Source organism: Myotis myotis, unplaced genomic scaffold (assembly GCF_014108235.1).
Source record: "Myotis myotis isolate mMyoMyo1 unplaced genomic scaffold, mMyoMyo1.p scaffold_m19_p_2, whole genome shotgun sequence".
Taxonomy (NCBI): domain Eukaryota; kingdom Metazoa; phylum Chordata; class Mammalia; order Chiroptera; family Vespertilionidae; genus Myotis; species Myotis myotis.
Genome location: NW_023416324.1, coordinates 107,492,470 through 107,564,558, shown reverse-complemented (window position 1 = coordinate 107,564,558; position 72,089 = coordinate 107,492,470). Strand labels below are relative to the sequence as shown.

Sequence of the window (72,089 nt, the reverse complement as noted above, 5' to 3'; positions counted from 1 at the left end):
TTCTTAGGTTAACCAAGCAGCCTGAAAATGGTGACATCACTCAGCAAAATGTTGCTACTCTAATGGTAAAGCTTTATCATGGAGAATTTGAACATATATAGAGGTAGGCAGAATAGCCTGGTGAACCTCAGGGACCCACTGCTCTGTGGCCTGATCTGCCCTTCACCCCCACCCCCCTTTTTTGAAACAAATTCTAGATCCTATTCTTTGATCTATAAGCATTTTGGAGTGTATGGCAACACCATGATTATACTTGCAACAGTGAGTAATTCCTTGATCCCATTACATGTCCATTGTGTTCAAATTTTTGGTTGTCTCAGTTTTTTAATATATATATATATATATATAAAATTGATTTCAGAGAGGAAGAGGAAGAGAGATAGGTCTATGATGAAAGAGAATCATTGGTCAGCTGCCTCCTGCATGCCTCAACCTGGGCACGTCTCCTAGACTGGAATTGAACCCAGAACCCTTCAATCCGCAGGCTGACACTCTGTCCATTGAGCCAAACTGGCTTGGGCAGCGGTCGTCAACTGGTGGTCTGCGGACCACTGGTGGTCCATGAGGTCCAGAAGGTTGGCGACCGCTGGACTAGGGCATCTCAGTTTTTTTTTTTGTTTGTTTGTTTTTTTGTTTTTTTAAATATATTTTATTGATTTTTTACAGAGAGGAAGGGAGAGAGATAGAGAGTTAGAAACATCGATGAGAGAGAAACATCGATCAGCTGCCTCCTGCACATCTCCTACTGGGGATATGCCCGCAACCCAGGTACATGCCCTTGACCGGAATCGAACCCGGGACCTTTCAGTCCGCAGGCCGACGCTCTATCCACTGAGCCAAACCGGTTTCGGCGGCATCTCAGTTTTTTATAGTAGTTTGAATTAGGATCCAAATAAGGCCCACACAGTGCAATTAATTGGTGTCTTCTTCTTTTAAAAAGGTAGTCTTTTTTTATTTCAATTTTTTAATTTTAATTTTTAATTGATTTTAGAGAGGGAGCGATACATCAATACATCCATGAGTTATCTCCCCTCTGAGCCCTGTATGTGCCTGACCGGGAATCAAACCTGAGACCTTCCAGTCTGTGGATGACACTCCAACCAGCAGCCTCACCAGCCAGGGAAGTTGGTGTCTTTTAGATCTCTGGTGGATAGGCTTCCCTTTCATCTTTTCCCTCTTGTGCACTTTGTTGAAGAAACTGGCTTGACAGTCCCTGGGGTTGGCTTGTGTCTCTGCATCACCTCTATAGCATCATCCAACGTATCCCTCTGCCCTCTGTTTCCTATAGATTGATAGTTGGGTCCAGAGCGGCATTGTGTGGCGACGCATATTTCAAGTGCTCTGGAGCCAAGTGGCTACTGTGTTGGAAAGGACAGCACAAAGATAGGATGTTCATGACCACAGAAAGTTCTGGATGTGACAGCGCTGCTGCTCCAGGTGTGGTCTGTCCATCAGTTAGTTTCGGGGACGGGGGTGTTGATTTTGGTCGAGCATTTCTCAGGTATTGTGTGCTGCTAATTTGGCCAGGGGCCCTTCCTGGGTTTTGTGTACTGTCTTGTGCATGTTTTGTGTCTGGGTCTAAGCTAAGAACAGGAACTCAACTGGTTTGCTGATTAAAATTTGGGGGGCCTTAGGATCATCTGTTGGCTGGGAGCACTCATGACCTCACCCTTCCCTACCTGTACCCCTAAATGACAGGAGAGTGTGGGGGAAGCTCAGCCCCTGTTGTCTGCACAGGATGTGTGTGAGGTAAGGTGAGCAACTCCTGGACTTGGTCTGGCCTGGTGTGTGTGTGTGTGTGTGTGTGTGTGTGTGTGTGTGTGTGTGTAACATGTTAGACTGCAGGTGCTCCATGCGATGCTGCCTTAAGGGCTGGCTCAGCCACAGAGGGTTCCTTCTATGAGCCCTGGGCATGACTGTTGTGTGCCAGCCCTGTGCCAGGGGTCTTCAGGACCCACCTTTTTGAGGCTCAGTTATGAGGGAGCCGTTGTTAAACCATAGACAGATAATGGGGGGTGCACTTTGGAGGGTCTGCCTACAAGGTCCCCCGATGTAAGTGACATTGGAGTCAAGACTCACAGAAATTATGTAGGGGCTAGTGAGAGTATCTCAAACAGATGGGGGACAGCCTGGCAGAGTGTCAGATGGAGAAGTGGGAGGTGGGGCCTTTATTGAGAGAACAGGTAGGGGTGGCATTGAAGGATCTAGGAGGAAAGTGGCATGGTTGGCATCTTCTAGAAAGAACACTGGCTGCTGTGTGGAAATAGCATGTACTAGGACAATGGTCAGCAAACTCATTAGTCAACAGAGCCAAATATCAACAGTACAATGATTGAAATTTCTTTTGAGAGCCAAATTGTTTAAACTTAAACTATAGAGGTATGTACATTGTTATTAACTTAATTAGGGTACTCCTAAGGCTTAGGAAGAGCCACACTCAAGGGGCCAAAGAGCCGCATGTGGCTCGCAAGCACAGTTTGTCGACCACAGCAGTAGGAGGATCCGTGTGTCTTGCACATTCTGCTGGTCTCACCCTCACATTTCCTGAGCTGCACATGACAGTTGGCACTTGGGAATTCAGACTATAAATGTGTGTGTAATGTTAGTTTCCTGATGAGACACAGAATGCAGATTTGCCAAAACTGTGGACAGGAGGGCACACACCTCCTATACGTGGTCCCCTGAATGGGGACCAGGCTGGAGAAAATGTTCAAGTCATCTATTTGATGAGGGACTTGTAGCCAGAATATACAAAAAAACCCTTGTAACTCAATGCAAAAAAAGACAAATGACCCGATTTAAAAATGGGAAAATGGACATATCTCTAAAAAAGATATAGAAGTGACCAATCAGCACATTAATAGATGCTCAATAGATGTTTAGCTTTCAGAGAAATGCAAATCAAACCCCAGTGATAACATCCACTGGGATGACTAACACCAAAAAGACAGACAATAACAAGTATTGATGAGGATGTAGAGAAATTGAAAACTTCCTCCACTGCTGGTGGGGATGTAAAATGGGGCAGTCCTTTGGAAGACAGTTGGGCAGTTCCTCAGGAGAGTAAACATAGAGGTACCATAGGACCTAGCAATTTTGCTTCCAGGTATCTATCCATGAGGAATGAAACGTACATCCACACAAAAACTAGTATGGGAATCGAACCAGAGGCCTTCCAGTCTACCTTCCAGTATAGCTCAGTTGGTTGGGCATCGTTCCATGCACCCAAAGATTGCTGGTTCAATTCCCTGTCAGGGCACATGCCCCAGTGGGGGGTGTGCAGGAGGCAGCTGATCAGTGTTATGCTCTCACACATTGACGTTTCTCTCTTCTCCCTTCCTCTCTTTCTACAAATCAATAAACTATTCTTTTAAAAATATATATATATATTTCCTTTTCTCTCTCCAAAACTAACTCATATGCTTTCCTTAATGTCCAACTCAAGGCAATCTTCCCTAACCAGTATCTATCTTTCCTTTCTCCTTGTTGCATACAGATGTTATGTCTATTTGTATGTTGCTTCATGGTATTGAATTTCTATTATTCATGGTATCATTCATATGTTAGCTCTTCAATGTAAATGTATGTTCCCTGATAATAAGGCCTGGCCATAGAGTCTTTATATAACAGAATAAATCCTCATATTTTGTATTTCATTGTCCAATGTTCTTTTCACTTTATCATGAACTGATATTATTATGACAGCAAAAATGGGGTGTCTTTTTATATGTTTAACTAATCCACTCATGTTTAATTGCTACATAGCCAGTCAAAACAATTCCTTCATGTATGTAATGTGGCATCTACTGGAAGTTTGCCAAGTGCCCTTAAAGTGAGTTTAAGAAAATTAAATCAACTTATTTTCAAAAATCATTGCCACAGTGTTTAGCAGAAGTTGGACATAAAAATAAATGCTTAAAAAATTGAGGATCCAAGATGGTGGCAGATAGGATGGCAGTGAGAAAGAGAGTGTGAATGAATGAAAGAATGAAAGGTGAGTGTATGGAAGTGTGGGGCATGTGTGTATGTGTGAGTGAGGGACAGTTATGTTCCACAGGACTGTTGGGATATATATACGGTGGTGGAAGGAGACTTGACTTGGTGTGCAGTACAAACATGCAATACAGATGATGTATTGTAGGTGGACCAGGTTCCCCTAGCCAGGCAGCCTCTACTACTGCTGAAATCTCTCCTGGGTCATCCAGCTCTGCTGCAGAGACTGTGCCATCTTGAAGGGGAGAGTGGCCATGACAGAGAGCCCAGCCTCACCTCCACCCAGGGAGACCTTGGACACCACCTGGGATGCTACAGCCACATCACCCAGGGACCAGCTGTCTTTGCTGTGAACCCACGAACACCAAGACTCCAATCTTCCTGCCCACGGGCTCCTAAAAAGTTTGTTCAGGGGGGACAAAATGGCTGCCGAATAGGCGGCGAGTCTGGTGCCTTCTCATGGAACAGATAGAAGAAACAGCTGAATTGACTAATATCCACGCGGAATTGGTGAATTAAACACAACTGGAGAAACAATTCATGGAAAAAAAGGTCAGAAGTAGCCAGGAGACCGGTGGGATGGGGATCTGGGCTGGAGGGAGAAACGTGCATAGTTGGGACTAGCAGGGGTGGGCAAACTTTTTGGCTCGAGGGCCACAATGGGTTCTTAAACTGGACCGGAGGGCCGGAACAAAAGCATGGATGGAGTGTTTGTGTGAACTAATATAAATTCAAAGTAAACATCATTACATAAAAGGGTACGGTCTTTTTTTTTTAGTTTTATTCATTTCAAACGGGCGGGATCTGGCCTGCGGGCCGTAGTTTGCCCACGGCTGAACTAGAGTGTCAGAGGGAGACTTCACTGCACTAAGTCCGTGTACATGGGGGACATATATAGCATTTGACTGTGGAAGGGTGTCCACAGGGCTTCTGGCAGTGGAGGACTCTAGATCTAAACTCACAACCATGGGAGGCTGTGTGAAGAAAGGCAGCCTGAAGCTCTGCACTGGCCATTCAGTGCTTGGGGGAGAGAGTTGCCCTATCTTTTTTTTTTTTTTTTTTTTTTTTTTTTTTAACACTTTTCCTATTTTTATTAAAAGGCAAAAACTATCTTGACACATGTACTTTGGGTACAAATCTGCCACATTACTTTTTATCTGTACAAACAAGAAAATTGATGAGTTCTTATAGGCTTCCTCATATTCATTCCTTGCTAGAATATTATTAAACTTATTTTCCCAAAAGAATTTAGTATTGTAATGTAGACTGGGAACCTCATTGCCTCACTGGGGGGAAAAAAAAAAGAAGCTTTATTTCATGGAGAACAGGATAGCTATGTAGTTTAGGAAGGTATTTTGTCATTTCTCTTCCTCTCTGTGTACTGAGAATTGAAAATGATAAATTGAAAAGTGCCAAGAGACAGACAAATGCACAAACCAATGAAAGATCAATACTTGAGAGGGTAAAAGAGACGTAAGAAGGTTGAATGCAAATATGTCTAAAAATGCAACAAGTTTCCAGAGGCTGGTTGGTGAAGATGTATGACCGACTCTCATAGCTCATGTTTATCTAATACTAGAGGCCCCATGCACGAAGATTCGTGCAAGAATAGGCCTTTCTTCCCCTGGCTGTTGGCACAGGCTTCCCTCTGGCACCTGGGACCCGGGCCTTCGCTCTGGCCGCCGCCTTCCACCTTCGCTCGGGGCCGGAGCCACCTTCTGCCTTCACTCTGGGCCGGAGACGCCTCCCGCCTGCTCCGGCTGGCTCCATTGCTCCAGCCGGTGCCACCATCTTTGTGGCTATGGGCACCGCCACCTTTGTCGCAGAGTGACAGTTAACTGGCATATTACCCTTTTATTAGCATAGATTACAGTCCATATACCTCTTGTCACCTGAACATGTATCCCAAGGTCTAGGTGAAAAATTAGATCAGAAAATACTTCTCTACCATAAGTTTTTATGTAATCCTCACTCTCATCACCACCATCCCCTAAAACTGCCTGAAATTCTATTACTTAAGAGTCTTTTGGCTCAGAGTTTGTAGACTTTTAAGAATATGCCAAGACATAAAAGAACAACTCTGGGTCTTCTCACCCCACACACAGTGATGTGGCCCCAGCCAACCAGATACTTCTCTTTATATCTTCCTGTTCTTTATTCTTTATCCTATAAAAGCAACCAGCCTTCTACCCCATTATGCAGTTCTTTAAAAGGAGACTGTTTACTTCATGAAGTAGTCAATAAAGTTTCTTTGCATCATCTAAAGCATCTTCATCACTATTTTTTTTTTATTGCTTAAAGTATTACAAAGGGTATTACATATGTGTCCATTTTATCCCCCCGCCCTAGAGAGTCCCCTAGCCTCCCCTATCCCCCAATGTCTTATGTCCACTGGTTATGCTTATATGCATGCATACAAGTCCTTTAGTTGATCTCTTACCCCCCTACCTCCTGCCCCCCAACCCTCCCCGGCCTTCCCGCTGCAGTTTGACAATCTGTTTGAGGCAGCTCTGCCTCTGTATCTATTATTGTTCAAAAGTTTATAATGGTCTCTATTATCCATGAATGAGTGAGATCATGTGGTATTTTTCCTTCATTGACTGGCTTATTTCACTTAGCATAATGTTCTCCAGTTCCATCCATGACGTTGCAAATGGTAAGAGTTCCTTCCTTTTTAGAGCAGCATAGTATTCCATCGGGTAGATGTACCACAGTTTTCTAATCCATTCATCTACTGATGGGCACTTAGGCTGTTTCCAGATCTTAGCTAAGCTGAATTGTGCTGCTATGAACATAGGGGTGCATATATCCTTTCTGATTGGTGTTTCTGGTTTCTTGGGATATATTCCTAGAAGTGGGATCACAGGGTCAAATGGGAGTTCCATTTTCAGTTTTTTAAGGAAACTCCATATTGTCTTCCACAGTGGCTGCACCAGTCTGCATTCCCACCAGCAGTGCACAAGTGTTCCTTTTTCTCCACATCCTCTCCAGCACTTGTCGTTTGTTGATTTGTTGATGATAGCCAGTCTGACAGGTGTGAGATGGTACCTCATTGTTGTTTTGATTTGCATCTCTCGGATGATTAGTGACTTTGAGCATGTTTTCATATGTCTCTTGGCTTTCTGAATGTCCTCTTTTGAAAGGTGTCTATTTAGGTCCTTTGCCCATTTTTTGATTGGATTGTTTATCTTCCTTTTGTTAAGTTGTAGGAGTTCCCTATAAATTTTGGAGATTAGGCCCTATTCAGATATGACATTGGCAAATATGTTTTCCCACACAGTGGGTTTTCTCGTTGTTTTGTTGATGGTTTGTTTTGCTGTGCAGAAGCTTTTTATTTTGATGTAGTCCCATTTGTTCATTTTCTCTTTCGTTTCAAGTGCCCTAGGAGCTGTATCAGTGAAGAAATTGCTTCGGCATATGTCTGAGATTTTGTTGCCTTTGGATTCTTCTAGAATTTTTATGGTTTCCTGTCGTACATTTAAGTCCTTTATCCATTTTGAGTTTATTTTTGTGTATGGTGTAAGTTGGTGGTCTAGTTTCATTTTCTTGCATATATCTGTCCAATTTTCCCAGCACCATTTATTGAAGAGACTATCTTGGCTCCATTGTATGTTCTTGCCTCCTTTGTCAAATATTAATTGAGCATATTGGTTCGGGCCGATTTCTGGGCTCTCTATTCTATTCCATTGATCTATATGCCTATTCTTGCGCCAGTACCAGGCAGTTTTGAGAACAGTGGCTTTGTAATACATCTTGATATCTGGTATTGAGATCCCACCTACTTTGGTCTTTTTCAGGATTGCTGCAGCTATTCGGGGTCTTTTTTTATTCCAGATGAATTTTTGGAGAGTTTGTCCTAGATTTGTGAAGTATGCCGTTGGTATTTTAATGGGAAGTGCGTTGAATTTATAGATTGCTTTGGGTAGTATGGACATTTTAATGATGTTGATTCTACCAATCCATGAACACGGTATGTTCTTCCATCTGTTTATGTCTTCCTCTATATCTTTTTTCAACGTCCTGTAGTTTTCTGAGTAGAGGTCTTTTAACTCTTTAGTTAAGTTTATTCCTAGGTAGCTTAATTTTTTTGGTGCGATGGTACACGGGATTGTTTTTATAATCTCTCTTTCTGAAAGTTCACTATTGGTGTATAGAAATGCCTCGGATTTCTTGGGGTTAATTTTGTATCCTGCTACATTGCCAAATTCATGTATTAAGTCCAGTAGCTTTTTCATGGAGTCTCTAGGGTTTTGTATGTATAATATCATGTCGTCTGCAAATAAGGACAGTTTTACTTCCTCTTTTCCAATTTGGATGCCTTTTATTTCTTCTTCTTGCCGAATTGCAATGGCTAACACTTCCAGTACTATGTTGAACAGGAGTGGTGAGAGGGGGCATCCCTGTCTTGTTCCTGTTCTTAGGGGAAATGGTGTTAGTTTTTGTCCATTGAGTATGATGTTGGCTGTGGGCCTGTCATATATGGCTTTTATTATGTTGAGGTATGATCCTTCTACTCCCACCTTGCTGAGAGCTTTTATCAAAAATGGGTGTTGAATTTTGTCAAATGCTTTTTCTGCATCAATTGATATGACCATGTGGTTTTTTTCTTTCAATTTGTTTATGTGATGTATCACGTTTATTGATTTGCGGATATTGTACCATCCTTGCATCCCTGGGATAAATCCTACTTGGTCATGGTGTATGATCTTTCTGATGTACTGCTGGATCCGATTTGCTAAGATTTTGTTGAGGATTTTGGCATCTATGTTCATGAGGGATATTGGCCTGTAATTCTCTTTCATTGTGTTGTCTTTACCTGGTTTTGGTATTAGGGTGATGCTGGCTTCATAGAATGAGCTTGGAAGTGTTCCTTCCTCTTGAATTTTTTGTAGTAGTCTGAAGAGGATAGGTTTTAATTCTTCCTTGAGTGTTTGGTAAAACTCCCCTGTGAAGCCGTCTGGTCCTGGGCTTTTGTTTGCTGGAAGCTTTTTGATGACTGCTTCAATTTCTTCCATAGTTATTGGCCTGTTGAGATTATTAGATTCTTCCTGATTGAGTTTTGGAATGTTGTATTTTTCTAGGAATTTGTCCATTTCCTCCAGGTTGTCTAGTTTGTTGGAGTAGAGCTGTCCATAGTATTTTTTAACAATCATTTGTATTTCTGTGGGGTCTGTTGTTATTTCGCCTCTATCGTTTCTGATTTTGTTTATTTGGGTCCTCTCTCTTTGCTTCTTGGTGAGTCTGGCTAGAGGTTTGTCAATCTTGTTTATCCTTTCAAAGAACCAGCTCTTGGTTTCATTGATTTTCTGTATTGTTTTTTTGGTCTCTATGTCATTTATTTCTGCTCTAATCTTTATTATCTCCTTCCTTCTGCTCACTCTGGGGTTTTCTTGTTGCTCTCTTTCTAATTCTTTGAGTTGTAGAGTTAGATGATTTACTACCTTTTTTTCTTGTTTGTTGAGATAGGCCTGTAGAGCTATCAACTTCCCTCTCAGGACTGCTTTCATTGTGTCCCATAGGTTTTGGATTGTTGTGTTTTCATTGTCATTAGTTTCCAGGATGTTTCGAATTTCTTCTTTGATTTCATTGGTAACCCAATCAATATTTAATAGCATGCTATTCAGCTTCCAGGTGTTTGAGTATTTTGGGTTGTTTTTATTGTAGTTTATTTCTAATATTATGCCATCGTGGTCTGCGAAGACGCTTTTTATGATTTCAATTTTCTTGAATTTGGGGATACTTTGCTTGTGACCCAATATATGGTCTATTTTTGAATATGTCCTATGAGCATTTGAGTAGAATGTATATTCCCTGGCTTTCGGGTGAAGTGTTCTGAAGATGTCTATTAAGTCCATCTGATCTAGTGAGTCATTTAGGATTTCTGTATCTTTGCTGATTATTTGTCTAGAGGACTTATCCAGTGCTGTCAGTGGTGTATTAAAGTCCCCTACTATGATTGTATTGTTGTCGATGTCTCCTTTGATATCTTCCAGGAGTTTTTTTATGAATTTGGGTGCTCCTGCATTGGGTGCATATATGTTTACCAGGATTATATCTTCTTGTTGTATTGATCCCTTTAGTATTATGAAGTGGCCTTCCTTATCTCTTGTTATGGCCTTCACTTTGAGGTCTATTTTGTCCGATATAAGTATTGCTACCCCAGCTTTCTTTTCCTTTCCATTTGCCTGAAAGATATTTTTCCATCCTTTCACTTTCAGTCTGTGTGAGTCCCTTCTAATGAGGTGGGTTTCTTGTAGACAGCAGATGTATGGGTCATGTTTTTTTATCCATTCAGCCACTCGATGTCTTTTGTTTGGAGCATTTAGTCCGTTTACGTTTAAAGTTATTATTGAAAGGTACTTGTTTGTAGCCATTTCTGTTTTTGTGTGGCTGTTTTCTTTCTGAGCTTTTTATTTCTTATTTTTATACCAGTCCCTTTAGCATTCCTTGCATTGCTGGCTTGGTGGTGATAAACTCCCTTAACCTTTTTTTGTCTGTGAAGCTTCTTATTTCCCCTTCAAGTTTGAATGATAGCCTTGCTGGATAGAGTATTCTTGGATTCAGTCCTTTGCTTTGCATCACTTTTTAAATTTCCGTCCATTCTTTTCTGGCCTGATGTGTTTCTGTTGAGAAATCATTTGACAATCTAATGGGAGATCCCTTGTATGTAACTTTCCGTCTCTCTCTTGCAGCCTGTAAGATTCTCTCTTTGTCCTGAACATTTGCCATGGTAATTATGATGTGTCTTGGTGTGGGTCTTTTTGGGTTCACCTTGTTTGGGACTCTCTGGGCTTGTGTGACTTTTTTCTTCCCCACCTCAGGGAAGTTTTCTGATATTATTTCTTCTAATAGGTTTTCTAATCCTTGTTCATCCTTCTGTTGTTCTGGTACCCCTATTATTCGTATGTTGTTTCGTTTCATGTTGTCCCAAAGCTCCCTTAGGCTCTCCTCCTGTCTTTTCATTTTTTTCTCCAATTGCAGTACGTTTTGGGTGTGTTTTGCTTCCTTGTCTTCTAAATCACTAATTCGGTCCTCCGCTTCTCCTAGTCTACTGTTGATACTTTCAATGGAGTTTTTCATTGCAGCTATATCACTCTTCATTTCTTCTTGGGTCTTACTTAAGTTGTTGATTTTTTCATCTGTTTCTTCTAGCTTCTTCCATATGTTATCGATTTTTTCATCTGTTTCTTCTTGCTTCTTGCTGAGGTTGTCGATTTTTTCCTCCATCCGGTTTATGCACTCTAGGACCCTTATTCTGAATTCTTTTTCTGTCATGTTGCATGCCTCTGTATTACTTAGCTGCTTTTCTGGAGAGTCCTCCTTCTCTTTCCTTTGGGGGTTTCTTTGTCTACCCATGTTTGATCTCACTGACATATCTAGACGTTGAGTCGTTCAGTGGCTGCTCCCTTGGTGGCAGTGACTCCTTGGTCTGCGGTTGCTCTTCGGGCGGTTGCGGTAGCAGCTGCTCTTCAGTTGGCAGCAGCTCCTCTGGTGGGTGCTGTTCACAGCTGTGGTGGCTCTTCTGGCTGGTGGGGCGAGGTTTCACGTACAGCTGCTGTTCCTCAGCAGAGGGTGTGGTGCTCAGGAGGTTGCTGTTGCTTGGATCTGCTGCGTTGATTTAAAGGCTCAAAATACAACACAACAAGGCACCATGTACCAGGCACTATACACAAATATATTCACGATATGAATAACCCCAAATAAAGGTGACCACCTGAATTAAGAAAATTAGGGGATAAGGAAGAAGAAAGAGAAAAAGAGAAAAGAGAAAAAAGAAAAGAAAATTGGGGACCAAAAAAAGGAGTGCAAAAATGAAATTGGGAAAAAGGAGGGGGGAAAGTAAAAGCGAGAAAAGAAAGGAAAAGAAAAAAAAAGAGCGAAAAGAGAGAATGAAGTGGAAGAGGGGAAGAGACTTTTTTATATGAGGAGAATACTCCTATAGAACAGCCATTAATCCCAATAAATTCCAGCAATAGCTCCCTTGAGATGAATGCAAACTAGAAACAACCAATAATATAACGATGAAAATAGAATGGAGAACTCTAATCCCAAAATAAAATAAGGAGAAAATAAAATGGCACTTTAAAAAAAAATGGTAAAATGGTAGCAGTAATAATACTGGTTAAAAATAAGAAGGTAGTAATTAAAAGGGTAAAATCAGGTGATGGAAAAAAGAAGAAAAAAAAAAGAAGAGGAAAAGAAAAAAAAAAAAAAAAAAAGAAAAAAATTGGTTTCTTAGTTAAAAGGTGAAAAAAGAAAAAAAAAATATTGCAGTAGTGAAGGTCCTTCGGTTCTTCTATTCTTCAGTGTGGCTCGCCTTAGACCTTCCAGGTATTCAGGAGAGTGTTGAGTTTCCCTGCGATACACTGTTCCTCTGTGTTGTAAACCACAGTCCTTATTTTAAAGCAAGCCGCATTTGTTTCCCAGACTGCCTTATTTTGTGTTTAGCAAAGAGTCAGTTTGTGGGTCAGCCTCTGGGTGGCAGTGTTCTGGGGTTGGCCTCTGAGGCTACAGGGCCTCTCTGTCCAGTGGAAGTTCACTGCCCAGAGCTGGCTGCGTAAGAGTTACCAGTGCTGTGTTGTTGCTGGGATTGAAAATCCCTCTATAGGCCAGACCCTGTTAACTCCCAGGGACTGATCAGGTTATTTTAATCCTTGATCTCCTACAGGGTGGAATCTGGGTGTGGCTGTGCTCCTTGCCTGGGGGCTGGGGGGAGGAGTCTCACTCTCCGGAGAGAATGGCTGCCTCAGTCCTGGGCTCAGGGGTGTCTCAGCACTCAATTCGCTGCCACCTCTCCCGGCCCCCCTTCTCTCCTCAGTCTCTCCCCAGATTCCACTCCTCCGCACACTCTCCCTCTCTTCAGCACAGGTGAGTGTCTGTATCCGAAATGTCCCATGAACAGGGTTCAGTGAAAACAAACAAACAAACGCCGGCCGCGGAAACGGGGAAGGCTTGGTTTCTGTAAGCTTCTTCTCTTACCGGGACTGCATGGTCTGGTCAGCTCTTCAGGCTGCCCCCTTTAGGCTCAGTCCTCTGTGATCACAGACCGAGCTCTCAATTCCCCCTGCAGCGCCAGGAATCCCGCGGTTCTCCTTTCCCCCGTCAGGGGCTGTGCCTGTCCCAAGGGACGCGGCTGTCTGCCACGCGGTCTCCCTCCGACTCTCTGGGCTCAGAGGTCTGGCAAACTTTCCTGCCCAAATCCCTGGGTTTTTTTTTTACCTTTCCAGGGGAGTTCTGCCCTTCCTGGCTGCAAACCATCTCGCCAGCTGAGCAATTTCGCCAATTCGGGGTGGATGTTACTAGTTTCAGCTGCTCACTCCATTTGCTCAGGGACACGACCTGGGACGCGTCTGCCTATACCGCCGCCATCTTCCTCTTCCAGAGTTGCCCTATCTTTACAATTTCCTTGCTTTTACACAGAATCTTTCCATCACAAACACTCACTTAGGTTGCAGTGCAGGGGAAGGTGGTTTTGTGGAAGCTGGGGAACAAAATAGGGAGAAGTGATCAGGAAGCCAGCTCTTGGATAGTCTTTTCCCTTCAATCCTGAACAAACATTTTTCTCCTGGAGACCAGACCCCTCCTAGCAGTGCAGATGCACCCAGCCTTGATCTCGGCAGGGAAACAAAGATTCAAAATACCCCCAAGGAGCCCTTAGGGATTAGGTTGAGGGACCATATTGTCCCAGAAACTAATACACAGACACCGCCACCCACAGACTGTGTCAGAAATAGACACTTGTGTACATACAACTGAAAGCAGGCAGAAAAACAAAGCAGGCAGATTGATCCTGCTGGCTGAAAACAAGGCAGTGGCATCTGATGCAGAGGAGTGGTGGATCACTGGGAGCTTCAACATGGTGCTGACTATCTAACAAGAATCTGAGATGTGGCAGACAGAACAGAAGAGAGGGGTCTTAGACCAGCCCCCATGGGACATTATTCAGCTGAAGTGAATGAACTTCACTATTTCACTTTTTAAAAAATCTTTTACCTAAGAAACTAAAATTTTCTTTTCTTTATTTTATACTAGAGGCGCAGTGCACAAAATTTGTGCACTGGTAGGGTCCTTAGAGGCTGTGGGCTGCCTGCCAGGGCCACCCTCCCTTCCCCTGGCTGGCCCCGCCCACTGGTCGAACTCCCGGACAACTCCTGGTCTAGGGGAAAATTTGCATACTACACTTTTATTATATAGCATATATATATTTATTATTTTTATTTATTATTATTACTAGAGTACTGGTGCATGGATACATGCACTGCCAAAATCCCTTGGCCTGGCCTATGGTGATCTGGTGGAGGACAGCAGTCCGACATCCCCCAAGGGGTCCTGGAGTGCAAGAGGGCACTCTGCAAAGTTGCTGTCGCTCAGCAGCTCTGGCATTGAGTGTCTGCCCCCTTGTGGCTGGTGCACATCATAGCTACCAACCAGTTGGCTCGTCGGACTGTTGCTCAGGCTTTTATATAGATTATCATTCTTTCTTTTGTTTGTGTTCTACATTCTATTTTTACATTATTATTATATTTATCATTATTTTACTCTACCTCATTTTTTCCTTTATGGCAACACTTTATTCCACACTTCCCCCTTTTTAATTCCTGTTTCTCTTCTCCTATTCTTGCTTTAGTTTTTCTCTCTCCTTTCTTTTTACTCCTTGATAAAAATTGATCTTCTTTATGTGCTCTATTGACACATTACTATTTTAGTGGTCTCTGTTGGCTTACTCATATATCTAATTTCCTTTCCCTTGCTCCAATTCCCTGCACCCTTCTCTTTTCTCTTTCTTCAAGTACCATTTTTTTTTCTTCTTGTTGTTGCTTGTTTGATTGTTTGTTTTTGTTTTGCTTTTTATTTTATGCTTTTGTTTTTTCCTTTCCTTGTTTGTTCTCTTCTTCTACCAACATCTTAATTAGTTTCACTCACCAAACTAAGGCCTATCTGTGCCCTACCCTATTCTTTTTCAAAAATAGATAAATACATAGAAAGATTAAAGAAAGGGGAAATGTTTTTTATTGAGTGTATTGTTTTTTACTTTCCTTCTTACACATTCATTCTCTTTCTACCTCCTCTATACTGAATCGTGGCCATTCCCCCATTCATTCAATTCCTTTACCTTACCTTCTGGAAATAAGCTCTGCCTCTTCAGATTCAGCTCCCCTCCTTTTTTTCTGGGTGTTTGTTATTTGCATTTTCTGCATTAGTTGTTGGTTTTGTGGAGTTTTCCCCCAATACACATGTATTTTTCCCTTCTTTTCTCTCCTTTTTATTTTTTCTCTTACCTTTTTTTTCCTTTTCTCAGTATAATTTTTGTGCTCTCTTCTCTCCCCCAATTCCCTTTTCTCTGAAGGTGACCTTAATTTGGGGTTATCTGTGTCGTGAATACACTCGTGTTTTGTTCTCTTTGTGTTGTGTCTTGTCGAGTTGTGTTTTGTGCCATTTGGTCAATGTGGTAGAGAGTGAGCCACATAACTAGACACCCTGAGAAGAGCAAAAATGGGAAGAAAAAAAAAAACCAAAAAACAAAAATAAAATCAGTCACCATACCAAAGAAAAGGAGTAATTACCGAAAAAGGAAGGTAACGAAATGGAAGCAAGCAATTTGTTAGAGAAAGAATTCAGAGCAATGGCCATAAGGATGCTGAAAAGGATGGAAGATAAATTCAACAACATGTGTAAGAACCAAGAAGAACCAAGAGGAAATGAAGAATGGCATCACTGCAATAAAGAACACAATAGAAAGCATCAACAGTAGACTAGAAGAAGTTGAGGACCCCACCAATGCGTGAGAAAACAAGGTAGGAAAAAACACTCAAGCAGGGAGAAACAAGATGGCAGCATAAGGTATAAACCTGTACATGCTGCCCCCCACAACAACATTAAAACTACAACTATAAGACAAAACAGCTATCATCCAGAGCCACGGGAAAGCTGGCCAAGTGGAAGTTCTACAACTAGAAGGAAAGAAAAAAGCACATTGAGACTGGGTAGGAGGTGCAGAGGTGCCAAGAACAGAGGTACGGAGTCGCGCGAACTGGGCTGTACCTGGGTGCATGTTTTTTTTTTTTTTTTTGTTTCAATCAGAAGGGGATACAAGCTCTTGAATGCACTGAACTCATTTATGACAAGACTCTGGGGTCCCAGACTCCTATGGGGAGAAACTGGACTGTCTTTCAGCGGATCAGAAAGCAAGGGTGGGTTTCTCGCAGAGCTGCTCACAGGGATCATTGTTGCTGTGGGGGCGTGGGAATCAGGGACGCAGACACGTGGAGTCATGGAGACAGCTGATGACAGCCATTGCTGTTTGCTCCACCCTGGTGATTCTCTGAGACCCTGCCCACTCAGTTTACATCTCCACCCAAGCTGTGCACAGCAGCTCAAAGGAATCACCTGTGCTTTTGCAGGCTAACCTAATAAAATGCAGCGGGCTCAGAGAGCTCCAAAGCTTCCAAACACCAAACAAAGAGGAGAAATCTGCTGATATTGCTGTAGCTCCTGCTGGGTGGACTCACACAGTGGTTGACTTGGAGATCCAGGAGACAGGGTACCCCTGGTCAGATACCAGATTTCAATTCCTCACATCCATAAGGGACTCACTCAAGAAGCAGACTCAGTGAGCACCAAAGCCCCACTGAAGCAAGTCCTACCCCATAAGGGTGTCTCCAGCACAGCAGTTCTTCCACTGTAGACACAGCAGGTCCTCGCAGTCAGCCAAAAATGCGGAGACAAAGAAACATGTCACAAATGAAAGAAATGTAGGAAAGCAAACTGATGGAGGGCATAGAGTTCAAAACCACAGTTATAAGGTTACTCAATAATCTTCTACGAACCTCCGAGGAACTTAGTGAGACCTTTGAGGATTTTAATGAGAATGTCAAAAAAAATGGAAAAGGACCAGTCAGAAATTAAACATACACTGACTGAAATTAAAAATAATATACAGAGATCGAACAGCAGACTAGAGGATCCCAAGAATCAAGTCAAAGATTTGAAATACGAAGAAGCAAAAAACACCCAACTGGAAAAGCAAAAGGAAAAAAGGATACAAAAATATGAAGCTAGTGCAAGGAGCCTCTGGTACAACTTCAAGCGTACCAACATCCAAATTATAGGGGTGCTGGAAAAAGAGAGAAATTATGACAGGAAACTTCCCCTACCTGGTGAAAGAAATAGACTTACAATTCCAGGAATCACAGAGAACCCCTAACAAGAGGAATCCAAAGAGGACCACACAAAGACACGTCATAATTAAAATTCCAGGGGCAAAAGGAAAAGAGAGAATCTTAAAAGCAGCAAGAGAAAAACAGTTAGTTACCTACAAGAGAGCACCCATATGGCTGTCAGCTGATTTCTCAACAGAAACCATGCAGACCAGAAGGGAGTGGCAAGAAATATTCAAAGTGATGAATAGCAAGAATCTACAACCAAGATTACTCTACCCAGCAAAGCTATTATTTAGAATTGAAGGTCAGATAAAGACCTTCACAGATAAGAAAAAGCTAAAGGACTTCATCACCACCAAACCAGTATTAAAAGAAGAACAAGGTAAAGATAAAAATTATGAACAATAAAGTGAAACAAATACATATATATCAAAAAGTGAATCTAAAAATCAAGTGAATAAAAAGTCTGATGAACAGAATAAACTGGTGAATAGAATAGAATCAGGGGCATAGAAAGGGAGTGGACTGACAATTCTTGGGGAAGGGAGTGTGGGGGTTGCAAGAAGTGTCTGGCCAAAAATCATACACCTATGGACAAGGACAGTCGGTGGGGGTCGGGGGGTAAGGGCAGGGGATGGGGTGGGAACTAGGTGGAGGGGTTCTATGGGGGAAAAAGGAAAAACTGTAATAATCTGAACAATAAATATTTTTTAAAATAAAAATAAATAAAGAAATAAAAAACAGTAGAACAACCTAAGGTAGATTTGGGACAACATGAAACAAAACAACACCTGCAAAATAAGGGTGCCATAAAGAGAGGAAACTGAGCAAGTAATAGAAAACCTGTTAGAAGAAATAATGACAGAAAACTTCCCTGATATTGGGAAGAGAAACTCAAACAAGTCAAGAAGCTCACAAATTGCCAAATAAGATGAACCCAAGAAGACTGACACCAAGACACCTCATAATTAAGTTGGGAAACACCAACAACAAAGTAAGAATCTTATAGGCTACCAAAATGAGACAAAAAGTTACCTACAAGGGATCTGGCTTTAGACTATGAACCGATTTCTCAACAGAAACACATCAGGCCAGAAAGAATGGAGTGAAATATACAAAATGATGCAAAGCAAGGGACTGAATCCAAGAGTAATAAACCCAGCAAGGCTATCATTCAAAATTGAAGGGGAAATCAGGAGCTTCACAGACACAAAAGGGATAAGGGAGTTTATTACCACCAAACCAGCAATGCAAGAAATGCTAAAGGGACTGCCGTTAAAAGAAGAAATGGGAAGGGAAGAAGGAGCACAGGCATAAAGAGTAAAAATGTCAGCAAAAAAGTGCCTATCAATAATAACCTTAAATGTAAATGGATTAAATGCTCCAATCAAAAGACATAGGGTAGCTGAATGGATTAAAAGACATGACCCATATCTCAGCTGTCTACAAGAGACCCAACTCAGAACAAAGGACTCACACAGGCTGACAGTGAAGAGATGAAAAAATATGTTTCAGGTGAATGGAAATAAAAAAAAAGGTGGGGTAGCAATATTATATCTGACAAATCAGATGTGAAAATGGAGGTCATATGAAGAAATAAGGAAGGCCACTTCATAATATTAAAGGGAGCAATTCAACAAGAAGATATGACTCTGGAAAACATATATGAACCTAATACAGGAGCACACAAATACATAAAAAAAAACTTCTGGAAGATATCAAGGGAGAAATTGACATCAATACAGTTGTAGTAGGGGACTTTAATACCCCATTGACACCACTGGATAAATACTCTAAACAAAAACTCAGCAAAGAAACTGCAATTCTAAATGACTCACTAGATCAGATGAACTTAATAGACACCCCGAAGCTACAGAATATACATTCTTCTATAGTGCACCTGGGACAATTTCAAAGATAGACCACATATTGGGACACAGGCAAAGTCTCTTCAAATTCAAGAAGATAGAAATCATAACAAGCATCTTCTCAGATCACAATGGCATAAAATTAGCAATGAACTACAATAAAAACAATGAAAAAATTTAAACACTTGGAAGCTAAATAGCATGCTATTGAATAATGATTGGGTTACCAAAGAGATCAAAGAGGAAATAAAAAGCATCCTGGTAACAAACAACAATGAAAACACAACAATCCAAAATCTATGGGACACAGTGAAAGCAGTCCTGAGAGGGAAGTTCAAAGCTCTACAGTCCTACCACAAAATACGAGAAAAAATGGTAATAAATTATCTAACCCTACAACTCAAAGAATTAGAAAGAGAGCAAGAAGAAAAGCCCAGAGTAAGCAGAAGACAGAAAATAATAAAGATCAGAGCAGAAATAAATGACATAGAGACAAAAGAAATAAACAATACAAAAGATCAATACAACCAAGAGCTGGTTGTTAGAAACAATCAACAAACTTGATGGACCTCTAGCCCGGCTCACCAAGAAGCAAACGGAGAGGACCAAAATAAACAAAATCAGCAATGAAAGAGGTGAAACAACAACCAACCCCACAGAAATACAAAAGATTAAGAAAAAATATTCTGAACAATTCTATTCCAACAAACTGGACAACATAGATGAAATGGACATATTTTTTAGAAAAAAAAAAAACAAAACAAGCTCCCAAAACTGAATCAGGAAGAATAAAAAACATGAAGAGGCCAATAACTACAGAAGAAATTAAAGTAGTAATCAAAATATTCCAGCACACAAAAGCCCTGAACCAGAAGGCTTCACAGGGTACTTTAACCAAACATTCAAAGAAGAAATAAAACCTTTCTTCCTCATACTATTCCAAAAAATTCAAGAGAGGGCACACTTCCAAGATTTCTATGATTAAGAACTAGATAAAGACAAAACTAGTTAAAGACACCACAAAGAAAGGGAACTACAGTCCAATATCCTTGATGCTAAAATCCTCAGAAAAATTCTATCAAATCAGATCCAACATTACATTTGAAAGATCACACATCATGACCAAGTGGGATTTATTTCAGGGATGCAAGGATGGTACAATATCCACAAAGCAATAAATGTGATACATCACAAAGACAAATTGGCAGACAAAAATCACATAAAAATATCAATCGATGCAGAAAAGGCATTTGACAAATTCCAACATCATTTCTTGATAAAAACTCTCAGCAAAGTGGGAATACAGGGATCATACCTCAACATAATAAAAGCCTTATAGGACAAACCCACAGCCAACATCATACTCAGTGGGGAAAAACTAAATTCATTTTTCCTAAGAACAGGAACAAGACAGGGATGCCACTTTCACCATTCTTGTTCCATATAGTACTAGCAGTGCTAGCCATAGTGATCAGACAAGAAGAAGAAATAAAAGGCATCCAAATTGGAGGTAAAGAAGTAAAAGAGTCATTTTTCCCAGATGACATGATATTATACATAGAAAACCCCAAAGACTCCATCAAAATCTACTAGACTTAATAAATGAATTTGGGAATGTAGAAGGATACAAAATTAACACCCAGAAATCTATTGCTTTTTTATACACAAATAATGACCTCACAGAAAGAAAAACCAAAAAAAAAATCATGTTTACCATTGCACCAAAAAATTAAGATACCTAGGAATAAACTTAACTAAGGAGGTAAAAGATCTGTACTCTGAAAACTACAGGACATTGGAAAAAGACATAGAGGAAGACATAAACAAATGGAAGAACATACCATGTTCATGAATTGGTAGAATCAATATCATTAAAGTGTCCATAGTACCCAAAGCAATTTATAGATTCAATTAAACCCCCATTAAAATATCAACAGCATATTTAAAAAACCTAGAACAAACTCTCAAAACATTCATTTGGGGAAAAAAAGAGCCTGAATATCCACAGCAATCCTGAGAAAGAAGAACAAAGGAGGAGGGATCTCAATAGTAGATATTAAGCTGTATTACCAAGCTATGGTTCTCACAACTGCCTGGTTCTGGTACAAGGATATATAGACCAATGGAACAGAACAGAGAACCCAGAAATAAACCCAAGCCATTATGCTCAATTAATATTTGATAAAGGCGGCAAGAGCATACAATGGAGTCGTGACAGTCTCTTCAATAAATGGTACTGGAAAATTTGGTCAGATACATGCAAAAAATGAAACTAGATCACCAACTTAAAGCATACACAAAAACAAGCTCAAAATGGTTAAAGGACTTAAATGTAAGATGGAAAACCACAAAAATCTTAGAAGACCTAATAGGAAGCAAAATATAAGACATATGTCATAGTAATATCTTTACCAACACAGCTCCTAGGGTAATGGAGACTAAGGAGAAAATAAACAAATGGGACTGCATCAAAATGAAAAGTTTCTGCACAGCAAAAGAAACCATCAACAAAACAACAAGAAAGCCCACTGAATGTGAGAACATATTTGCCAATGTTATTTCAGATAAGGGTTTACTTGTGGGAAGCCATCCATTGTCTTCACTATCAGAGAAGTGTAAACAAGGATCCCAGAAAGCTGGTGAACCTTGAGCCCCTGGCAAGGGCCAAAGCTATGCACTGATTGTTTAGTCCAGACAATGGGGGCTCAAGCAATTTCCTGACCAAATAGTCTCAGAGTAAATCTTTCTAATATTTACTGACCTTTAAGATAGTCTGTCTGTTACTGAAATTACCTGACTGACTAAGGGCTAGATGTGTACCCAAAATTGAATAAAAGGTTGGCAAGGCCTGAGCACCAGTGGAAGTCCTTTCCCTTGCATTGGGCTTCTCGCCTGGCCCCTTAATTTCCAAATGATTATTTCTTGTCTCGTCTCTGTCATTTGCGTGCAGCCCTTCTCCAGATCCCAAACCCTGGAACATGCAAGACGTAGATACACATTTAATTTCCAAAATTTACAAAGAACTCATACAACTTAACAAAAGGAAGATAAACAATCCAATCAAAAAATGGGCACAGGACCTAGGTAGACACTTTTCAAAAGAGGACATACAAAGGCCTACAGACATGAAAACATGCTCAAAGTCACTAATCATCTGAGAGATGCAAATCAAAACAACAATGCAGTACCATCTCACATCTGTCAGAATGGCTATTATCAACAAACTAGTGGCCTGGTGCACGAAATTCACTCCTTCAGCCCAGCCTGCACCCTCTCCAATCAGGGAGCTCTTGGGAAATGTCCAACTTCTGGTTTAGGCCCAATCCCACAGGGACTGCTGGTTCCTAACTGCTCACCTGCCTGCCTGCCTGATAGCTCCTAACTGCCTCTGCCTGCCTGATTGATTGCCCCTAATTGCTTCTTTCTGCTTGCCTGATTGCCCCTATCTCCTCTGACTGCCTGCCTGATCGCCCCTAACCTCTCTGCTTGCCTAATCACCCCTAACTGCTTCTGCCTGTCTGATCACTCCCAACTGCCCTCCCATGCTGGCCTGGCTGCCCCCAACTGCCCTCCCCTGTTGTACTGATCTCACCCCCAACTGCCCTCCCCTGCCAGCCTGATCACCCATAACTGCTTCTGCCTCGGCCCCCACCACCATGGCTTTGTCTGGAAGGAAGTCGGACGCCCAGAAGACGGCTGGTAGACCAGGTCTAATTAGCACATTACCCTTTTTATTAGTATAGATAGATTATATAGGATAGGATTGCTTAAATGGAGAGGGAAAGCCTTTTTTCAGCAGGAGGAGATGCTCTTACAGACAAAAATACATAATCCCTATATCTGAACTGATAGCCAGCAATATGCACTATACCGCCAAACTGGTCATTAAAAAATTGAACTGCTTTCTTACACCTTACACCAAATAGCGATTGCCCTTAAAACTCCTCCTCAGTCCACACCTTAGGTTCTGCCTTTGCAGTTTACCCAGATTTGGTTCTGATTGGTTAATTTCTATGCCAGTCAGTGTCAAAAGCTCCTCCTCTTAGGCAGCCATTGGCTCCTCGCAGTTCACCTATATTTGGTTCTGATTGGTTTTTTTTTAAATGTATTATATTGATTTTTTACAGAGAGTAAGGGAGAAGGAGAGGGATAGAGAGTTAGAAACATCAATGAGAGAGAAACATTGATCAGCTGCCTCCTGCACACCCCCTACTGTGGATGTGCCCACAACCAAGGTACATGCCCTTGACCAGAATCGAACCTGGGACCCTTCAGTCCACAGGCCAATGCTCTATACACTGAGACAAACCGGTTAGGGCATGATTGGTTGGTTTTTATGCCAGTCAGCATCTCCAGGCTCATCTCTTGGCCTGATCAGAGAGGCGGGGCTCATCAACAGCCAACCCAAGCTGCTGGCAAGCGGGCTGAACTGCTGATCTCTTGGAGAGAGAGGCTCGGCTTCTGGTGAGGCCCAGAGAAAAGCAGGGTCTGATCCACAGCCTTAAAGATCAGACCCTGCTTCTCTCTCTCTCAGGCCTTGCCAGCAGCTGTGGTAGCCGCTGATCAGACCCACCTCTCTCTCTCCCCATGAGGTCAGCAGTTCAGCTTGCTCATCAGTCCCTGCCCACCTGAGCCTGCTGCACACGCATCCTGGCATTTGGTTGAGTCTTCAGTCCTTTTGGATGTTATGGACCCTGGGTTTTCATATATGATAATCACCAAAGACAAGTGCTGGAGAGGATATGGAGAAAAAAGAACCCTCTTGCACTGCTGGTGGGAATGTAGATTGGTGCAGCCACTGTGGTAAACAGTATGGAGTTTTCTCAAAAAACTAAAAATGGAACTCCCATTTGACCCAGTAATCCCACTTCTAGGAATATATCCTAAGAAACCAGAAACACCAATCAGAAAGGATATATGTACCCCTATGTTCATAGCAGCACAATTTACAATAGCTAAGATTTGAAAACAGCCTAAGTGCCCATCAGTAGATGAATGGATTAGAAAACTGTGGTACATCTACACAATGGAATACTACACTGCTATAAAAGAGAAGGAACTTTTACTATTTGCAACAGCATGGATGGAACTGGAGAGCATTATGCTAAGCGAAATAAGCCAGTTGGTGAAAGATAAATATCACATGATCTCACTCATTTGTGGGATAATGATCAACATAAACTGATGAACACTAATATAGCCAGAGACAAGGGGTGGTGATGGTGGGGGGGTTAGAGATCAACCAAAGGATTTGTATGCATACATATTAGCATATCCCATGGATACAGACACTGGGGCAGTGGGGGCTTGCCCTCGGGGATGGGAGTGGCTGGGGACAGTGGTCAATTGGAGAAAAAGGAGACATATGTAATACTTTAAACAATAAAAAAATCATTAACACCAATGTGGTTATTAATTCAATTCATGGTTTCATATTACATTATATTTCACTTTTTTAATAAAGTAAGAATGCTAGATTACTTAACAATCATGTATCTTTACTTGGTTTATCTTTATATAGCATATTTATGTCTTTGAATTTTGTTTAAAAATCTTTAGGTATGTATTGTTATGGTATATTAGCATTTTATTTTAAAAATGAATTACTTAAATGTATAACTCAGGTTACAGAAAGCATAATAAAATGTTGATATTTCTAAACTTAAAATTAATATAATGAAAATTGTGTTTTATTGAATGTATTTACAATAGAAATATATTCTTTTAAAATATAAATGAATAAATATAAATAGCTTTTTTGACAATAATTACTTAGAAAGAGATTTTTATTCTCTACTTGGTAAATATTATAATTTAAAAATATATTTTTAATTGATTTCAGAGAGTAAGGGAGAGGGAGAGAGAGAAATACTAATGATGAGAGAGAATCATTGATAAACTGCCTCCTGCACACCCCCACCTGGGGATTAAGCCACAAACCAGGAAAGTGCCTTGACCAGGAATTGAACCACCCCCACCCTTCCTTTCCTGGACCACTTTTGTAGGCTACTAGTACAGGGTTCCAGGGAAGAAAGTTGGGGCCTGGTACCCCCACTATGCTGCCAACCCTGCACTTAAAGAACAAGTCAAAACTATAAATTATCATAGCAATTAGCACCTGTACTTGGAAGATGGGCAAAGTGAGGGGGCTCAGCCTTAAGGAGTTGATGTTGATAAAACCAAGGGCATCCACTGGCTAGTAATTATCCTGAATGTTCATGCTCACTGGCTGCTCTTTGTAGAGGGATAGTAGGAACTCCCTGCCCAGGATGTATATCTGGCCCTTAAAGGGAGATACAAGAACTTTCCTTTCCACGTAATCCTGTCACTTAGTGATTCAGTGGCAGATAAGTTCATACTCAGAACTGTGCGAGAAACTGGTATGCTGGGTGAATTTCAAGCCAAGGCTGTGTTTTATTTTGCATACTTCCCAATCCAACGTGAAGGCCTCAGTGTTTAAATGAACATGATAAAGGACTACCTCAGATGGGATCTTGTAAATACATCTGAACTTCATCCTGATGAAGTGGTTTTCCTGATGTCACTGCAGCCCAGGCCATGCTTGCATGCAACTTCATTCAAGTAAATAAAGAGCTCCAAGGACATGCCATGGGTGGTGCCATCCTTAATGTTGGTCACTTTCTCAAGGACCCCTTTCTTGAACTAAATTTCAAGAATGTCAAGTCTGTTTGGACCTTTGGCAAGGTCCTGGGTCTTTGTGTTGCGGCTTTATTAGATGTATTGCAAATACGTTATCCCAGGATTCTAGCCTGTACATGAGGTCTTTTCCATGCTCCATGAGTCCTTAAAGGTGACTGGGATGGGGATTCCATGTTGCTTTATATAGTCTACTAGAGGCCCAGTGCATGGATTTGTGCACCAGTGGGGTCCCTTGCCCTGGCCCACAATCTGGGACCCCTTGGGGGATATTGGAGAACCAGTTTTGGATCAGTGGGGTCCCACAGGCCAGGCCAAGGGACCCCACTTCCCTGCACCAGGCTGGTTTTGGCCTGATCCCCACAGGCTAGGCAGGCAGACCCCACTGGTGCATGAATCTGTGCATGGGGCCTCAATATGCATGTAAGATCTTTGGTTAATCTCTTCCTGCCCTCCATCCTCCCCCTTTCCCTCTGAGATTCATCAGTCTGGTCCATTTTTTCATTCCTATGGTTTTTGCTCCTGCATTGAGTGTCTGCCCCCTGGTGGTCAGTGTGCATCATAGCTACCAGTTGGCCAGTCACTAAGGCTTTTATATATATAGACTAGAGGCCCAGCGCACAAAAATTTGTGCACTCGGGGGGTTGGTCCCTCAGCCCGGCCTGTGCCCTCTCGCAGTCTGGGACCCCTCAGGGGATGACCACTTGCTGGCTTAGGCCTGCTCCACGGAAGATTGGGCCTAAGATGACAATCAGACATCACTCTGGCAGCCCAGCAGCCCTTGGGGGATGTCCACTTGCCAGTGGGGAGAAGACCTAAGCTGCAGTTAGACATCCTTAGTGCTGCTGAGGAGGCAGGAGAGGCTCCCACCACCACCGCTGCACTGGCAGCCATCAGCCTGGCTTGTGGCTGAGCAGAGCTCCCCGATGTGAGAGCACACTGACCACCAGAGGCAGCTCCTGCATTGAGCATCTGCCCCCTGGTGGTCAGTGTGTGTCATAGTGACCAGTGATTCCCAGTCTTTCTGCTGTTAGGGTCAGTTTGCATATTACCTTTTTACTATATAGGATAGAGGCTTGGTGCACGGGTGGGGGCTGGCTGGTTTGTCTTGAAGTGTGTCCCGGATCAGGGTGGGGGTCCTGCTTGGGTGCCTGGCCAGCCTGGGTGAGGGGCTGATGGCTGTTTGCAGCTGGTCACACCCCCTTCATGGTAGGGGTCCCCACTGGGGTGCCTGGCCAGCCTGGATGAGGGGCTGTTTTCAGGCTGGCCACACCCCCTTTAGGGTGGGGTTCCCCACTAGGGTTCCTGGCCAGTCTGGGTGAGGGGCTGAGAGCCATTTTCAGGCTGGCAGGCGACTGAAGCTCCCAGCCTCTCCTTTCTTTCTTTCTTTTTTTATTCTAGGATTTATTTACCTTCTATAATTGAAACATTGTTGCCATCACTGGCGCTCCCAGCTCTGAGGCTGCAGCTGGCTGAAAGCAGGTATCTGGGGTTTGTTTAGCTTCAATAATTGAAACATTGTTGCTTCTGGAGCTCAGAGCCAGGTGGCGGCAGGCGGGGAACCTTGGCTGCCTCCATCACTGGAGCAAGCAAGCCTCATGTTAGCTTTAGATGCGTGGCTGCCTGCTGCCATCTTTGTTGGCAGTTAATTTGCATATCGCCCTGATTAGCCAATGGTAAGCATAGCGGAGGTATGGTTAATTACCCTTTTTGTCTTTTATTAGATAGGATTATATCATTGCATTTCTGGACCTGGTTGCAGAACTCAGGCATCTTCTATGGAGTGATGACCTTAATCTGGGGGGTCAGTGAGTATCAGGTTATCTTAAAACAGATCTGGTTATTTCCCTTTCCCATTGCACCTTGGGACACATACTTGACTCCCTCTCACTTTTGGATCTCTACTTGTTTGTGGGGATGCAGAGCCTGGCCAGAGAGGTGCCCAGAAGGAAGCAGTCCTCTACAGTGCACTTGACTGGATGGCAGGGCAGATGACCTTCACAAACTCTTTGCTGACATCCTTGATGAACACCTGTTTGGCCCCAAGATTTAGCACCTTGCTGGTTTCCTCAAAGTCTTCATTCTTACTGATTTGGGCCAGGCAGGCAATAACATTATAGCCTTGTTCCTGCAGCCACAGGAGAATGCAGTAGGTATCCAGGTCACCACTGTAGGCCAGAACCACAGATACTTTGCTGGACACTGTCTGGGGTTGGCAGTATTTTTTTTTTTTTTTTGGCTTCTGTAATCTGTTGTCACCTCTTGGCAAAGCACTTGGGGTCCAGGTGGTAGTGGCAGAGCAGGGGGCCAGTTGCAGTAGGTATCCTGGACTATAAGCCCAGGGCCAGGGCAAGTTTTCTTTCTCTTTCTCCCCTTGTGTCCCCTCAATACATCCATACCCTCCTCCTCAGTTGTCAGCCTGCTCTTAATGAGTCCATTTCTATTTTGTTTGTTAGTTCATTTTGTTCATTAAATTCCACATATGAGTGAAACCATATGGTACTTGTCTTTCATTGACTTATTTCACTTAGCATAATGTTCTCCACTTCCATCCATGCTGTTGTAAAGGTTAAACTCCCCTTATTTTTTATAATTGAATAGTATTCCATTGTATAAATATTACAGTTTTGTTATTCACTCATCTGCTGATAAACACTGGGCTGCTTCCAAATCTTGTCTATTGTACATAACACTGCAATGAACATAGGGGTGCAAGTATTCTTTCGAATTAGTGTTTTGGGTTTCTTTAGATAAATTCCCAGGAGTGGAATTCCTGGGTCGTAAGGCAGTTCTGCTTTTAATTTTTTGAGGAAACCATACTGTGTTCCACAGTTGACTGCAACAATCAGCATTCCCACCAATAGTGCCAAGGCTTTCCTTTTCTCCATACCCTCACCAGCACTTGTTGCTTGCTGATTTATTGAGGATAGCCATTCTGACAGGTATGAGGTGTTACCTCATTGTGGTTTTAATTTGCATTTCTCTGATAATTAGTGATGTTGAGCATCTTTGCATATGTCTATTAATGATCTGTATGTCCTCTTTTTATGTTCTTCATAAATTTTGGATTTTAACCACTTGTTAGATGTATTGCAAATATGTTCTCCCATTCAGTGAATTTTCTTTTCATTTTCTTGATGGTTTATCTCCTGTGAAAAAATTTTTTAGTTTGATGTAGTCCCATTTGTTTATTTTTTCTTTTGTTTCACTTGCCCAAGGACACATATTAGAAAATAATATAGCTACAAGAAATGCCTGAGATTTTACTGCCTATGTTTTCTTTGAGGATTTTTATGGTTCTGAGTCTAACATTTTTTTTTTTTACTTTTAAAGTATGTTTATTTCTAAATTTCAGTAACATACATTATTATATTAGTTTCAAGTGTATACCCCAATGATTAGACATTACATAACACATTAAGTGGTCATCCCAATAAATCTAGTACCCATCTAACACCATACATAATTATTACAATATTATTGAGTACTAGAGGCCCGGTGCACAAAAATTGCCTCAGCCTGGCCTATGCCCTCTTGCAGTCTGGGATCCACCTGCAAGGGGATCGGGCCCACACTGGCAGTCAGACATCCCTCTGGCAGCCCAGGAGCCCTCAGGGGATGTCCACTTACCAGTAGAGAGCAGACCTAAGCTGCAGTTGGACATTCTTAGTGCTGCTGAGGAGGCGGGAGAGGCTCCTGCCACCACTGCTGTGCTGGCAGCCATCATCCTGGCTTGTGGTTGAGCAGAGCTCCACCTGTGGGAGCGTTCTGACCACCAGGGGGAAGCTCCTGCGTTGAGCGTCTGCCCCCTGGTGGTCAGTGTGTGTCATAGTGACCAGTGATTCCGAGTCTTTCAGTTGTTAGGGTCAGTTTGCATATTACCCTTTTATTATATAGGATAGAGGCCTGGTGCATGGGTGGGGGCCAGCTGGTTTGCCCTGAAGGGTGTCCTGGATCAGGGTGGGGGTCCCACTGGGGTGCATGGACAGCCTGGGTGAGGGGATGATGGCTGTTTTCAGGCTGGCCACAGCCCCTTCAGGGTAGGGGTCCCCGCTGGGGTGCCTGGCCAGCCTGGGTAAGGGACTGAGGGCTGTTTTCAGGCTGCCCAAATCCCCCGGTGACTGAAGCTCCCAGCCTTTCCCTTTTTTTTTTTTAATTCTTTCCAGCTCCGTGGCCATGGGGACTGGAAGCAGGTATCTGGGGTTTATTTACCTTCTATAATTGAAACTTTGTTGCCATGAGAGGAGGCAGAAGCCAACCGGGAAGTTTGGCTTCTTCCATCACCAGGGCAACCAAGCCTCCTGCTTGCGGCCGGCTGGAAGCAGGTATCTGGGGTTTATTTATCTTCTATAATTGAAACTTTGTTGCTTTGAGTGGAACTCAGAGCCCACTGGGAAGCTTGGCTTCCTCCATCATTGAGGCAACCAAGCCTCCTGCTTGCTCCAGCTCTGTGGCTGCTGGCCGCCATCTTGGTTGGGATAATTTGCATATAGTTGCTCTGATTGACTGGTGGGCATGGCTTAAAGTGTTGCGAAGGTACAGTCAATTTTCATGTTTGTCTATTATTAGGTAAGATATCCCCTATGCTGTCCTTTACATCCCCATGACTATTCTATACAACCAATTTGTACTTCTTAAACCCTTCACCTTTTTCATTCATCATCCCAACTCCCCTTCTATCTGGCAGACAACAAAAACTAATATGTATCTATGAGTTTGTTTCTGTTCTGCTTATTCATTTTTTTTGTAGATTCAATTATTGACAAATATGTATTCATTGCCATTTTATTATTCATATTTTTTATCTTCTTAAAGAATGGCCTTTAACATTCCATATAATACTAGTTTTGTGGTGATAAACTCTTCACTTTTTCTTGTCTAGGAAGCTCTATATCTGTCCTTCAATACTAAATGATAGCTTTTCTGGATAGAGTAATCTTAGTTGTAAGTTCTTGCTTTTTATCACTTTGAAAATTTATTGCCTGTAATGTTACTTTTCAGAAATCAGCTGACAGTCTTATGGGAGCTTCCTTGTAGGTAACTAATTTTTTTCTCTTGCTTCTTTTAAGACTCTCTGTCTTTAAAATTTGGCATTTAATGATGCTGTGTCTTTGCGTGGGCCTCTTTGGGTTCATCTTGCTTGAGACTCTGTGTTTCTTGGACTTATATGTCTGTTTCCTTCACAAAGTTAGAGAAGTTTCCTGTAATTATTTTTTTTCAAATAACTTTTCAATTCCTTGTTCTCAGTCTTCTCCTTTCATCACCATCATGAGGGGAATGTTGGTATGCTTGAAGTTGTCCCAGGGGCTCCAAAAACTATCCTCATGTTATGGATTGTTTTTATTTTTTTCTGTTTTGATTAGATGTATTTTGCTTCCTTATATTCAAATTTCTGATTTGATTCTTGCTTTATCTACTATATTGTTGTTTCTCTATAAATTATTCTTTATTTTCTTATTTTTTTTTCTTATTGTAACCATTTTCTTTTTTTTTCTTTTTTTAATTTATTGCTTAAAGTATTACAAAGGGTATTACATATGTGTCCATTTTATCCCCCCGCCCTAGACAGTCCCCTAGCCTCCCCTATCCCCCAGTGTCTTATGTCCATTGGTTATGCTTATATGCATGCATACAAGTCCTTTAGTTGATCTCTTACCCCCCTACCTCCTGCCCCCCAACCCTTCCCTGCCTTCCCTCTGCAGTTTGACAATCTGTTTGAGGCAGCTCTGCCTCTGTATCTATTATTGTTCAAAAGTTTATAATGGTCTCTATTATCCATGAATGAGTGAGATCATGTGGTATTTTTCCTTCATTGACTGGCTTATTTCACTTAGCATAATGCTCTCCAGTTCCATCCATGACGTTGCAAATGGTAAGAGTTCCTTCCTTTTTAGAGCAGCATAGTATTCCATCGTGTAGATGTACCACAGTTTTCTAATCCATTCATCTACTGATAGGCACTTAGGCTGTTTCCAGATCTTAGCTATGGTGAATAGTGCTGCTATGAACATAGGGGTGCATATATCCTTTCTGATTGGTGTTTCTGGTTTCTTGGGATATATTCCTAGAAGTGGGATCACAAGGTCAAATGGGAGTTCCATTTTCAGTTTTTTAAGGAAACTCCATACTGTCTTCCATAGTGGCTGCACCAGTCTGCATTCCCACCAGCAGTGCACAAGTGTTCCTTTTTCTCCACATCCTCTCCAGCACTTGCCGTTTGCTGATTTGTTGATGATAGCCAGTCTGACAGGTGTGAGATGATACCTCATTGTTGTTTTGATTTGCATCTCTTGGATGATTAGTGACTTTGAGCATGTTTTCATATGTCTCTTGGCTTTCTGAATGTCCTCTTTTGAAAGGTGTCTATTTAGGTCCTTTGCCCATTTTTTGATTGGATTGTTTATCTTCCTTTTGTTAAGTTGTATGAGTTCCCTATAAATTTTGGAGATTAGGCCTTTATCAGATATGACATTGGCAAATATGTTTTCCCACACAGTGGGTTTTCTCGTTGTTTTGTTCATGGTTTCTTTTGCTGTTCAGAAGCTTTTTATTTTGATGTAGTCCCATTTGTTCATTTTCTCTTTAGTTTCAAGTGCCCTAGGAGCTGTATCAGTGAAGAAATTGCTTCGGCATATGTCTGAGATTTTGTTGCCTTTGGATTCTTCTAGAATTTTTATGGTTTCCTGTCGTACATTTAAGTCCTTTATCCATTTTGAGTTTATTTTTGTGTATGGTGTAAGTTGGTGGTCTAGTTTCATTTTCTTGCATATATCTGTCCAATTTTCCCAACACCATTTATTGAAGAGACTATCTTGGCTCCATTGTATGTTCTTGCCTCCTTTGTCAAATATTAATTGAGCATATTTGTTCGGGCCGATTTTGGGGCTCTCTATTCTATTCCATTGATCTATATGCCTATTCTTGTGCCAGTACCAGGCAGTTTTGAGAACAGTGGCATTGTAATACAACTTGATATCTGGTATTGAGATCCCACCTACTTTGTTCTTTCTCAGGATTGCTGCAGCTATTCGGGGTCTTTTTTTATTCCAGATGAATTTTTGGAGAGTTCGTTCTAGATCTCTGAAGTATGCCGTTGGTATTTTAATGGGAAGTGCGTTGAATTTATAGATTGCTTTGGGTAGTATGGACATTTTAATGATGTTGATTCTACCAATCCATGAACACGGTATGTTCTTCCATCTGTTTATGTCTTCCTCTATCTCTTTTTTCAACGTCCTGTAGTTTTCTGAGTAGAGGTCTTTTACCTCTTTAGTTAAGTTTATTCCTAGGTACCTTAATTTTTTTTGTGCGATGGTAAATGGGGTTGTTTTTATAATCTCTGTTTCTAAAAGTTCAGTATTGGTGTATAGAAATGCCTCAGATTTCTTGGGGTTATTTTGTATCCTGCTACATTGCCAAATTCATGTATTAAGTCTAGTAGCTTTTTCATGGAGTCTCTAGGATTTTGTATGTATAATATCATGTCGTCTGCAAATAGGGACAGTTTTACTTCCTCTTTTCCAATTAGGATGCCTTTTATTTCTTCTTCTTGCCAAATTGCAATGGCTAACACTTCCAGTACTATGTTGAACAGGAGTGGTGAAAGGGGACATCCCGGTCTTGTTCCTGTTCTTAGGGGAAATGGTGTTTGTTTTTGTCCATTGAGTATGATGTTGGCTGTGGGCCTGTCATATATGGCTTTTATTATGTTGAGGTATGATCCTTCTACTCCCACCTTGCTGAGAGCTTTTATCAAAAATGGGTGTTGAATTTTGTCAAATGCTTTTTCTGCTTCAATTGATATGACCATGTGGTTTTTTTCTTTGAATTTGTTTATGTGATGTTTCACATTTATTGATTTGCGGATATTGTACCATCCTTGCATCCCTGGGATGAATCCTACTTGGTCATGGTGTATGATCTTTCTGATGTACTGCTGGATCCGATTTGCTAAGATTTTGTTGAGGATTTTGGCATCTATGTTCATGAGGGATATTGGCCTGTAATTCTCTTTCATAATGTTGTCTTTACCTGGTTTTAGTATTAGGGTGATGCTGGCTTCATAGAATGAGCTTGGAAGTGTTCCTTCCTCTTGAATTTTTTGTAGTAGTCTGAGGAGGATAGGTTTTAGTTCTTCCTTGAATGTTTGGTAAAACTCCCCTGTGAAGCCGTCTGGTCCTGGGCTTTTGTTTGCTGGAAGCTTTTTGATGACTGCTTCAATTTCTTCCATAGTTATTGGCCTGTTGAGATTATTAGATTCTTCCTGATTGAGTTTTGGAATGTTGTATTTTTCTAGGAATTTGTCCATTTCCTCCAGGTTGTCTAGTTTGTTGGAGTAGAGCTGTCCATAGTATTTTTTAACAATCATTTGTATTTCTGTGGGGTCTGTTGTTATTTCGCCTCCATCGTTTCTGATTTTGTTTATTTGGGTCCTCTCTCTTTGCTTCTTGGTGAGTCTGGCTAGAGGTTTGTCAATCTTGTTTATCCTTTCAAAGAACCAGCTCTTGGTTTCATTGATTTTCTGTATTGTTTTTTTGGTCTCTATGTCATTTATTTCTGCTCTAATCTTTATTATCTCCTTCCTTCTGCTCACTCTGGGGTTTTCTTGTTGCTCTCTTTCTAATTCTTTGAGTTGTAGAGTTAGCTGATTTACTACCATTTTTTCTTGTTTTTTGAGATAGGCCTGTAGAGCTATCAACTTCCCTCTCAGGACTGCTTTCATTGTGTCCCATAGGTTTTGGATTGTTGTGTTTTCATTGTCATTAGTTTGCAGGATGTTTTGAATTTCTTCTTTGATTTCATTGGTAACCCAATCAATATTTAATAGCATGCTATTCAGCTTCCAAGTGTTTGAGTATTTTGGGTTGTTTTTATTGTAGTTTATTTCTAATATTATGCCATCGTGGTCTGCGAAGACGCTTTTTATGATTTCAATCTTATTGAATTTGGGGATACTTTGCTTGTGACCCAATATATGGTCTATTTTTGAATATGTCTTATGAGCATTTGAGTATAATGTATATTCCCTGGCTTTGGGGTGAAGTGTTCTGAAGATGTCTATTAAGTCCATCTGATCTAGCGAGTCATTTAGGATTGCTGTATCTTTGCTGATTGTTTGTCTAGAGGGCTTATCCAGTGTTGTCAGTGGTGTATTAAAGTCCCCTACTATGATTGTATTGTTGTCAATCTCTCCTTTGATATCTTCCAAGATTTTTTTTATGAATTTGGGTGCTCCTGCATTGGGTGCATATATGTTTACCAGGGTTATATCTTCTTGTTGTATTGATCCCTTTAGTATTATGAAGTGGCCTTCCTTATCTCTTGTTATGGCCTTCACTTTGAGGTCTATTTTGTCCGATATAAGTATTGCTACCCCAGCTTTCTTTTCCTTTCCATTTGCCTGAAAGATAATTTTTCCATCCTTTCACTTTCAGTCTGTGTGAGTCCCTTCTAATGAGGTGGGTTTCTTGTAGACAGCAGATGTATGGGTCGTGTTTTTTTATCCATTCAGCCACTCGATGTCTTTTGTTTGGAGCATTTAGTCCGTTTACGTTTAAAGTTATTATTGAAAAGTACTTGTTTGTAGCCATTTCTGTTTTTGTGTGGCTGTTTTCTTTCTGAGGTTTTTATTTCTTATTTTTATACCAGTCCCTTTAGCATTCCTTGCATTGCTGGCTTGGTGGTGATAAACTCCCTTAGCCTTTTTTTGTCTGTGAAGCTTCTTATTTCCCCTTCAAGTTTGAATGATAGCCTTGCTGGATAGAGTATTCTTGGATTCAGTCCTTTGCTTTGCATCACTTTGTAAATTTCTGTCCATTCTTTTCTGGCCTGATGTGTTTCTGTTGAGAAATCATTTGACAATCTAATGGGAGATCCCTTGTATGTAACTTTCCGTCTCTCTCTTGCAGCCTGTAAGATTCTCTCTTTGTCCTGAACATTTGCCATGGTAATTATGATGTGTCTTGGTGTGGGTCTTTTCTGGTTCACCTTGTTTGGGACTCTCTGGGCTTGTGTGACTTTTTTCTTCCCCACCTCAGGGAAGTTTTCTGATATTATTTCTTCTAATAGGTTTTCTAATCCTTGTTCATCCTTCTGTTGTTCTGGTACCCCTATTATTCGTATGTTGTTTCATATCATGTTGTCCCAAAGCTCCCTTAGGCTCTCCTCCTGTCTTTTCATTTTTTTCTCCAATTGCAGTACTGTTTGGGTGTGTTTTGCTTCCTCGTCTTCTAATTCACTAATTCGGTCCTCCGCTTCTCCTAGTCTACTGTTGATACTTTCAATGGAGTTTTTCATTGCAGCTATATCACTCTTCATTTCTTCTTGGGTCTTACTTAAGTTGTTGATTTTTTCATCTGTTTCTTCTCGCTTCTTCCATATGTTATCGATTTTTTCATCTGTTTCTTCTTGCTTCTTGCAGAGGTTGTCGATTTTTTCCTCCATCCGGTTTATGCACTCTAGGACCCTTATTCTGAATTCTTTTTCTGTCATGTTGCATGCCTCTGTATTACTTAGCTGCTTTTCTGGAGAGTCCTCCTTCTCTTTCCTTTTGGGGTTTCTTTGTCTACCCATGTTCGATCTCACTGACATATCTAGACGTTGAGTCGTTCAGTGGTTGCTCCCTTGGTGGTAGTGACTCCTTGGTCTGTGGTTGCTCTTCGGGCGGTTGCGGTAGCAGCTGCTCTTCAGTTGGCAGCAGCTCCTCTGGTGGGTGCTGTTCACAGCTGTGGTGGCTCTTCTGGCTGGTGGGGTGAGGTTTCACGTACAGCTGCTGTTCCTCAGCAGAGGGTGTGGTGCTCAGGAGGTTGCTGTTGCTTGGATCTGCTGCGTTGATTTAAAGGCACAAAATACAACACAACAAGGCACCATGTACCAGGCACTATACACAAATATATTCATGATATTAATAACCCCAAATAAAGGTGACCACCTGAATTAAGAGAATTAGGGTATAAGGAAGAAGGAAGAGGAAAAGATAAAAGAGAATAAAGAAAAGAAAAGTAGGGACCAAAAAAAGGAGTGCAAAAATGAAATTGGGAAAAAGGAGGGGGGGAAATAAAAGCAAGAAAAGAAAAGAAAAGAAAAGAAAAGAAAAGAAAAAGAGCGAAAAGAGAGAATGAAGTGGAAGAGGGGAAGAGACTTTTTTATATGAGGAGAATACTCCTATAGAACAGCCATTAATCCCAACAAATTCCAGCAACAGCTCCCTGGAGATGAATGCAAACTAGAAACAACCAATAATATAACGATGAAAATAGAATGGAGAACACTAATCCCAAAATAATATAAAGAGAAAATAAAATGGCACTTTAAAAAATGGTAAAATGGTAGCAGTAATAATACTGGTGAAAAATAAGAAGGTAGTAATTAAAAGGGTAAAATCAGGTGATGGAAAAAGAAGAAAAAAAAAAGAAAAATTAAAAAAAAGAAGAAAAAAAAAGAAAAAAATTGGTTTCTTAGTTAAAAGGTGAAAAAAGAGAAAAAAAAAATTGCAGTAGTGAAGGTCCTTCGGTTCTTCTATTCTTCAGTGTGGCTCGCCTTAGACCTGCCAGGTGTTCAGGAGAGTGTTGAGTTTCCCTGCGATACACTGTCTATCTTTATTTCAGGTAGTATATCCTTCCTTTCTGACTGATTCTTCATTTTTAAAGATTTTTTAAAAAAGTTTATTTTTAGACAGAGAGGAAGGAAGAAGGAAAGAGAGAGAAATATCTATGTGAGAGTGACACAGCATTGGCTTCCCCCACATGCCCCATACTAGGGATTGAGCCTACAACCCAGCATGTGCCCTGACCAGGAATCAAACAGGCAATCCATCAGTGCCCAGTTCAATGCCCAACAAACTGAGCCACCTTGGCCAGGCCTAACATTCTTTTTGATGCTGTTGAGGTCCTCACAACATTCAGTGAGTATCCTTATAACCAGTGTTTTGAACTCTGCATCTAGTAGATTGCTTGCCTCCAGTTTGTTTGGTTCTTTATTTGAAGTTTTGTTCTGTTCTTTCATTTGTTACTTTATTGCCTCATTTTGGCAACCTCCTCGTGTTTGTTTCTATGTATTTAGTAGAGCTGCTATGTCCTATAGGGTCAAGTGGCACAATCTCCCTGATAACCCAAGCTGGGCACTCTAGCCCCATATGGGCTGTGTACACCATCTTGTTGTAGTTGAACATTAATTGCTGTTAGCACATCAATGGGAGGGCTTTATCCCCAGGCTGTCTGCTGCAAAGATTGGCTTCCACCACTCATGACAGTGGCGGATCAGCTTAGAGGTCCATACAACAGTGCAGGACTTACTTCAGCAATGCTCTGGTGCCTGCTGAGTTTGCCATTTCAGTCTGTCACTGTGGAGGTGATTGGGTAGTGTTTTGATGCAGTCTTAAGCTGTCCACTGGGTGTGCTGGCTCTGGGGTCTCCTGGGAGGTACAGGCCTGCACTTACAACTCAGGCCCAGACACCCCTAGCAGTCATTGCAAACAAATTTCACATGAACAAGATGGGTGTGGGACAGGCCCTCGCTCCTGAAGAAGGTGGGTATTGGAACCTCAACCCAATACAAATTAGCTGTGGCTGTGCCCACTCAATAGGGCAGGAAAAAGAACTTGGTCCAAAATTTAAGTATTTAATTCATATTGAGTTTAATCTTGTGTATGGTGTAAGAAGGTGATCTAGTTTTTTGTGTTTTACTTTACATATTTTTTCCTTTGTTGATTAAGGTATTACATATGTGTCCTTATCCCCCATTACCCCACCCCCCTGCTCATGCCCTCATCCCCTGGTGTCTGTGTCCATTGGTTACACTTACATACATGCATACAAGTTCTTTGATTGATCTCTCCCCCTAACTCCAACCCTCCCCTACCTTCCCTCTGAGTTTTGAGCATTAGATCAATGCTTCTCTGTCTCTGGATCTGTTTTTGTTCATCAGTTTATGTTTTTCTTTATAATCCATCCACAAATGAGTGAGATCATGTGATATTTATCTTTCTCTGAATGGCTTATTTCGCTTAGCATAATGCTCTCCAGCTCCAATCATGCTGTTGCAAATGGTAGGAGATCCTTCATTTTTACAGCAGCATAGTATTCCATTGTGTAGTTGTACCATAGTTTTTTAATCCACTCATCTGTTGATGGGCACTTAGGCTGTTTCCAAATCTTAGCTATGGTAAATTGTGCTGCTATGAACATAGAGGTGCATATATCCTTTCTCCATTGTATGCTCTTGCCTCCTTTGTCAATATTAATTTGTGTCTATTTCTGGGTTCTCTGTTCTGTTCCATTAGTCTATATGTCTGTTCTTCTGCCAGTACCAGGGTGACTTGAGAACAGTGGCTTTATAAGATAGCTTGATATCTGGTATTGTGATCCCTCTAAAATTGTTCTTCTTTCCCAGGATTGCAGTGGCTATTCGGGGTCTTCTTTATTCCATATTAATTTTTGGAGAGTTTGGTCTAGGTCTGTGAAAAGTGCTGTTGATATTTTAATGAGGATTATATAGAATCTATAGATCATTTTGGGTAGTATGGATATTTTAATGATGTTGATTCTACCAATCCATGAACAAGGTATATTCTTCCATTTGTTTATATCTTTATCAATTTTTCAACGTTCTGTAGTTTTCCAAGTACAGGTTTTATTTATTTATTTATTTATTTACCTCTTTAGTTCAGGTTATTCCTAAGTATCTTAAATTGTTTGTTGCAATGGTAAATGGGATTTTTTAAAATTTCTCTTTCTGTGAGTTCATTATTAGTTTATAAAAATGCCATATATTCCTGGGAGTTAATTTTGTATTCTGCTATGCTTCAGAATTCAATTATTAAATATAATAGCTTTTTGATGGAGTCTTTTGGGTTTTCTATGAACAATATCATGTCATCTGTGAATAATGACAGTTTTATTTCTTCTTTTCCAATTTGGATACCTTTCATTTCTTCTTCTTGTCTGAGCACTATAGTGAGTACTTACAAAACTCTGTTGAACAGGGGTAGTGAAAAGGAGGCATGCTTGTCTTCGTCTTTTTTTTAGAAGAAGTGGTTTTGGTATTTGCCCATTGAGTATGATGTTGGCTATAGGTTTGTCATCTAAGGCTTTTATTACGTTGAGGTATGATGCCTATTTTTCCACTTTACTGAGTGTTTTTTTTATCAAAAAGGTTGTTGGACTTTGTGAAATGCTTTTTCTGCATCTATTAATGTGATCATGGTTTTTTTTCTTTCAATTTGTTTACGTGATGTATCACATTTATTGATTTGTGGATATTAAACCAGCCTTGTATCCCCTGAATAAATCCCACTAGGTCATGTGTATGATCTTTTTAATGTATTGCTGAATGTGATTTTGTAATATTTTGTTGAAGATCTTAGCATCTATGTTCATCATGGATATTGGCCCGTAATTCTTTTTCTTTGTAGTGTCCTTATCTGATTTTCGAATTACAGTAATGCTGGCTTCATTAAAAGAGCTTGTAAGTGTTCCTTCCTCTTGAATTTTTTGGAATAGTCTGAGGCAGATTGGTATTAATTCTTTGAATGTTTTGTAAAACTTCCCTGAAGCCATCCAGATAAGGGCTTTTTTTGGCTGTTTTTTTTTTTTTTTTAAATACTGCTTCAGTTTCATCTGTAGTTATCAGCCTATTCAGATTTTTGATTCTTCCTGATTGTTCATTTCATCAAGGTTAGCCAGTATATATATATACAGACACACACATACATACATTACAGCCCTTTGTATTTCAGTGGGGTCAGTTGTTACTGCACCTCTTTCATTTCTGATTTTGTTTATTTGAATTCTCTCTTTGTGTTGTCCTGAAGAGCCTGGCTAGTGGTTCATCAGTCTTGATTATTCTTTTAAAGAACTAGCTATTGGTTCTATTGATCTTTTGTTTTGTTTTGGTTTCTATGTCATATATTTACCCTCTGATATTCATTATTTCCTTCCATCTACTTACTCTGGGCTTTTATTGGTGCACTCTTCCTAGTTCTTTAAGTTGTACGGTTAGACAGCTTATTACCAGTTTTTCTTGTTCTTTGAAATAGGCCTGTAGTGCTATGAACTTCTCTCTCAGAAATGCCTTCATTGTGTCCTATAGATTTTGGATTGTTGTATTTTCATTTTCGTTTGATTCCAGAAATTTTTATATTTCTTCTTTGATATTTTTGGTAATCCATTCATTGTTTAATAGCATGCTATTTAGCCTCTGTGTGTATGATTAATTTTTATTGTTTTTATTGTAGTTGATTTCTCATTTTAATCCGTTGTGACCTAAAAAACTGCTTGATATGATTTCAATCTTCTTGAATTTTTAGAGACTTTGCCTGTGTCCTAATATGTTGTCTATGTTTGAAAATGTCTCAGTGCACTTGAGAAGAATGTATAGTCTGTAGCTTTGGGGTGAAATGTCTGAAGATATCAATTAATTCCTTCTTGACCTATTGAGTCATTTATGATCACTGTTTCTCTGCTGATTTTTTGTCTAGAGGATTCATTCAGTGGTGTCAATGGGTTATTAACATCTCCTACTATGATTGTGTAGCTATAAATCTCTCCATTGATATCTTCCAGAAGTTTTGTGTGTGTGTGTGTGTGTGTGTGTGTGTGCGTGCGTGTGTGTGTGTATTGTGTTAATGCATTGGATGTATATATATTTCCCAGAGTTATATTCTCTTGTTGTATTGATCCCTTTAATATTATGAAGTGGCCTTCCTTATCTCTTGTTATGACCTTCACCTTGAGGTCAATTTTGTCAGATATAAGTATTGCTACCCCATCTTTTCTTTCATTTCCGCATGCCTGAAAGTTTTATCCATCCCTTTACCTTCAGTGTATGAGTCTTTGTTCTGAGGTGGGTCTCTTGTAGATAGCTTATATATGGGTCATATTTTCTTATCCATTCAGCTACCCTATGTCTTCTGATTGGAGCATTTAATCCATTTACATTTAAGGTTATTATTGGTAGGTACTTGTTTGCTGCCATTTTTATTCTTTATTTCTGTATTCTTCTCTTTCTATTTATTCTTCTTACAGCAGTACCTTTAGCATTTCATGCATTGCTGGGTTGGTGGTTATAAACTCCTTTAGCCTCTTTTGTCTGCGAAGCTCCTGACATTTTGAATGATAGCTTCAATTTTGAATGATAGCCTTGCTGGATAGGGTATTCTTGGATTCAGTCCCTTGTTTTGAGTTACTTGGTATACTTCATTCCATTCCTTTATGGCCTGGTTTGTTTCTGTTGTGAAATCAGTTGATACTCTAATGGGGGATTCCTTGTAGTTAACTTTCTCTTTCTCTCTGGCAGTCTTTATGATTCTTACTTTGTTGATGACATTTGCCATTGTAATTACAATGTGTGTTGGTGTGGGATTTTTGGGTTCATCTTGTTTGGGACTCTGTCCTTTTTGGTCTTGTGTGACTTTTTTCCTTCCAAGGTCAGGGAGTTTTTCTGTCATTTCTTCAAACAGGTTTCCTATTCTTGCTCAGCTTCCTCTCCTTCTGGCAATCCTATTATGCAGATGTTGTTTCATTTTGTGTTGTCCCAAAGCTCCCTTAGACTCTCCTGCTTTTTAAGTTTTTTTTTTTTTTTTTTTTTTTTTTTTCCAGTTCCTACTCTGCTTGGGTGTTTTTCTCCTTGTCTTCTGTTAGCTTCTTCTATCCTCCAGTTGAAATCTTCCATTGTGTTCTTTATTGTAATTTCTTCTTGATTTTTACACATGTTGGTCAATTTCTCTTCCAGTATTTTGAGCATCCGTATAACCATTACTCTGAATTCTTTGACAAATTGCTTTGACTCTGTTTCATTTATTTCCTCTTCTGGCAACTCCTCATTTTCTTTCCTTTGGGGATTGTTGTTTTTTTGTATCCCCATTTTTGCTGTTGCTTTGTATTTGTTTCTATGTAATGTGAGTTGCTGTCACTTTCTGGCCCTGGGTCCCTGCTTGAGCTCCGAGAAGTTTAAGCCCTTAGAGTTCCAATTATCCAGGATTCCTTAGCGCAGAGTCTGGGTATTCCTAAAGTCTCATGTCTTTGTCTCTGCTCTGAGTTGAATTCCATTCCCCTATGGTTCTGGTTCCTCAGTTTTCCAATGCAGTTGCTTTAGAGTCAGCAGGGGACATGTGCACATTTCTTCTGGTGTGTGACACCAGTGGGGTCCTGAAGTGCAGGATCTGGGCACATGGAATCCTGGTGTGCCTAGCTGGGTCCTGGTGTATGGGGTGCTGGTGTGCAGGGTGCTATAATGCAGGGTGCTGGCATGGCGTTCAAGCACTGGCTAGCAGGGTCCCTGAAGTACCAGGTCTGGGTGTGCAGCAACTGGGCACTCTGGGTCCACATGCACAGCATTCCTGAAGTGCTAGTTCTGGGTGTGGGGATCTGGCACACAGTGACCTAGTGAGCCGGGTCCTGGTACACAGGGTGATGGAGGGTGTGTTGCTGATTTCTGGGGTGCTGTAGCAGCGACTGGGCACTGGCGCCTAGGGATTCTTCAAGTCTTGGGTCCAGGTGTGCTTTCCTGAGTGTGGGAACTGGTTGAGTGGGGAGGTACAATGCAGGAGGTGTCTCTGGCTTACAGTCACTACTGGGAGCCAGCATTGAGGTTGGGTTACTCTTACTGTAGAGGTGGCAGGTGAGCAGCTTACTGCGTGGGTGCCAGGTGATGTCAAAGGGCAGTCTGGGTGTTGGTGTGGCTGTGCTCCTGGCCTCTGATGCTTCCCCCTTCAAGATGGCATTGGCTCTGGGCCCAAGCCTCACTGGTTAGGGAGTGCCTGCCTAGGTAGCAGGGGCTCCACATCCAGAAGAGCCCTCTCTACCAGTCCCCAAGATTCTTGTGAGATCTAACTGTCCCATACTCACCCCCTCCCTCTACTCACCACACATGTCCACACACGTCCCTCTAACTCCTTTACACACTCACACTCTCTCCCTCCCTGCCATCCTGCTGAGATCCCCTGGCCTGAATAATTATATGACAGCATATGAAGCCTTGGAAGGTAATCAAGTTTGGAATGAGGAGGTAGTAGTGGAGAAAAAAGTAATAGATTCCTCACCTGAGATGTGAGCTTTCAAAGTAATAATACAAAGTAGTAATTAATTATTTAGATCTTGAGGTCACAAAGTGGTTTGGGCTGGATATATATGCTTGGAGTCTCTGATATATAGTATGGAGGCCCAAGGAATGACAACATTGATGGAGAAGAGAGAGGCAGCAAGAGAGCAAGATAGGAACAGAGGAAAAGAAAAGGAAAGAATTTTTGGAGGAAAAAAAGATGGTGACCAGAAAGAAGGTAGGGCGGGAGACTGTGTGAGAGACTGAGGGAGCAATAGAGGAGTGTGTGGACGTGGGGTGTGTGTGTGTGTGTGTGTGTGTGTGTGTGTGAGAGAGAGAGAGAGAGAGAGAGAGAGAGAGAGAGAGAGAGAACAGTCAGATCCTGTGGGTCTTCCAGGGGGCTGCCTAACTGGGCAGTCTTGGGTGGCGAAAACTAGCTGCCACCACAAACAATCCAGGGAGGACACTGCTAGTACAGAAACCATGCCATCTTGAAGAACAGAGCTGCTTGAGACTAGGAACCTAGCCTTGCCAACACCCAATCTGGTCTCAGACGCAAACTGGGACCCTAAAGCCACTAGGATAAAAGACCTGAGAGCACCGCTGCAGACCTAGGGACACCAAGACTCCAGGCACCCCAACCGTGGATTTCTGTGGGTCACAGAGCCCATCCCCCTCCCTGCCGGCCTGCTGTAGTGTCATAGGAACTGCTACCAGGGGTCCTCAAACTACGGCCTGCTGGCCACATGCAAATACAAATATTGTATTTGTTCCCGTTTTTTTTTTTTTTTTACTTCAAAATAAGATATGTGCAGTGTGCATAGGAATTTGTTCATAGATTTTTTTAAACTATAGTCCGGCCCTCCAACGGTCTGAGGGACAGTGAACTGGTTCCCTGTTTAAAAAGTTTGAGGACCCCTGTCTAGACCCTCTCCGCTTAGCCAGGCCTCCTGCCCACACAGGGAGGCTGCGCAGAACTTGAGCCTGGGTGCACAGACACAGGGAGTTTGTTTTCCACAGCTCGTACTCCCGTGAACAGACCCCACACCCACACAGGGAGGCTCTGCTGGGTTTGATCCTGGGTGCACAAACATGGGGAGTTTGTTTCCTGCAGTGTGCATTCCTGTGACCAGACCATAGCCCACACAGGGAGGCTGCACTAGGTTTGAGCCTGTGTGTGCAGACACAGGGAGTTTGTTTCCTAAAGCTTGCACTCCTGTGACCAGACCCCAGGCCCACTCAAGGAAGCTGTGCCACCAGACTTTAACTCTGGGTGAGGCCACACGGAAGTGTGTCTCCCGCAGTGCAGGAGTGGACCTTCTGCTGACACAAAAAGGCTGTGCAACCCGGCCCCCCAAGCAGACTGGGGACCCTCATTCTCCACACAAGAGGAAGCACTGAGCACCAGTGACTTGACTCTGTTGCTCATTGCCTGTGCACAGGATTCTGAGTACATGCACACTAAGACCCAGTGACTCCAATACTCAGTGCATACGCACACAAGGACCTGATTCTCAGCATGAGGCTATACCAAGTGACAGAGACTCAAATACTTGATTCTCGGCATGGGCACAGGAAGACACTAACTCCTAGCACACATTAGGAGACTCTGATTTTTGACACACAACAGCGGGGTCTCTTTTTCAGAATGGCACAGGCTGGGTCCCTGATTCTTTGTGAATGCACAAGGCTGCACTGAGTGCCTGTGACTCTGATCCTGGGTCAGCCTGACTCTTACAGACACAAGGCAGCCACACATCTGGGTGTCAGAGCTCTTCAATGACATTTAGGTGGAATGAAGCTCCCACAGCACATGGCCAGGGCCACCACAACTAGGTGATTGGACTTTCTGGTGATAGTTAGAATGGAGAGACAATGAAACAATCCACAGAGGAAAGAAAAATAGGAATCACCCAGAGAGGAGATAAGCGAAACTGAGGCATGCAAAACATGACAGAAAAAGAATTCAGAGTAATGGTCGTAGAGTTAATAAACAAAAAAGACAAGAAAATCAACAAACTATGCAAAAATCAGGAAGAAATCAAAAGAGATATAGCTACAATCAAAAAAGCCATGAAAGGTTTCAACAGTAGACTAGAATTAGCAAAGGACTGAATTAGTGAGTTAGAAGATAAGGTAGAGAAACAAGCCCAATCTGAACAGCAGGTGGAGAAAAAAATTAAAGGCAGGAGGGAGCTTTGGGACAACTCGAAATGAACTAACATACGTATAAAAGGGATGCCAAAAGGAAAAGAAGAGCAGCAAGGTTTAGAGAATCTATTTGAGGAAATAATGACAGAAAACTTCCCTGATATGGGGAAGAAAAAAGTTACACAAGTACAGAGAGTCCCAAGCAAGATGAATCCCAAAAGACTCACACCAAGTCACACCATAATTACAAAGGCAAATGTTAATGACAAAGAGAGAATCTTAAAGGCTACAAGAGAGAGACAAAGAGTTACTTACAAAGAATTCCACATCAGATTATCAAATCTTTTCTCAGCAGAAACACATCAAGCTAGAAGGGAATGGAATGAAGCATACAAAGTGATGGAAAACCAAGGACTGAACCCAAGAATACACTATCCAGCAAGACTATCAATCAAAACTGAAGGGGAAATCAGTAGCTTCACAGATAAAGAAAGGCTAGGGGAGTTTATCACTCTCAAGCCAGTGCTGCTATAAATGCTAAAGGGAATGTGGTAAAAAGAAGAAATAGAAAGGGAGGAAGGAACACAGGCATAAAGTACAGAATTGGCTACAAACAAGTACCTATCAATAATAACAATAAACATAAATGGATTAAATGTTCCAATCAAAAGACATCAAGTGACTGAATGCATAAGAAAACATGACCCATATATATGCTGTCTACAAGAGACCCACCTCAGAACAAGGGAATCACACAGACTGAAAGTGAAGGGATGGAAAAATATCTATCCAGCAAATGGAAATGAAAAAAAAAAAAAAAAAAAAAAGCGTGGGTAGCAATACTTATATCTGACAAAATAGACCTCAAAGTGAAGACCATAAGAAAAGACAAGGAAGGCCACTTCATAATTCTAAAGGGATCAATACAAGAGGATATAACTCTGGTAAACAGTTATGTGCCCAATGCAGGAGCACCCAAATACATAAAAATAACTACTAGAAGATATCAGGGAAGAAGTTGACAGAAACACAATCATAGTAGGAGACTTTAATACCCTATTAACATCACTGGATAAATTCCCTAGACAAAAAATTAGCAAAGAAACGACTCACTAGATCAAATGGACTTAATCGACATCTTCAGAACATTTCACCCTAAAACTGAAGAATATACATTCTTCTCAAGTGCACATGGGACAGTATGATAGACCACATACTGGGACACAGGCAAAGTCTCTCCAAATTCAAGAGGACTGAAATCATATCAAGCATCTTCTCAGATCACAATGGTCTAAAATTAGAAATCAACTACAGTAAAAACAATCATAAAAATTCAAACACTTAGAGGATGAATAACATAATATTAAACAATGAGTGGGTTACTAAAGAGATCAAAGAAGAATTAAAAAATCATCCCAAAAACAAACGACAATAAAAACACAACAATCCAAAAATCTTTGGGACACAGTGAAAGCAATCCTGAGAGGAAAGCTCATAGCATTACAGGCCTACCTCAGAAAACAAGAAAAACTGGTAATAAACAATCTAACACTGCAACTTGAAGAATTAGAAAGAGAGCAACAAGAAAAGCCCAGTGTGAGCAGAAGGAAGGAAATAATAAAGATCAGAGCAGAAATAAATGACATAGAGACCTAAAAAAAAACAACAACAAAAGATCAATGAAACGAAGAGCTAGTTCTTTGAAAGGATAAACAAGATTGATGAACCTCTAGCCAGACTCACCAAGAAGCAAAGAGAGAGGACCCAAATGAACAAAATCAGAAACAAAAGAGGAGAAATAACAATAGACCCCTCAGAAATATGAAGAATCATAAAAAAATACTATGAGCAACTCTACTCCAACAAACTGGTCAACCTAGAAGAAATGGACATATTCCTAGAAAAATACAAGCTCCCAAACTCAACCAAGAGGAATCGGAAAATCTGAATAGTCCGATACTATGGAGGAAATTGAAGCAGTAATCAAAAACTTCCAACTAACGAAAGCCTGGGACCAGATGACTTCACAGGGGAATTTTATCAAACATTCAAAGAAGAAATAAAACCTATCTTCCTCAGACTATTCAAAAAAATTTAAGAGGAAGGAACACTTCCAAGCTCTTTCTATGAAACCAGCATTACCCTAATCCCAAACCAGATATAGACAATACAAAGAAAGGGAATTACAGGCCAATATCCCTCATGAGCATAGATGCTAACGTTCTCAACAAAATTCTAGCAAATTGAATCCAGCATTACATTAGAAAGATAATACACCATGACCGAGTGGGATTTATTCCGGGGATGCAAGGATGGTACAATATCTGCAAATCAATAAATGTGATACACCATATAAACAAGCTGAGAGATAAAAACCATATAATCATATCCATTGATGCAGAAAAGCATTTGACAAAATCCAACACCCTTTCTTGATAAAAACTCTCAGCAAGGTGGGAATAGAAGAATCATACCTCAACATAATAAAAGCCATATATAACAAACCCATAGCCAACATCATACTCAAAGGGCAAAAACTAAAACCATTTCCCCTAAGAACAGGAACAAGACAGGGATGCCCACTCTCACCACTCCTCTTCAACATAGTACTTGAAGTAATAGCCATTGTGATCAGATAAGAAGAAGAAATAAAAGGCATCCAAATTGAAAAAGAAGTAAAACTGTCCTCATTTGCAGAAGACATGATATTGTACATAGAAAACCCCAAAGACTGCATAAACAAAACCACTACTAGACAAAATAAATGAATTCGGCAATGTAGCAGTGTACAAAATTAACACCCAGAAGTCTATGGCTTTTCTATACACCAATAATGAATTCACAGAAAGAGAAATTAAAAAAGAAATCCTATTTACCATTGCAAAAAAAAAAAAAAGATACCGAGAAATAATCTTAACCAAAGAGATAAAGGACCTGTACTCAGTAAATTTCAGGATGGCAAAAAAAAAAAAAAAAAAAAAAAGATAGAGGAAGACATGAACAAATGGAAGAATATACCATGTTCATTGAATGGTAGAATCAATATCAATAAAATGTCCATACTAACCAAAGAAAACAATAAATTCAATGCAACCCCCATTACAATACCAACGGCATACCTCAAAGACCTACAACAATTTCTCCAAAAATTTATCTGGAATAAAAAAAGACCCTGAACAGCTGCAGCAATCACGAGAAAGAACAATGTGGGAGGGATCAAACTATATCAAGCTATACTACAAAGCCACTGTTCTCAAAACTACCTGCTACTGGCACAAGAACAGACATATAGACCAGTGGAACAGAACAGAGAACCCAGAAATTCACACAAGCCATTATGATCAATTAATATTTGACAAAGGAGGCAAGACCATACAATGGAGTCAAGACAGTCTCTTCAATAAATGGTGTTGGGAAAACTGGACAGATACTTGCAAAATATGAAAATAGATCACCAACTTACACCATACACAAAAATAAACTCAAAATGGATAAAGGACTTAAACATAAGATGGGAAACCATAAAAATCTTAAAAGAAGCCATAGGCAGTAAAATAGTGGACATTTGTCGTAGCAATATATTTAACAATACATTGGAAGGCAATGGAAACTAAGAAGAACATAAACAAATGGGACTACATCAATATAAAAAGCTTCTGCACATCAAAAGAAACCATTAACAAAACAACAAGAAAGCCCACTACATGGGAGAACATATTTGCCAATGTTATCACCAATAAGGGTTTAATCTCCAACATTTACAGGGAACTCATACTACTTAACAAAAGGAAGATAATCCAATCAAAAAATGGGCAAAGGACCTAAATAAACACTTTTCGAAAAAGGACATTCAGAAAGCCAAGATACATATGAAAACATACTCAAAGTCACAAATCAACTGAGAGATGCTAATCAAAACAATGAGGTACCACCTCACACCTGTCAGAATGGCTATCATCAACAAATCAACAAAGGACAAGTGCTGGAGAGGATGTGGAGAAAAAGGAACGCTCCTTCACTGCTGGTGGGAATGCAGGCTGGTGCAGCCCTTGTGGAAAACAGTATGGCATTTCCTCAAAAATTTAAAAATGGAACTGCCATTTGACCCAGTAATACCACCTCTAGGAATATATACCAAGAAAACAGAAACCTATCAGAAAGGATATATGCACCCCTCTGTTCATAGCAGCACAATTTACAATAGCTAAGATTTGGAAACAGTCTAAATGCCCATCAGCAGATGAGTGGATTAGAAAACTATGGTACATCTACACAATGGAATACTACACTGCTATAAAAAAGACGAATTCTTATCATTTGCAACAGCATGGATGGAACTGGAGAGCATTATGTTAGGTGAAATAAGCCAGTCAGTGAAAGATAAATACCACATGATACCACTCTTTTATGGATAATAAATAACATAAACTGATGAACAAAAATAGATACAGAGGCAGAGAAATATCGAACAGACTGTCAAACTACAGCTGGAAGGATGGGGAGGGTCGGGGAGGGGAGGTAAGAGATCAACTCTAGGACTTGTATGCATCCATATATGCATAACCAATGGATGCAAGACACTAGGTGAGGGCATGTGCTGGGATGTAGAGGAAGCCGGGGGAAGGTCAATAAAAGGAGAATAAAAGGAGACATATGTACTACTATTTGTAATACTTTAAACAATAAAATAAAATTTAAAAGAAAAGAGAGATACATAAAAAAAGTTTTGGAGAAGGAATGCTCAATTATAATAATACTCAGAAAGTTCAAATAAGAATTGAAAATATTCTTATTATTTAATACACAGTATTCTTCCAGTTATCAATGTAACCAATCACCCCCAAACTGCTAGTTTAAAGCAATAACTTATTTTTATCTTTCATGGTTTGGGGATTGATTGGGCTCAGACTTTTTGTCAATTGCTGAGGCTGAAATCATCTGAAGGCTTGATCAATCAGGACAGCAAAGATAGCTTCCTCACCCACATGTTTGTGCCTCACTGCTTCTGCTCATGGTCTCTTGCCAACAGAGTAGTCTACACTCCTACATGGCAGCTGTAGTATAGTCAGAACAAGTATAGTGATTTTATTTATTTATTTTTTTAATCTGATTCGCTTTTAATTCCTAACAGTAGAGTCTGATAAGAAAAATAGAGAAGTCATTAAATAATTTTAAATTATTTATAAAAATTACTTTGCCCAACTTATAATTATTTCCTCCAAACAGTTTCAAATGTCTAACAGAATGAAAGAAAAAGAAGTTTGACATTGATTTTAATGAACATTCTAATGTTATGCATAACAGAACATTATGAATACAATGGAAACAGTTTTATCAATAAAAAATATTTCAACACAAAGTGGGAGGTAATAATTTGATACCTGTATTATAACATTTATTTTTTTAAAAAAATATTCTTAGTTTGTGGTTGAAACAATTTTACATTCCAAACTCCGGAAGAGAAGGACAGATGAAACTGCCATACTAGTTAAGGGCTGCACCTAAATATGATACCATATTACTTTTGATGTCATAGGGCTACCTAGATGCATGGGAATGGTGTGAAAAAATATATTTCTCTTGATGAGGGAGTAGCATGGTCTTGTTGCAGAAGCATGTGTGATTAGAGATGTTGTGGCTATATTTTAAAGCACATTATTCTATGTTACTAACTACAGTTATTATTTATTGCATATCACACACACTGAGATGTAGTAGGAGCTGTATATATATTATCTCCATAGCTTACTATGAAACTTTTAAGGTAGATATTATTATCCTCACATTACTAAGTGAGAAAACAAGCTCAATGTGGTTAAAAGACTTGTTAAGGTGTTGTGGCTAAGAACATAACAAATGCCCACTTGTTATTTTTATATTTAGTAGACTATTGAACTCATGATTTTTCCTGTAATTATTTTAAAATGATAATTAGTAAGAAATGTTTATCCCATTGTCAGTGGAAAACATTTATGAGCGAGGAGGATAAAGTGAAGGAGGAAGGGAAGTGGGAGAAAGCTAGAATAAAGAAATGAAAGTTTTATGAAGAAGGCAACTTTACAATTGTGTTTACTTCCATATCTGTAGGGCCTAGACTACTACTGTCCAACAACCATATGTTAAGTGATTTAAAAATGTATTTAACAATTTCCCATTTTCTGACAATTAAAATTAGCCTCCAAATAATATTTATATCAATGCATTGTACTTTTCCTTAAAATATTGCTTTATGAAAATATTTGTGATCATACTGTTAATAATTGCCAATATCAGCACCATCATTATCCCAATGTATGAAGTAGCTACCTTCTGGGATCATTATCATGCAGTTCTTATTCTCAAAATGCTAATTGTTTCAAAGGAAGCAGAAATATATAATGACATTTAGAATCCCCCTAAATATTCATGTCAATCTATAAGAAAGAGGTTACAAACCAAAGGTTAAATTTATATGTAAAAAGGTAAAGAGTGTATCATAAAAGTTTTGTGTTTAAAAAGAAATTTAGGAAAAATCTTTTGGTTAGTATGAGAACATTTCATAGACTTTCACTGGTTCTTTGAATAAGGAAAACTTATTTGAAGAAGGAAGACACAGGAGATTATGCCCTGTGCTCCATTATTTCTGAGATTCCAGGAAGGCACAAATGAAGAGAGAAGACCACAGATCCTAGAAACTTGGAAAACATTGAGCATTTGTGAACAAAACTTTTCTTACCTTCAGTACCAGCAGTTATGACATTTTGAATGTTGTTCTTTTTTTTTCTTTCTTTCAGCTTTTTCTCTAATTCTCTTCTGTGTGATTGTGTACTTCTGGAATTTGAGAATCACTCTGCAGATATCCTGCCTGGAACCTAAAGTCCTAGCGAAATGCAATGAAAAGTGTTTAGGGACTGATTTTAGGATCTCTGTGATTTAGGGCCTACCAAACCTTCTATTGTTTCTAAGAGAATAAATTTTTTTTAACAAGTACAGTGTAGCCATAAGGAAGGGCCTTAGATGAACACCTGTATGGTACTGCTCCACAATGATAGATATCTTTATCACTGATAATTTGTAAAATACCTTAAAGTTAGGAATGACAAGTCTAAATTTTTAAAATTGTGGCGATCAATGTAAAGCCTATCATTTGTGTCCTAATAAAGTCATCAGTGAATTCTTATATTGGTGAGATCTGGTCAAATGAATCTAGTTAGCTTCAGTTTAAATATTAACTAACACCATAATAGTTTTAATAAAAACACTAACAAAAACAGGAATAATTTGAAAGTTCTTTTCATTAGAAGTTAAAAATACATGTCTGGAATAAAGAAATAAATAAAATCACTACACTTGTTCTGATTATACTACAGCTGCGGTATTGCATTTAGTTCTGGACATCATATTGACAAGAAGAAGGTAACTGGTATAATACATACCTGAAAATTATTTCAAATGATAAATATTATAAGTTACTGGGAAAAAGACAGGAAAGGAAATGTGCAAAGGAAAAGACATAATATCCAAATTTTCCAAGAGTTTTTGTGGGCAAACCAAGGGTCAGCAATGTAGATTAATTTATTTGTCTGCTATGAGGAACCCATAGTCATAATTCATTCATTCATTTATTGAACAGTTATTGAGTGCCACTATGTGCTAAGCAGTGTACTGGGTACTGCAGATATGGACATAAACAAAACACAAAAATTCCCATCCTCACTGAGTTCTCATTGCTTTTTCTGCTTCTTGAAATTTAAATCTTCAGAGTAGATTCCCATATTTAATTTTAAATTGAGCTAAAATACTTAGTACTATTTTAGTTGTGGCCAGCATTGGCTAAAAATTCCACAGAATCTTTTTCCATGGATCTTTTGATTCCTGCTATACATATATTCATCTGCTTTTAAAATTAAAGACAACATAAAACACGTGATTACATCATCTGGATAAGTAATTAAAGAAAAAACCAACAGTGTTAACTTTACTCAACAAGAGCTAACAAAAATATTGAGTCTGTAGAGGTTCATCTGACATTGGACAACCCACCTTTCACAGACTTTGATTTCAACTTTCACATGTGCGTTCACACCATGTGTTGTATGGGTCAGTGGACTGAAACCACATGGTGGGCAAGGTAGTTAATATTATCAAAGGAGCATCTGGAGGATGTTCAAGGTTAATGAGAATTCCATTCTTAAACATTTTATTGAATATTGAGAGTTCTTTCTAGGATTCTTAGATTCAGTAAAGTATCATTTTTATCAATATGAGCTTAAATTTTGCTTATTACATGAACAGTTTCCATTTTCTCAAATAATATATCAGAAATAAATAAATAGTACTCCTAATCTTTTCCTATTTAATATATGAATGAGTATAGACTTACAAGCAACCATACACATCTTTGTAAATAACATAATACAAAAGAAAATTATGTAAATATGGTCTCAAAGGAGTTTTCCATAAAACATGGACATTTGGGTTATATTGCAGCATAATTACTTAAGTGAAGCACTTTCAAAATATTCTATTCTTTTTTGAAGAAAATTTCTCCTGCCCAAAGTTGCTTTCTCCTGTTGTTTCATAAGAAAATTCACTAAATAGTCTGTTGCAGGTAAGAACACAGAGGCTAAGAAAGGGAAAGTGATTTCTCTAAAGTCACACAGCTGATAAGTGGATAAGTCAGGATTTAAATGTGTGATCTTCTGATTATATTGTCCAGGAATTTCATTTACTTTTTTATTACCCTCTGATTTCTGGCTTCCCTGGTTGTCCTGACATAATTTGGGTTTCAAAAGGGTTTTTGTTGTTGTTACTTTGTTGGTTTTTTTTTTTTTTCTGTGCACCAACATTAAGTTAGATAACAAAGCTATCAACATAAGAAACATTCAAACCTGTAGAGAATTCTTGTCAGTTTATTTGAGCCAAACTGATGACAATTGCCGGGAAGCAAAATCTCAACAAATTGAGATAATGCTCCAGAGAATGGCAGTTTTGCACCTATTTTTTACATTACAATCAAAGGAGGAAGTGTAATGAGTTACATAAAATCTATTGATTGGTAGATTAGGGAGGTGAGAGAAAGCAAAGTGAGGAAACCACTGGGATAAACACTTCTTTTACAAAGATGGGTGCAGGATAATTAATGGTCAGCAATTAACTCAATAACTATGAGGGGACTTGCGGTCTCTGTACTTGTGGTGTGGTATCTGTACTTTGAGGTTTGGAACAAGGAAATTACTTTGATATTCCAAAGATATGTTATCATATATGCAAAAAGACAATAAAAGGATCAGATAAGGTAAATATTGACTTTTACTAGGGAAGATTTTAGCATAGAACATGACTATCTGCCATAAACTGCTTTTAGTTAAAAAGTTTTCATTTCAGACCATCCTTTATGGTTACTTTAGATCTATTGAGTTTGTAAGGCCATCATGCTTGCCTCCATTGAACTTGTCAGGTTTAGTATGTGGCCCCTTTTTGTCCACAAAAGTAAGAGAAAATTTTCAGGAGTGGAAATCTACTCTTTAAAAAATGATTTGTATGGGTTTTTAGAGAGATAAGAATGGAGAAGCAGAGAGAGAAAGAAGTATCACTGCTGATGGGAATTTAGACTAGTGCAGCCATGGTGGAAAACAGTATGGAGTTTTCTCAAAAAATTACAACTGGAACTCCCATTTGACCCTGATCCCACTTCTAGGAATATAGCCCAAGAAGCCAGAAACACCAATCAGAAAGGATATATGCACCCCTATGTTCATAGCAGCTCAATTGACCATAGCTAAGATTTGGAAACAGCCTAAGTGCCCATCAGTAGATGAGTGGGTTAAAAAACTGTGGTACATCTACACAATGGAATACTACGCTGTGGTACAAAAGAAGGAACTCTTGCCATTTGCAACAGCATGGATGGAACTGGAGAGCATTATGCTAAGTGAAATAAGCCAGTCAGAGCAAGATAAATATCACATGATCTCACTCATTTGTGGAATATAGAGAACAACATAGACTGATGAACAGGGACAGATCCAAAGACAGAGAAACAGCGATTGGACTATCAATCCCCAGAGGGAAAGTAAGGGAGGGTGGGGGTAAGGGGAAGAGATCAACTAAAGGACTTGTATGCATGCATATAAGCCAAACCAATGGACATGGACAACAGGGGGATGAGAGCATGAGTGGGGGGGGGAGGTTGGGGGTTAATGGGGGGATGAGGACACATTTGTAATACAATAAAGAAATTAAAGATAAAATAAAAGATCTTAGCTATTGTAAATAGTACCACTATGAACATAGGGGTACATATGTTCTTTCTGATTGGTATTCCAGACTTCTTACGATTTATTCCTAGAAGTGGGATCACTGGGTCAAATGGAAGTTCCATATTAAATTTTTTGAGGAGACTCCACACTGCTTTCCATACAATTGTACCAGTCTGCATTCCCACATGCAGTGTAATAAAGTTCCTTTTTCTCAAAATCCTTGCCAGCACTGGTAGTTGGTTGTTCCCTTGATGGAAGCCATTCTGAAAGATGTGAGGGATGTAACTCATTGTCATTTTAATTTGCATCTCTCTCATGATTAATGACATTGAGCATTTTCCCATATATCTCTTGGCCATTTGTATGTCTGCTTTGGACAAGTGTCTATTTAGGTCTTCTGCCCATTTTTTTAAAATTTTATATTATTTTATTTTTAAAATCTTTATTGTTGAAAGTATTACATAAGTCCCCTTTATCTCCCATTGATGCCCTAACCCCCATCCCAGGCCTTCACCACCCTATTTTATGTGTCCATGGCTTATGCATAAATGCATATAAATTCATTGGTTGATCTCTTCCAACCCATCCACCCTCCCCTGCCTTCCCTCTGAAATTTGACATTTTGTGTGATGATTCTATGTCTCTGGATCTATTTTTGTTCATCAGTTTATGTTGTTCATTAGATTCCACATATGAGTGGGATCACGTAGGACTTGTATTTCACAGACTGCCTTATTTTGCTTAACATAATGCACTCTGGGTCCATCCATGCTGTGGCAAATACTAAGAGTTCTTTGTTTTTTACAGCTGTGGAGTATTCCATTATGTAGGTGTACCACAGGTTTTTTTTTTAATGTTTTTTATTTTATTTTATTGTTCAAAGTATTACAAATAGTAGTACACATGTCTCCTTTTTTTCCCCATTGACCTTCCCACAGCCTCCCCTACCCACTGGCACATGCCCTCACCTCCACTCCCCCAGTGTTCTGTGTCCATTGGTTATGATTGTATGCATACATACAAGTCCTTTGATTGATCTCTTACCTTGCCCCCCAAACCCTCCCTAGCCTTCCCACTGTAGTTTGACAGTCTGTTCAATGCTTCTCTGAATCTGAATCTATTTTTTATCATTTTATAATGTTATTTATTATCCACAAAAGATTGAGATCATGTGGTATTTATCTTTCACTGACTTGCTTATTTCACATAGCATAATGCTCTCCAGTTCCATCCATGCTGATGCAAATGGTAAGAATTCCTTTTTTTTTTTTTATAGCAGTGTGGTATTCCATTGTGTAGATGTACCATAGTTTTCTAATCCACTCATCTGCTGATGGGCATTTAGGCTGTTTCCAAATCTTAGCTATTGTAAATTGTGCTGCTATGAACATAAGGGTGCATATATCCTTTCTGATTAGTGTTTCTGTTTTCTTTGGATATATTCCTAGAAGTGGTATTACTGGGTCAAATGAAATTTCCATTTTTACTTTTTTGAGGAAAGTCCATATGTTCTTCACAATGGCTGCAGCAGTCTACATTCCCACCAGCAGTGCACGAGAGTTCCTTTTTCTCCACATCCTCTCCAGCACTTGTCATTTGTTGATTTCTGGATGATAGCCATTCTGACAGGTGTGAGATGGTACTTCATCATGTTTTGATTTGTATCTCTCAGATGATTAGTGACTTTGATAATGTTTTCATATGTCTCTCTGCCTTCTGTATGTCCTCATTAGAAAAGTATCTATTTTGTTTCATTGCCTATTTTTTGATTGGGTTATTTATCTTCCTTTTGTTAAGTTGTATGAGTTCACTGTAAATGTTGGAGATTAAACCCTTATTGGTTATAATATTGGCAAATACGTTCTCCCATGTAGTGGGCTTTCTTGTTGTTTTCTTGATGGTTTCTTTTGATGTGCAGAAGCTTTTTATATTGATGTAGTCTCATTTGTTTATTTTCCCTTTAATTTCTATTGCTCTAAGTTCTGTATCATTGAAGATATTCTTTTGGTATATGTCTGAGATTTTGCTGCCTGTGGATTCCTCTAAGATTTTTATGGTTTCCTGACTTATGTTAAGTCCATTATCCACTTTGAGTTTATTTTTGTGTATGGTGTAAGTTGGTGGTCTAGTTTCATTTTTTGCATGTATCGGTCCAATTTTCCCAACACCATATATTGAAGAGACTGTCTTGACTCCCTTGTATTCTCATGGCCCCTTTGTCAAATATTAATTGAGTATAATGGCTTGGATCTATTTCTGGGTTCTCTGTTCGGTTCCATTGGTATATATGTCTGTTCTTGTGCCAGTACCAGGCACTTTTGAAACAGTGGATTTATAATACAGTTTGGTATCTGGTACTGAGATCCCTCCTACTTTGTTCTTCTTTCTCAGGATTGGTACAACTATTCAGGTATTTTTTATTTTTATTTTTATTCCAGATGAATTTTTGGAGAGTTCACTCTAGGTCTGTGAAATATGCTGTTGGTATTTTAATGAGGAGTACATTGAATCTATAAATTACTTTGTGTAGTATGGACATTTTAATGATGTTGATTCTACCAATCCATGAAAAAAGAATGTTTTTCCATCTGTTTATATATTTGTCTCTTTTTTTTCAGTGTCCTGTTATTTTCTGGGTACAGGTTTTTTACCTCCTTAGTTAAGCTTATTCCTACGTATCTTAATTTTTTTGGTGCAATGGTAAATGGGATAGCATAATGCTCTCCAGTTCCATCCATGCTGATGCAAATGGTAAGAATTCCTTCTTTTTTATAGCAGTGTAGTATTCCATTGTGTAGATGTACCATAGTTTTCTAATCCACTCATCTGCTAATGGGCATTTAGGGTGTTTACAAATCTTAATTATTGTAAATTGTGCTGCTATGAACATAGGGGTGCACATATCCTTTATGATTGGTGTTTCTGATTTCTTGGGGTATATTCCTAGAAGTGGAATTACTGGGTCAAATGGCAGTTCCATTTTTAAATTTTTGAGGAAACGCCATACTGTTTCCCACAATAGCTGCACCAGTCTGCATTCCCACCAGCAATGAAGAATGGTTCCTTTTTTTCTGCATCCTCTCCAGCACTTGTCATTTGTTGATTTGTGTATGATAGTCATTCTGACAAGTGTTAGGTAGTACCTCATTGTTGTTTTAATTTGAAACTCACAGATGATTGGTGACTTTGAGCATGTTTTCATGTGTCTCTGGGCTTTCTGAATGTCCTCTATCGAAAAGTGTCTATTTAGGTCCTTTGCCCATTTTTTGATTGGGTTGTTTACCATCCTTTTGTATGAGTTCCCTGTAAATGTTGGAGATTAAACCCTTATTGGTGATAACATTGGCAAATACATTCTCCCATGTAGTGGGCTTTCTTGTTGTTTTGTTGATGGTTTCTTTTTACATGCAGAAGCTTTTTATATTGATGTAGTCCCATTTGTTTATTTTCTCTTTAATTTCCATTGCCCTAGGATCTGTATCAGTGAAGATATTCTTTTGGCATATGTCTGAGATTTTGCTGCTTGTGGATTCCTCTAAGATTTTTATGGTTATTTGACATGTTTAAGTCCATTATCCATTTTGAGTTTATTTTTGTGTATGGTGTAAGTTGGTAGTCTAGTTTCATTTTTTGCATGTATCGGTCCAATTTTCCCAACACCGTGTATTGAAGAGACTGTCTTAACTCCATCTTTTTCTCGTGGCCCCTTTGTCAAATATTAATTGAGCATAATTGCTTGGATCTATTTCTGGGTTCTCTATTCGGTTCCATTAGTCTATATGTCTGTTCTTGCGCCAGTACCAGGCAGTTTTGAGAAGAGTGGCTTTGTAATACAGTTTGATATCTGGTATTGAGATCCCTCCAACTTTGTTCTTCTTTCTCAGGACAGCTGTGGCTATTCGGGGTCTTTTTTATTCCAGATGAATTTTTGGAGAGTTTTTTCTAGCTCTTTGAAATATGCCATTGATATTTTAATAGGTATTGCATTGAATCTATAGATTGCTTTAGGTAGTATGGACATTTTAATAGTGTTGATTCTACGAATCCATGAACAAGGTACGTTCTTCCATTTGTTTATGTCCTCCTCTATCTCTTTTTTCAATGTCGTGTAGTTTTCTGAGTACAGGTCTTTTACATCCGTGGTTAAGTTTATTACTAGGTATCTTAGATTTTTTTGGTTTTTTTTTTTGGTGCAATGGTAAATGGGCTTTTATTATGTTGAGACATGATCCCTCTCTTCTCACTTTGCTGAGAGTTTTTATCAAGAAAGGGTGTTGGGTTTTGTCAAATGCGTTTTCTTCATCAATTGTTATGACTATGTGATTTTTGTCTCTCAGTTTGTTTATATGATGTATCACATTTATTGATTAGCGGATATTGTACTATTTTTGCATTTCTGGAATAAATCCCACTTGGTCATGGTGTATGACCTTTCTAATGTATTGCTGAGTTCGATTTGCTAGAATTTTGTTAAGGATTTTAGTATCTATGTTCATCAAAGATATTGGCCTGTAGTTTTCTTTTTTTGTGGTGTCTTTATCTCATTTTGGAATTAGGGTAATGCTGGCTTCATAGAAAGAGCTTGAAAGTGTGCCTTCCTACTGAATTTTTTGGAATAGTCTGAGTAGGATATATTTTAGTTATTTTTTGAATGTTTGGTAGAACTCCTCTGTAAAGCCGTCCATACTAGGGCTTTTGTTTGCTGGAAGATTTTTTATCACTGTGTCAATTTCTTCGGTAGTTATCAGCCTATTCAGGAATATTGATCTTTTTGGTTGAGTTTTGAGAGCTTGTATTTTTCTAAGAATATGTCCATTTTGTCTCAGTTGTGCTTTTTGTTGGAATAGAGTTGTTCATAGTATTTTTTCATAATTGTTTGTATTTTGTGGGATCAGTTGTTATTTCACCTTTCATTTCTGATTTTGTTTATTTGGGTCCTGTCTCTTTGCTTCTTGGTGAGCCTGGATAGAGTTTCATCAATCTTATTTATCCTTTCTAAGAACCAGCTCTTGGTTTTATTGATCTTTTGTATTGCTTTTTTTTTGTTTTGTTTTGTTTTTTGTCTCTATGTCGTTTATCTCCATTCTGATCTTTATTATTTCCTTTCTTCTGCTTACGGGGGTCTTTTCTTGTTGCTCTCTTTCTAACTCTTTGAGTTGTAGGGTTAGAAAATTAATTACCATTGTTTCTTGTTTTTTGAGGCAGGCCTGTAGAGCTATGAACTTCCCTCTCAAGACTGCTTTTACTGTATCCCATACATTTTGGATTGTTGTATTGTCATTATCGTTTGTTGCCATGATGCTTTTTACTTCTTCTTTGATCTCTCTGGTAACCCAGTCATCATTTAATATCATGCTATTTAGCCTCCAGGTGTTTCATTTTTTAAATTGCTTTTATTGTAGTTGAATTCTAGCTTTATGCCATTATGATCTGAGAAGATTCTTGATATGATTTCTATCTTCTTGAATTTGAAGAGAGTTTGCCTGTGACCCCATATATCATCTATCTTTGAAAATGACCCATGTGCACTTGAGAAGAATGTATATTCTGTGGCTTTTTGGTGAAACATTCTGCAGATGTCAATTAATTCCATCTGTTCTAGTGTGTCATTTAGGATTGATGTTGTTTCTTTGCTGATTTTTAGTTTAGAGGATTTCTCCAAAGTTGATAGTGGGGTATTAAACTCCCTTACTATGAGTGTATTGCTCTCACTTTCTCCCTTGATATCCTGCAAAAGTTTTTTTTTTTTTTTATGTATTTGGGTGCTTCTGTATTGCGTGCATATATGTTTACCTGAGTCATCTCTTCTTTTTGGATTGCTCCCTTTATTATTATGAAGTGGCCTTCCTTATCTCTTGTTATGTCCATCATGTTGAGATCTAATTTGTCAGATATAATTATTGCTACCCCAGCATTTTTCATTTCCATTTGCCTGAAAAACCTTTTTCCATCCCTTCATCATCAGTTTGTTTCAATCCTTTTTTCTGTGGTGGGTTTTCTTAGGACACCAGATATGTGGGTCATGTTTTCTTATTCACTCAGCTACCCTATGTCTTTTAATTATGACATTTAATCTATTTACATTTAAAGGTATTGATAGGTACTTGTTTTTTTCCATTTTTATTCTTTTTTTATTTCTGTAATTATATTTATTATTTTTTATTTCTGGAATTATTATTTTTTTTATTGCTTAAAGTATTACAAAGGGTATTACATATGTGACCTACTTTTCCCCGCTCTTGACAATCAAGTGGCCGCCCCTACCCCCCGGTGTCTTATGTCCATTGGTTATGCTTATATGCATGCATACAAGTCCTTCGGTTGATCTCTTACCCCCCTCCCTCCTGCTGCCCAACCCTCCCAAGCCTTTCCGCTGCAGTTTGACAATATGTTTGAGGCAGCTCTGCCTCTGTATCTATTATTATTCAAAAGTTTATAATGGTCTCTATTATCCATGAGTGAGTCAGATCATGTGGTATTTTTCTTCATTGACTGACTGACTTCACTTAGCATAATGCTCTCCAGTTCTATCCACGCCGTTGCAAGTGGTAAGAGTTCCTTCTTTTTTACAGCAGCCTAGTATTCCATCGTGTAGATGTACCACAGTTTTCTAATCCATTCATCTACTGATGGGCACTTAGGCTGTTTCCAGATCTTAGCTATGGTGAATTGTGCTGCTATGAACATAGGGGTGCATATATCCTTTCTGATTGGTGTCTCTGGATTCTTGGGATATATTCCTAGAAGTGGGATCACAGGGTCAAATGGTAGTTCCAGTTTTAGTTTTTTAGGAAACTCCATACTGTCTTCCATAGTGGCTGCACCAGTCTGCATTCCCACCAGCAGTGCACAAGTGTTCCTTTTTCTCCACATCCTCTCCAGCACTTGTCGTTTGTTGATTTGTTGATGATAGCCAGTCTGACAGGTGTGAGATGGTACCTCATTGTTGTTTTGATTTACATCTCTCAGATGATTAGTGACTTTGAGCATGTTTTCATATGTCTCTTGGCTTTCTGAATGTCCTCTTTTGAAAGGTGGGTTTTCTTGTTGTTTTGTTGATGGTTTCTTTTGCTGTGCAGAAGGTTTTTATTTTGATGTAGTCCCATTTGTTCATTTTCTCTTTAGTTTCAAGTGCCTAGGAGCTGTATCAATGAAGAAATTGCTTCAGCATATCTGAGATTTTGTTGCCTTTGGATTCTTCTAGAATTTTTATGGTTTCCTGTCGTACATTTAAGATCTTTATCCATTTTGAGTTTACTTTTGTGTATGGTGTAAGTTGGTGGTCTAGTTTCATTTTTCTTGCATATATCTGTCCAATTTTCCCAATACCATTTATTGAAGATACTATCTTGGCTCCATTGTATGTTCTTGCCTCCTTTGTCAAATATTAATTGGGCATATTGGTTCGGGCCTATTTCTGGGCTCTCTATTCTATTCCCTTGATCTATATGTCTGTTCTTGTGCCAGTACCAGGCAGTTTTGAGAACAGTGGTTTGTAATACAGCTTGATATCTGGTATTGAGATCCCACCTACTTTGTTCTTTCTCAGGATTGCTGCAGCTATTTGGGGTCTTTTTTTATTCCAGATGAATTTTTGGAGAGTTTGTCCTAGATTTGTGAAGTATGCTGTTGGTATTTTAATGGGAAGTGCGTTGAATTTATAGATTGCTTTGGGTAGTATGGACATTTTAATGATGTTGATTCTACCAATCCATGAACACAGTATGTTCTTCCATCTGTTCATGTCTTCCTCTATCTCTTTTTTCAACGTCCTGTAGTTTTCTGAGTAGAGGTCTTTTACCTCTTTAGTTAAGTTTATTCCTAGGTAGCTTAATTTTTTTGGTGCGATGGTAAGTGGGGTTGTTTTTATAATCTCTGTTTCTGAAAGTTCAGTATTGGTGTATAGAAATGCCTCAGATTTCTTGGGGTTAATTTTGTATCCTGCTACATTGCCAATGTCATATATTAAGTCTAGTAGCTTTTTGATGGAGTCTCTAGGGTTTTGTATGTATAATATCATGTTGTTTGCAAATAAGGACAGTTTTACTTCCTCTTTTCCAATTTGGATGCCTTTGTTTCTTCTTCTTGCCTAATTGCAATGGCTAATACTTCCAGTACTATGTTGAACAGGAGTGGTGAGAGTGGGCATCCCTGTCTTGTTCCTGTTCTTAGGGGAAATGGTGATAATTTTTGTCCATTGAGTATGATGTTGGCTGTGGGCCTGTCATATATGGCTTTTATTATGTTGAGGTATGATCCTTCTACTCCCGCCTTGCTGAGAGTTTTTATCAAAAATGGGTGTTGGATTTTGTCAAATGCTTTTTCTGCATCAATTGATATGACCATGCGGTTTTTTTCTTTCAATTTGTTTATGTGATGTATCACGTTTATTGATTTGCTGATATTGTACCATCCTTGCATCCCTGGGATAAATCCTACTTGGTCATGGCATATGATCTTTCTGATGTACTGCTGGATCCGATTAGCTAAGATTTTGTTGAGGATTTTGGCATCTATGTTCATGAGGGATATTGGCCTGTAATTCTCTTTCATTGTGTTGTCTTTACGTGGTTTGGTATTAGGGTAATGCTGGCTTCATAGAATGAGCTTGGAAGTGTTCCTTCCTCTTGAATTTTTTGTAATAGTCTGAGGAGGATAGGTTTTATTTCTTCCTTGAATGTTTGGTAAAACTCCCCTGTGAAGCCTTTCTGGTCCTGGGCTTTTGTTTGATGGAAGAGTTTTGAAGACTGCTTCAATTTCTTCCATGGTTATTGGCCTGTTGAGATTATTAGATTCTTCCTGATTGAGTTTTGGAATGCTTTATTTTTCTAGGAATCTGTCCATTTCCTCCAGGTTTTCTAGTTTGTTGGAGTAGAGCTGTCCATAGTATTTTTTAACAATCATTTGTATTTCTGTGGGGTCTGTTGTTATTTCGCCTCTAACATTTCTGATTTTGTTTATTTGGGTCTTCTCTCTTTGCTTCTTGGTGAGTCTGGCTAGAGGTTTGTCAATCTTGTTTATCCTTTCAAAGAACCAGCTCTTGGTTTCATTGATTTTCTCTATTTTTTTTTTTTTTTTGGTCTCTATGTCATCTATTTCTGCTCTAATCTTTATTATCTCCCTCCTTCTGCTCACTCTGGGGTTTTCTTTTTGCTCTCTTTCTAATTCTTTGAGTTGTAGAGTTAGATGGTTTACTACCATTTTTTCTTGTTTTTTGAGATAGGCCTGTAGAGCTATAAACTTCCCTCTCAGGACTGCTTTCATTGTGTCCCATAGGTTTTGGATTGTTGTGTTTTCATTGTCATTAGTTTCCAGGATGTTTTTAAGTTCTTCTTTAATCTCATTGGTAACCCAATCAATATTTATTAACATGCTTTTCAGCTTCCAAGTGTTTGAGTATTTTGGGGTGTTTTTATTGTAGTTTATTTCTAATATTATGCCATCATGGTCTGAGAAGATGCTTTTTATTATTTCAATCTTCTTCAATTTGGGGAGACTTTGTTTGTGACCCAATATGTGGTCTATTTTTGAATCTGTCCCATGAGCACTTGAGTAGAATGTATATTCCGCGGCTTTGGGGTGAAGTGTTCTGTAGATGTCTATTAAGTCCATCTGATCTAGTGAGTCATTTAAGATTGCTGTTTCTTTGGTGATTGTTTGTCTAGAGGATTTATCCAGTGATGTCATTGGTGTATTAAAGTCCCCTACTATGATTGTATTGTTGTTGATCTCTCCTTTGATATCTTCCAGGAGTTTTTTTATGAATTTGTGTGCTCCTGCATTGGGTCATATATGTTTACCAGGGTTATATCTTCTTGTTGTATTGATCCCTTTAGTATTATGAAGTGGCCTTCCTTATCTCTTTTTATGACCTTCACTTTGAGGTCTATTTTGTCCGATATAAGTATTGCTACCCCAGATTTCTTTTCCTTTCCATTTGTCTGAAAGATATTTTTCCTTAATTTATATTTACCTTAGAATCAGTTTGTGGCTCAGTCTCTGGGTGGCAGTGTTTCTGGATTGACCTTCGAGGCAAAAAGGCCTCTCTGTCCAGTTTAGGGTTTATTTTCTCTATTGCACTTAAAACTGGTTTGGGGAATTCCCCTGCCCAGAGATGGTTCTTTAATCGTTACCTCGCTCTGTGTTGTTTCTGGGACTGAAAGTCCCTCTATAGGCCAGACCCTTTTAACTCCCAGGGACTAATCAGATTTGTACAATCCTTCATACCATGCAGGGTGGAATCTGGGTGTGGCTGTGCTCCTTGCCTGAGGGCTGGAGGGAGGGGTTACAGGGTTCGGAGAAAATGGCTGCCCTAGTCCTGGGCTCAGGGGTGACTCAGCCCTCAATTCGCTGCCACGTCTCCTGGCCCCCCTTCTCTCCTCAGCCTCTCCCCAGATTCCACTCGTCCGCACCTTCTCCCTCTCTTCAGCAAAGTCGATTGTCTGTATCTGAATTGTCCTATGACAGGGTTCAGTGAAAACAAACAAATGCCGGCTGCAGAAACGGGGAAGCCTGAGTCTCCATAATCTCCTGTCTTACCGGTACTGTGTGGTCTGGTCAGCTCTTCAGGCTGCCCCCTTTAGGCTCAGTCCTCCGTAATTACAGAACCCAGATATCAAATCCCCCAGTGCCAACAGTCCCTCGGATCTCCTTTCTCCAGTCAGGGGCTGTGCCTGTCCCAAGGGACGTGGCTGGGTGCCGTGCGGTTTCCCTCTGACCCTCTGGGCTCAGAGGTCTGGCAAACTTTCCTGCCCAGATCCTTGGTTTTTACCTTTCCAGGGGAACTCTGCCCTTTCCGGCCGCAAACTGTCTCACCAGCTGAGTATTCTTCACCATTTCGGGGTGGGAGTTATTAGTTTCAGCTGCTTACTCCATTTGCTCTGGGACAAGACCTGGGATGAGTCTGCCTATACCGCCGCCATCTTGAATTCCTCCCATTTTTATTCTCTGTGCCTGTGTTCCTTCTTTGTTTCTGGTTTCATCTTTTTACAGAAGACACTTTAGCATTTCTTGCATTGATGGTTAGGTTGTAATAAACTTCCTTAGTCTTTTTTTTTGTCTGTGAAGCTCCTGATTTCACCCTCAATTTTGATTGATAGCCTTTCTGGGTACAGTATTCTGGGATTCAGACCCCCTTTTGTGCATGACTTTGTATATTTCATTCCATTCCATTCCCTTCTGACCTGATGTGTTTTTGTTGAGAAATTAGTCGCCAGTCTGATGTGGGATCCTTTGTAGGTAAATTTCTGTCTCTCTCTGTCCACTTTTAAGATTCTTACTTTGTGTTGGTGTTTGCCAATTTAATTATAATGTGCCTTGGCATCGGTCTTTTGAAGTTCATTTTGTTTCAAACTCTGTGAGATTCTTGTGAGTTTTTTCTTCCCTATATCAGGAAAGTTTTCTGTCATTATTTCTTCAAACATGTTTTCTATTCCTTGCTCAGTTTCCTCTCCTTCTGGTACCCCTATATACTGATGTTGTTTTGTTTTGTGTTGTCCCAAAGTTCCCTTAGGCTCTCCTGTTTTTTTAGTTTTTTTCTAGATGCTGCTCTGCTTGGGTATTTTTTCCTACCTTGTCTTGTAGCTCACTGATGCAGTCCTCTGCTTGTTCTAGTCTACTGTTGATGCTTTCTATTGAGTTAATTATAGCAGCAATGTCATTTTTCATTTCTTCTTTGTTTTTCCTCATTTCTTCTTGGTTTTTACACATATTGTTGAAATTGTCTTGCATTCTTTTCAGCGACCTTATGACTATATCTCTGAATTCTTTCTCTGACATATTGCTTGCCTCCATTTTGTTTACTTCATTTTCTGGTGATGCCTAATTTTCTTTCATATGCAGGCTGTTTCTTTGTCTCCCCATGATGTCCCTTCTCTGGGTGTCTGATTATGTAGCTCTCTCTCTCCTGTGTTTATTTATAGGCACAAAATACAACACAACAAGGCATAACCCACAAGGCACTGAACACAAATGTATTCACAATACTAATAACCCCAAATAAAGGTGACCACGAGAGAAAAGAGAATTAGGGGATGAGAAAAGAAAAAGGAGTTCAAAAGTGATATTGAGAAAAGGAAAAAAGTAAGAGAGAAAATAAAGAGAGTAAAAAAGAAGTGGGGGAAACTATTTATATGGGGGCAATACTCCAATAGAACAATGACCAATCCCCAATAATGCAAACAAAAAACACTGAGAAATGAATGCAAACTACAAACAACAACTAATAGAATGAAGGAGAGGAAAAACAGAAGCAAAAAATAAACAGAAACAAAAGCAACAGAAAAAACAAACAATCTCACAAACACGCACAAAAAACAACAACAATCTAATCAACAATCAAGCAAACAATAGGACAGAGAGAAAGCAAGTAAAACAAAACAAAATAAAACACAAAAACCTATAATAAAAAACAAAACAAAACAAGGACACAATAGCAACAACAGCAAAAAAGGGGAAGTGAGAAAAAAGAAAAAAAATGTTTGAAGAGTGAAGAAAGAGAAGAGAGAATTATGTATGGACTTAGAACAGGGGATCAGAAATTAGATATATAAGTAGGGTGATTTTTTTAACAGGGGATAAAAAGAAGGAATAGGTAAACTCTAAAGTAGGAACAGGGTAAGAGAAACAGAACAACAAAATGGGAAAAGTGAGGAAGAGAGTGTTGGCATAAAGATAAAGTTGAGATAGAGTAAAATGATGTTAAAGGAAAAATGAAAATAGAATGCAGAACACTAATTCCAAAACAAAATTAAGAGAAAATAAAATGATATTTTTTAAATAAAAAATGTAAAATAATAGTAGTAATAATACTGATTAAAAATAAAAAAATAATAATTAAAAAGGTAAAATCAAGTGAGGAAAAATGAAAAAAAATTAGTTTCTTAAGTAAAAGATGAAAAGTAAAAATGTGCAGTAGTGAAGGTCATTCACTTCCTCTATTCTTCTGTTTGTCACACCTGTTTCCTGTGGGTAGTAAGGACAATATTGAAGTTCCCTGCGTTCCACTGCTCCTCTGTATTGTAAGTCACGTCTTGGTTTTCAAGCAGTAAGTGTTTCTTTGTTTCTTAGATTCCTTTATTTGTGATTCAACCCCTGGGTGGCAGTGTTTATGGATTGACCTCCATGGCTATAAGTCCTCTCTAGCCAGTATTTAGCTTTTGTTTTCCTTGTCACACTTAATACTGGTTTGGGAGAATGGACTGCCCCAGGGCTGGTTCTCTGATAGTTACTCCCTGCTCTGATCCCCAGGTTCCACAGAAACAACTTTCTCCTGTAGTCTCTTAGAGTGTCCCCAATTGGGTGATCCTATGTACTGGGCTTAGTAATCAAAAGCAAGGATTTAAAGAGGAAAAAAAGAGCCAGAGTAAGTGCGCAAACTCGTGACTTTTACCCTCTGGGACCGAATGCTTTTATTCCCTGGCACTAAGCAGCCGGTTTACTGGTGAAATTTCATGGTGCTTTATTGTGCCCAGTCCCACTATGGATTGATGTTTAGAGTTCCCTTCTGCCAGCAGCCCTGCAGATCCCCTTCCACATTCACGGATCATGCTAGCCCCAACGGTCACGGGTTTTGTGGGGTGCAGACTTCCTTGAACCTCTAGATACCATTTGTACGTTTCTCTCTCCTGCCTGGATCACAGACCTCACCTTTTTCTAGGTGAAATCTGACATTTATGAGAGAAGTTGGAGAGCTCCTCCAAGTCTGTGTATTCACACTGTTAGAGATCAGGCGCTCCTGGGTTCACAGATGTTGCCTGGGTGTTGTTGTTGTTGATTCCAAGAATGTATAGGTTTCTGATAACAGCCACTCTCCTCTTCAAGATGGTGCAGTCTCCGTGGCAGAGCCGGCTGCTCCAGGAGAGATTTCAGTAGCAGTGGAGGCTGCCTGGTCAGGGGAACCTGGTCCCGCAGTTCCCAACAGTTCCTTGGAGTATAGCTGTCCCTCACCCACAAATATACACTTCCTGTACATCCACATGCTCTCCTTTCATTCTCTCCCTCTCACACTGTCTTGCAGTCTGCCTTCCCATCAGCAGTCATCTTCCTCTCCCCCGTGTCAAATGCTTTTTCTGCATCAATTGATATGATATGTTATTTTATTTTAATCTCTCATTTTGTTTATGTGATGTGTCACATTTATTGATTTGCGGATATTGTACCACCCTTGCATCCCCGGAATAAATCACACTTGGTCATAATATATGATCTTTCTGAAGAATTGCTGTATCCAATTTACTAAAATTTTATTGAGGATTTTGCCATCTATGTTCAGGTGGGATATTGGCTTGTAATTCTCTTTCATTGTGTTGTCTTTATCTGGGTTTGGTATTAGGGTAATGCTGGCTTCATAGAATGAGATTGAAAGTGTTCCTTCCTGTTGAATTTTTTGGAATAGTCTGTGGAGGCTAGGTTTAGTTCTTCTTTGAATGTTTGGTAAAACTCCCCCAGGAAGCCATCTGGCCCAGGGCTTTTGTTTGTTGTAAGCTTTTTATGACTGCTTCAATTTCTTCCATAGTTATTGGCCTATTGAGATTTTTAAATTCTTCCTGATTGAGTTTTGGAAGGTTGTACTTTTCTAGGAGCATGTCCATTTCATCTAAGTTGTCTAGTTTGTTGGAATAGAATTGTTCATAGTATTTTTTAACAGTAATTTGTATTTCTGTGTGGTCTCTTGTTATTTCACCTCTTTCCATTCTGATTTTGTTTATTTGGGTCCTCTCTGTTTCTTGATGAGCCTGGCTAGAGGTTCATCAATCTTGTTTATCCTTTCAAAGAACCAGCTCTTGGTTTCATTGATTTTGTCTTGTTTTTCTGGTCTCTATATCATTTATTTCTGCTCTTATTGTTATTGTCTGCTTCTTTCTGCTCACTCTGGGCTTTTCCTGTTGCTCTGTTTTTAATTCTTTAAGTTGTAGTTTTAGATAATTTATTATCATTTTCTCTATCTCTCTCTCTCTCTCTCTCTCTCTCTTTCTTTCTTTCTCTTTTTTTTTTTTTTTTTGAGGTAGGCTCGTAGAGCTATAAACTTCCCTCTCAGGATTGCTTTCACTGTGTCCCATAGATTTTGGATTTTTGTGTTTTCATTGTCATTCGTTTCCAGGATGATTTTAATTTCTTCTTTGATCTCTTTGTTAACCCAATAATTGTTTAATAGCATGCTATTCAGCTTCCAAGTGTTTGAATTTTTTGATTGTTTTTATTATAGTTTATTTCTGATATTATGCCATTGTGGAGGATTTAGTCTATGTATGTTTAAAGTTCTTATTGATAGGTACTTGTTTGTTGCCATTTTTATTTTTTGTGCCTGTGTTCCTTCCTCCTTTTTATTTCTTCTTTGTACAGCATTCCTTTTAGCATTTATTGCATTGATAGCTTGGTAGTGATAATTTTCCTTAGCCTTTTTTGTCTGTGAAGCTTCTTATTTCCCCTTTAATTTTGAATGATAGTCTTACCAGATAGAGTATTTTTAGATTCAGTACATTGCTTTGCATCATTTTGTAAATTTCCTTCCATTCCTTTCTGGCCTGATGTGTTTCTCTTGAGAAATCATTCGCTAGTCTGATGGGGGATCCCTTGTACATAACTTTCTGTCTCTCTCTCGCAACCTTTAAGATTCTCTCTTTGTCCTGAACGTTTGTCATCGTCATTACGATGTGTCTTGGGGTGGGTCTTTTTGGGTTCATCTTTTTTGTGATTCGCTGTGCTTGTGTTACTTTTTTCTTCCCTACATCAGGGCAGTTTTGTGACATTATTTCTTCAAATACATATTCTACTCCTTTTTTCTCTTCCTGTTGTTATGGTGCCCCTATTATTTGTATGTTGCTTCATTTCATGTTGTCCAAAAAATTTTGTTAGGCTCTCCTCTTGTCTTTCATTTTTTTTTCTCCAATTGCAGTTCAGTGTGGCTGTGTTTTGCTTCCCTGTCTTTTAATTCAATAATTCGGTCCTCCGCCTCTCTTAATGTACTGTTGAAATATTCCATG

General features: G+C 39.5%; 1 pseudogene; it reads right to left on the bottom strand.

Moving 5' to 3' along the window:
* Positions 1-15,346: 15,346 nt before the first annotated feature.
* Positions 15,347-42,430, bottom strand: LOC118675628 (annotated as a pseudogene).
* Positions 42,431-72,089: the final 29,659 nt, after the last annotated feature.